This window comes from Chanos chanos, chromosome 2 (assembly GCF_902362185.1).
Source record: "Chanos chanos chromosome 2, fChaCha1.1, whole genome shotgun sequence".
In the NCBI taxonomy this organism is placed as follows: domain Eukaryota; kingdom Metazoa; phylum Chordata; class Actinopteri; order Gonorynchiformes; family Chanidae; genus Chanos; species Chanos chanos.
Window position 1 is genome coordinate 11874282 of NC_044496.1, and position 72089 is coordinate 11946370.

Genomic DNA, 72089 nt, shown 5'->3' on the forward strand with positions numbered 1-72089 from the left:
GAGAGAGAGAGAGAGAGAGAGAGAGAGAGAGACCAGCTGAGGTTACTTGCTGCCTTTTCTGAGAGCAATGAAAGCTCATAGATTACTTGCCGTTTGTGTTGCCATGCATGGGGGTGTTTTGTCTGCTCTGCTTTTAATAACCAGTGATGACTGATCACTCTGAAGAGTAGTCCACTGTTTAGAAAAAAAAAAAATGCCATCACTTTATCGAGGCTTATTCTTACAGCGCTAACACATTCATAAAACACTGGACCGCGCGTGACCTCGACATTGTCCGGTGTGGAGAAATGCAGGCGGTTAAAGTACAGAACCATCGCTGGCATGTGGCAGAAGTGGGTTTAAGCGGTTTGGGCTCCGAGCCACTGTCACACTCATCCTTTTTTGATGTATGTACTCATTTTGTTCTCTGGAAGACATTTGAGTTGCACCCCAGCTGGCTGATGGGAAAGCGTGTTGTTGAGCTCTGATAATGTGTTATGTGCAGAACTGGGGGAACTGCAGAACTGTGATGTCTCTCTGGACCAATTTTTTCCCGGTAGCAATTTTTAAAAAAAAATGCCTTAGTGATCAGAGTGAATATTAAAGTCTGAATTTACAGCGCTGAAAAATACACATTGCTACGGCCATTTGAAATCATGGCTAAAGCTTGACAGCATTTTGAAGGTGTTAGAAAACTTACACTATATTATCATGATATACATTTAAAGGCAGAATATTGTCAGACAAAATGTGTATATTTAACTGTTGTCTAACATCATCATCTGTGATGGCTGTCCTCAACGTTTTAGCTTCAGCTGTGTAGTTCAACATGCAAAACAACTTAATGCATAACAGCTCATTAGTTGTGTAAATTCATCTACGTATAATAATCATAGTCATTTCCTGGGTGTTACTTTCCTAGAAAACATAACAGAAAACATGTAGCAGAATAACAGAATAATGTATAACGCATCACAGAAAAGTAACACATACAGCTCTTTAGAGTTCTTCACATTATGTAAAGCAAGAATGAATTAAACAGAGACTTTGTTTAATTTAGGAAAAAAAAAAGTTGGCTGGATATCATTTTTTAAAATGTAAAACCACAGTAATTTATGAATGACATTAAAACATGTACAAGAAAAACGCATTTAGCTGCACTGAATGTGTCTTTGTTGTGAAGTTTGAGCAGCTGGCAATGTTGCCTTGGTACAGGAAGTGAAGCCTGCAGGAGAGCTGTGAGCAGTTCACTGACAGAAATTGTGGCACCACACAGACACTCTCTGGAATTTTGGATGACAGAGTCTTCCCAGCCCGTAGACGCTGCTTTTTCCTCTTTGAAGTGTAGGCTTGGGGCCTGTCTTTTGTGGACACAATCTCACACAAATACCCTGGCTATTCTGCTTATATTTATTTATTTGCCTTAGATGTGACACTAAAGGAAATTCACATTGCCCTGGCTTGCCCTCCCCCCCCCCCTCTCTTTTTTTTGTGTGGATTGTCCACAGTTGAAAGGATCTGGATTTTTGAGGGTTGTATGGGATGGTGGGGCTTTTGCATTTGGTGTACTGTTGAATTTGAATGTGAGTGATGAAAAATTGATTTGTGTGGTGTAAAATATTGAAGCAGAGCATCTAGGCGATTACAGGAACTAGACAAGAAAATGAAAGGATAACCTCTTTTGGCTTTATTTGTCCTCCTTTCCTGAGCTTTTCCATGCTGGTGTATTGTCCTAAGAGAGCACCAGTCACCTGTAATTCCACTTAACTGTCTTTCTCCGCAGTTATTCTTCAACCACCTGTATCTCAGCAACAAATAAGAAAGAAATTAAAGTATTCAAATTAAAAATTAAGGTTAAATTGCACAAAGTAGGAAATCAAAGTAGGAGCTTGTACAAGATGATATTCATATCTCTTCTTCCTTGCCTGAGACTAATGTCTTTTTTTCCCCCCAATAAAAGCCTGATTTTAGCGAGGAGGAATTGAGGTCCCTTTTAACATGCACTAATGACTTTTGAGGGCTTGTGTCCTATTCTGTGTGAAAGATCTGCTAATTTGCAGGGCTATCTACTGGGCATGCTGTGTAGGGGCTTTGTTTTTGTGTTTTCAGATAGTACTGTTCAGTGACTGCAGTCTGGTACAGCCATAGATTACTGCTGACTTCAAGGGGAAATTGTCTTTCAGTCCACCTTGGAGTTTAATTACTCAATCAAAGTCATTGTCCAAAGAAAAGATTCTTTGTCCCTCTGAAGCTTTTAGCCTGTTTTCTTTCTTCACAGAGGATGTGAGCATTGTGTAGCAGACGGGGATTTTGCAAAGGTCAACAATTGGTTCTCAGTAGTCATTTTTAGACACACTGAGATGGAACATCAAACAGCAGTCTAAATCGCATACGATCCCTTCTGTCATCTGTAATTCAGCTTATGTAAACATTTTAAGCTTATTTTTTAATCATCTTTATACTTTGTGATAAATGTACTGTAGGTCAACATCTGTTGATATTAGTGCACTATTGTTGACTGATGATCATAGGAACCAAACAATATTCCTAAAAATGTTATAGTGTCCCAGTCTACCTGCATTTGAAAGGCTTGCCTTATTGAGTCATTCAGGTTTGTGACATTAATGTGTCAATCATATATGTATTTTTGTTTGATGCCAAAAATCAAATGTCAGCTGGCTTCTCATTTTTCTGAGTCCTCCATTGTCTCTGTGTGTTGAGCATAAAGGGAATACAAAGGCCTGTTGAGATTCACACAATGAGGCATGAAATAGAAAATATCCAGGCCTTTTTACCCACATCAGACTTGAGTAGTATTGATTGACCTCCCATGTTCATCATTTGTAACAGTCTTTTATTTTTTTGTGAAATGCTTTACCTGTGTTGAAGTCTTGTTTGCATCCTCAGGGATTAAAGATGGGAAATACGTGGAGATGCAGTCTTTGGGGGCGAGATGTAGTTTGATGTGTGTTGTTTTTTCGGCAGAAGCATAATGCAGTCCTGTTACCAGAGTCCTGTTCCTTCGGTGTGAGTCATGAGTCTTGAGTTGAACAGTTTCCCTTGTGCTTCAGCTCCTCGGTGTTAGTCTGTCAATAACAGTGTGAGGACAAATAGAGTTGGTAGAGATACAGTCTTTCCTAAAATGCAAAAGAAAACTCTGAATTGCTCTCCACATGGTTTGTCAGTTATGTGTTGAAGGCCATTGTCTGGAGCGCCTATGACTCATACCTGTATTGTCCAAGAGGATACAAATACCTTGGTGACTAATGTTACATTGCCACTCATTTTGGAGATCAGTGGTCATTTTAGTTGCGCTGAATGTGCGCAGTGTACTGCAGTGTGAAGGTCAAGGTAACTGGTGCCTATGATGAAAACGCTACCTAAATCTTCCCGCCAGACAGAACATTCTCCCTTCGTAGCGACATCCAGTAGATAGGCCACATGTATTGTGTTGTCTTGGAAAGACATATTGCTTTGGACAAATGAGATGTCTGGGGCATTGGTGAAAAATATATTTGTTTGCTTTGAAGTGTAAAGAAGTTTGAAGTGTCCTCAGTATTGTACTTAGCAGCCGAGAAAAGGCCAAGAGAATGGAGCAACATGACATCAGGATAGTAATATTGAAGTTGGAATGGATCCAAATTCAAACACAAAAACCACTCAGAGAAAGAGACAAAATCTGAGGGACTCGAAATTTGATCTGTTTTCACTGCAGCAGGATCTTATTATCTAGTAGACACAACCTTGCAATACTTCAGTGTGTGAACTCTCTCTCTCTCTCTCTCTCTCTCTCTCTCTCTCTCTCTCTCTCTCGCTCTGTGCTGTATGTGTGTGTGTGTGTGTGTGTGTTTGTGTAACATTAGCCTCTCTCTGAATCCACACATTGATATCCACACATCATTTGAGATCCATTTACATCATCATTGAAATGAGATAACTAGATTTTGCTGAGTTTAGCCACCACTATTCCATCCATCTGAATGAGCTCACCTTTATGAAAATACATAAAATGAAATCCCAAGCTCCTGCTTGAGAACCTGTCTATTTCATGTTTTATAAATCAGGCCTTTCGCCAAAGCAAAGCACAGTATATTCAAAAGTGCTGTAAAAACGTATCTGAAATGAAAGAAAAAAAAAAAAAAACTGGAGAGACATCCAAAATCACCCATAAATTTAGTCCTACATTGCATCTAAAATAATAACTCACAGAACTATGAAAAACAACTCCAGCTGATGTAGGATTTGTTTTGAGCCTGGGGTGCGTTGCTAGACTGCTGGTACCTGTTTGCCCGTTCAGTTTTCAGACACATCTGCTGCATTATGAGACTGGCACATGTGTTGAGTTGGTTTTAATTCAGCAAAGCTTGTCATGACAAACATGATTAAGCACAGATCTGCCATTCTCTGCGTTGTGAATGTGGCGGTGCTAAAGGCACTGATATGCACTGTATTGATAGCTGGAAGATCATGACTCAAGCAATTTACCGTGTTTTTCTTCAGAGTAGTGACAGCAATCCTGCTTTCGAACAATTTTTAAATATGCATGCATGTTACCCTGCATCTATGGTAATCTGAAGCTACACATTCTCATTCCTCGTTGTGTGTGTATGTGTGTGTGTGTGTGTGTGTGTGTGTGTGACCTTGATTGTAATTCTGGTGTGTGTTAGTGTGTGCTGCTCTTGCATTTATGGGTCAAAAGCCTACATCTTCCTCATAGTGCGCCATAGTTATGTCATTATTACTACTTAGGCTTACAATGTATTCACCAGGCTCTCTCATTAGCTGACCTGGTTCTGGGAAGAATCGCATTATATTAGCATTTAGATGAGCCAGTAAGTGCCTCAGCAGCTACAACCAGCAACTCACAGGCCTTATGGGTGTTTTTTTATCATCTAAAAATGAACTGGTTTTTAAATCCAGTGGAACAGTTCAGTTCTTCACTCAGGTGTGTGGAGATGTGTTTCTGTGACTTTTGTCTGTTTGTGTAGAGACACACCAAGAGGCACCTAACTCTATTCCTCTGTCACTACTTGCATTGTAAGAAAATGATGACCAGTCTAATTAGTCCATTAAGGAGTTACCTGTAAATAATTACCCAACAGTATCCTTAAAGTTACGGTTAGGGCAAAATTACTGCTTATGAAGCACTTGCAATAATGTAAAAATGTTAAACTGCTACAGCGTTGCTATTATACTTTGCTAGTATACTTTGTACTACAATATTACACTTAAGGGATTTTAATGCAACACACCTCAGGTACACCTTCAAACTGTTCCCTGACAGTCAAGTTACGGTTCATTTCTAAAATGAGAATATTTTTTTGTATATATCCCATTTCACTAATGTAAGTGGTTCTGTTCATACACAAAGTGCGTCCCTTTTGACAAGATATAATAATGTATAATACAGTATGGTAATTGTACAATACGGTACACGGGATTTTAGAATGAGGAACAACTGTTTATTCTAAGCACAACGAGTCCTCTTTTACTTTAACTTTACTTTAACTCATTCTCACAGCCTAGGCCAACTTGGTGATTAATGGCAACTCGATTGTGAATTTTGAATAAATTAAATGTGACCACATAGTGCATTCATTATTCTTATCCAGCTGAACAAGTGCAGTCAGTCAGCACCTTAATTTTCACTCTGTTATGGATTACTCTCACATTCCTCTCCTGATTGGATAATTTAGATGAACGACCAAACGCTGCTTACTGCGTTTATTTTTTTGTTTACATCCTTCTCTCTGTGTGAGAAGCTGTAAATGTAGCTGTAACTGTGAATGTGTCATTTCCATCTGCAATTTATTATCAGCAGGTCATACCATCTATATCGGCATATATGTTTAGAATGATAATGTACCAGGGGAGATGAATTTTGTGGTTGTTTTTTCTTTTCTGTTGAATGTGAATCAATGCTTTGAATAAATAATGAGTTCATTAGTAATGTTGTCTGGGAGTTTGATTCACACTGTTGACTGAAGAACAAGCTCCTTTAGTTTCTATATTGGCAGACAGAGGGGTAGAGAGAGAGAGAGAGAGAGAGAGTGAGAGAATGAGAGAAGACATTGAGATGATGAGAGAAAATGGAGAGGGGGGGGTAGAACTAGAGAAGGAAATGCGATGTGAGAGAGTCAGGGAGAGAGGGAGAGAAAGAGAAAGATAGGGGAGTTCCAGATTGAATTTTAATATGAGCTTTCTTCTCCTTAGTGACAGCATTCTCTCTGATAGTTAATCCAGTGGGTGCGGTTGATCACATCTGCTCTGCTTTTAACTGCCTCTCTCATCCTTAATGGAAAAAGGATATTGATTGGGCTTGATGAAAAGGGGGTTTGGTGTAAAAATCTCACCAGGAATGTGCCTCTATCAAATGAAATCCAATTCAGTGTGCTATCTTAAAAACATCACAGAAGGCTTTAATAAGGGAGGCAAGAGCATGCGTTCAGCCTTGTTGTGAACCCCTGCCTTATCCACAGGACTATGGCATCTGGTTACCAGAGACCCTGAATCACAAGACTGGCAATGAGCTACAATAATCACACATAACATCTTTTTTCTCCTTTCCCTGTCTCTGAGCACCCAAAACATGAAAAATATGTATCATTATTTCAGTATTACTGTGTGTTGACATGTTTTCGGTTGACTCTTGCTCACTCCTCACACACACACACGCACACACACATGCACAAAGGCACGCACACCCACCCACACACACACACCCACACACACACATGTAAACACAATCATATTAAAACAGACATACATATGCATAATAATGCATATAGTATGTCACTGACACCTTTTTTCTTCTCCTTAATGGATGTATGTTGTGAGAGTGATGAGTGTGGCTGGGATAATGAAGGATATTATAGGTGAAAAGGATTCTCTGAGAATCTGAGGTTGGGGAAGAGAGGTTGTTGTTAGAACTTTGATGTAAGCTATGTTTTTAAGTCAGTGGGCTCCTAATAGTTTGAGTCATTCTCATTTTAACATACGCCTAGGCAGAGATCAAATTCCATCACCACTCAACCGAACACAATCTCCATTTACGTGCTGTTCAGCATTGCCCAGTAAATAGAAGAGGTGCCCAGGGTGTATGTGATTTAAAGTTCTTGAAATGGATTGGTTACAATTTGAAGAAAACCCATCATATGAGACTGTCAAATGGAACAAAAAGAGTAAGAAATATTTCATGTACACAAAGGAAACAGATGAGAGAAGATGTATGCAATTACCGCATGGCATTCCTGCTTTGCATCGCGTAAATGTATTCCATTTTCATACCGAAAACATCCTTGAACAGTCGAAATGCATCATTCTTCTTGTGTATGTGTTTGAAGCATTCCAGCCTTTTGTGAATACACAGATTTAAAATGAAACGGTAGCTGACAGGTCTCTGTCTTCTCAGCTGAAGTAATTGCTTTAATGACACTGTGTAAATCACAAGTTGATCTGTAGAGATTTTTTTTTTTTTAAAAGTCTGCTCCTGCTTCCTCTTGTTTCAAAACTGTGAGTTTAAACAGCTCAAACCCCAGAAGAACCTGCCATATCCTAACGCTGGTGCCCTTTGAAACCCAACTAGCGAATCAGAGCCCTATCTGACTGACAGCGGTGAAGAGTGGAGTCAACACGGTGCACCCTGGGGCTTCTAAATGAAGCTAGTCGAATGTTTTGAAGGAGCATGAGGGAGGATGAAAACATTTGTTTGGATCTCTTAAATTCTCACCTCATCTTTCCATTGGTCCCTCAACTGAGAACACAGAGCACCCTTGCTTTGTTTTTTTTTTTCTCCATGGTAACAGTAGCTCACACATTATAATGAGGGAATTAAGAAGACCATTTTGAAGTCAGAGATAATGACTTTTGAATAATACCATGAGTTCTTGTGTCAGCATTCATGAGGAGAACTGTGCGGTGCCCCTTTTGTCACCCTCGGTATAGCACTAATCAAATTAATAGTGTAGAATTAAATAGACAGCCTGTAACATTTCCACCGGATATGTCTGACATTACTCATTGCATAGGCTGATGCTGCGCAAACCTAAGGGTTGTGGGTTCAAACCCAGAGTGCGACAGTTTACTGATGTGACCTTGAGCAAGGTACTTAAACCAGGGTTGTTTGTGAGGTGGGTCATTGCTGTTGTCAAATGTGGTAATTATAATCTACCCTGGTTAAGAGTGTTAGCAAAATGAATAAATATTATGTAAATGATTTATTCATTATGGTTACGCAGAGAGGAACTGGGTCAATATTTACAATGGAGACAAGTGCCAGAAGGTCGGTAATCACTGTTGGTCCTGGTGTGAACCGTGACTAAGGCTGTTATAAAACCCGGAGCCTTTAGGTTAAAGGAATCCCAATGCCTAGTGAAGAGCACTGCTCTCCTACTTCAGAGTGAGAGTCCAGGGTAACAGCGTGTTACTCTTTTCTACCTAAGAGGTCTCGTGCAATGTAGGTTTTACAATCAAAAAGAAGTGCTTCTTACTTTACTCTTATTGTACAACAATATTACTTCTGAAAGGTTTCAAACTTTATACTGTTTTCTTTTTTTCTCAAAGTGGATACACATTCTTAAAATTACTCTCAGTGATTGGTTTAATTTTGGTGGTAGTCTAGAAAATGATGTGGAAAAATTACTAAAAGATTCTGATGTTACTTGTTCTTCCAGTTCTCGTCATACAACATACATGATTTTAAATTAGCATCACAGAGCTCGACAGATAACATTCTAGCAAATGCAGAAGTGACTAAAAACCTGCTTTAAGTATGTAAAATTGTGTATTTTCACAATATTAAGTAATCTTGCATAAAATGTTGTGTCTGCTGGCTTGTTTTTTTAGTCTGGGCCCAGTGTAAACAAGTAGCTGTTGGTGGACACGGACCATCTTGACCAGTCATAAGCTTGACTGTTACCTCACTGTCTTTAAAATGGGTCATTTCCTTTGGGTCAACACTACCATGTGTGTCTGTAAAACAGGGAGAGCTTCAATGATTGCTTTGAGACACAAGGGCATGGTAGCATGGCAATGTGCAACCTCGTAAATGCCAAAACAGCTTATGCAAGCCTTTAAAATGAAAAGTGTGTTGTAAGATAAGCCGGGGAGGAAGGGATCAATGTAAAATAGATTTCCTTTTGGACTCACCTGCTGCACTGCTGTGATGTCAGCACACAGGTCACTTCTATCAACACCATGACTGCCAAGATTCGTGCAATGGTCACTTCATCCACGCACAAACACACTTGTCATATACTTCAAGACATACAGCCACACATACAGAGAGAGAGAGAGAGAGAGAGTGTGTGTGTGTGTGTGAGAGAGAGAGAGAGAGGAGAAAGAAGAAGAAGAAGAAGAGAGGGGGAGAGAGAGAGATAGCAAGAAGAGAGCTCCATGTATGAACTTGTTTGCCACAGTTGGATGTCTTCCTATAACAATCCATGACTAAAAACCTCTCATTTGCCCTGTTAGCCTGTGTTTTGTGAAGTGAAACTTTGGCACGTTTGATCATCTGAGCGTTAACATCTAAACTAAGGTTCTGAGAAAGGAATTTCACCTCAGAAAGCATCAGTGTAATCCTTCTCACTGTAAGTACTTAGTCTGTACATCAAGCCCGTTATTCTGACGCTTTTCCGTCCTCGCACGCAGGCTTTCTAGCGGTCTTAAAACGTGGCGAATCGGCCGCGCGTTTCACACATCTTGCTATGTAGAGCACCTTCTCACTGATGTAAAGGGAGTGTAATGCGGCGTAATTTGTGGGGACGATCAAATTAATCTGAGCCGCGGTGTATTAGGGATCAAGGAGCACAGCGCGAGCAATTTAGCGAAGCTTCATTCGTGCCCCGTGTAACCCAGCACGCCCGATTTAGCGCCGTTATTGACAAGCCAGCAGTATCGGTGTGCCCCTCAGTTGTCTGGTGTCTTATCTCAGACACCGGAGTCACCGACACTGTCACCTTCCGAGGAGGCTTAGACAACGCTCGTAGAGGATGAGCACGTCATTAGTCAGCCCTTCGGAAATAACGTTACTCTACAATCCTTTTATTTATTTATTTATTTATTTTAACGCAGAATTAAATTCCCACATTATGAAGGCAGGGCGTCTAAATTAGGGTTTTAAATATGCGTCTCGTGGGGTTTATTTGAATTTTTGGACTTTTTTTTTTTTTTTTTTTTTTTTTAGACTGTGCCAAATGCACCTTATTAATTTATTAAGCACAGATGGACCATGGAAAAAATAGTCTGATGACATAACAATGGAGAACACCGAGAACTGTGAGGGGCGATAAACTGTTAGTGTGTGTGTGTGTGTGTGTGCGCGCGCGCCTGAGTGTGTGGGCTACTTTCCACAGCTGTTCAAAGATGTGTTTGTTGGCACCATAGTGTTGTAGTCTGAAATTACTTACTGATTTTTGTTTGTGTGTGCAGTACAGGAACAAAAAAGATCCTCTTAATGCTTCTCGAGGATTTGATGACAGATTTTCAAAAACTAGTACTGGCTGGCTAACCCCTCCATTCCGTTTCAAAACTGCACTCCCCCTGGGGAGGGTGGCTCAAACAGGGCTGTGACTGTATGCTTATATGAACATTCTCTCAGATGTTACACATGGGCATTGTTTGAGAGACAAATAGGCTGTGTGTTTACTGTCCAGCTGCTATGGGCTATACTGATGTACACCTCCCCATCATGCTGTGGAAATATCCTTTGTTTACTGATTGAATAATAATCCTGTTTTAGAGAATCTGGAATTAAGAGCATTCCTTTTTTTTCACCAGTCACTGGAGCAGTGTTTGTTTGGCATTTATCATAATGGAACTTAAATAGGCTACTTAATCATTAAATAACTATACACAGACAGGGCACGGTGTAAGTGGTGAAGATGGTTAAAAGGGAGAATGCTAGTCGTGGCGGTCTTTCATGATGTTTCTGTAGACGGTCACTCTAATGGACATGCATGGACTGCTGATGGATTCTTCACAGTGAACACTGACACTCAATGTCAATGGGTGTCTGTCTCCTCACATTCCTTGCTGGGTGTGTCCATAGTAGTCACCACAGCTCTTCACCCCTCCCCTTTCTCAGTGCTCAGAGCATAGCATAGTTGAGTTAGAGGACATTTTTTGAATTATAACCATTACCTTGTGAGCATCAAGCTTCAGTTGACTTCTCTGGATGTTCCGTCATTATACTGATTGATTAAGATTCTACTGCTTCCATTGTGATATCATTGACCTCTCCTGCATTTTACTCTCACCGCCTTGAACTGATGGGCAGTAACTGTCTGATCTCAGTGTTCTGGTTGGGGGGATAGGACAGTGAAAATTAGCCAAAGTGCCAACAGTATCAGGCCTGCAGAATTTGAGCTTTGGCTGTGTTGGCATGCTGTATTCTGCCTGCTGCTGGTCAGGATTCGATGAGGAAACTAGCCCAGTTTCCGTCCCAGATGGCAGTTTTTCTTTTTTTTTCTCTCTCTCTCTCTCTCTCTCTCTAAACGTCTCTGAGGATGCAGCTGGCTGGAGTAGAGTGTCTTTTTCCCTGTTTTGCCCCAAAATGGCCATTTTGATTTATAATGCCAAATCCGCTTACTCTCCTCATCTCCTCATTTCGGATTTCCGAAATGCTTGCTGTCATTTGCTGCCCTGCAGTTTGCCACTCTTGACCCATGTACGATAGGGCAGTTCTAACAGTTAATATGTCTTGGTTTCTACTGACAGCCGGCAAAAGTGACCCTCACTTGGAGTAATCACTTCACTTACTATTTTTTCTCAATCAGAGAGGCCTTGCTAGTGTGCTCAGCTCTCCAATGTCCAAATTAAAGTGTTTTTATATTCTCAGTATCTGGCTCAGTAAAGAGTCAAACAGTGGCCTTTCCTTGACCAAGCTTTTGAGCGTCACTAATACAGGAACAGAGTTGAAAATCTGAAAGACCAAATCTATAAATGGCTATAGCTTGCATTTGACTCTGGCATGTCTGAGGACTAATCTACTGAGCGTAATGGACACGTTATAGGGACACAGGAGCAATTAGGCGAACAAATTACCCGCAATGTCACGCTAAGTCTTCAGAAGAGAGACACGGAGTATCATTACTGAGCTTATCTTTCAGCAAACATCTGCCTGTTTCAACATATTCTTACAGGAGATAAAGAGAAAAAGAGGAAAGGAGAGAAAGACAGGATCTACATCACTCTCCTGCACAGTCTGTTTTGGATCGAACCCCTGACTCTTCCCCTGCTCTTGATGGTTTGATGGGAGAATATCACTGCTGCTTTCTGCTATACAGCAGTTGCATAGCAGTTACTATCCGCTATACAGTGGTTGTAGCTCTCAGATTTATGGATATTTTTGGATGATCCTTTCTCAGTTTGCTTGCTGATTGCCTGAGAGTATTTTTGTGGGTTTCGATTTCATGATTCCACTGTAATTACTCATGAGAACCGTGCGAGCTTACACCGCTTGTTGCTGTTCTTGTATGTGAAATGTAGCACTCTGTGGCCTTTGGCGTTTCTGTGGAAGAGTGGGCTGTGTGCGTGTGTGTGTGCGCGCGCGTGTGTGTGCGCGCGCGCGTGTGTGATGACAAATATATGAGCACATGGTGCTGATCTGCTCCTCCATTGGATTTAGAATATCTTCTTCACAGAGTGAAGGTTACAGACACAGTGCTGTATTACTTCATATTGTTTACTCAGCCAAATGGCAGATGCTCTGATGTGAGGGGTTGGAAGATGCAGTGGTTTAAGACTCTCTCCTCTGTGCCAAAATGATTGGTTCTCCTTCACTCATCTCTTTGTTCTTCTTTTCTGTCAGGTTTGAGTCTGAGAGATAGAAGATATCCTTCACCCTACAGCTCTTGGTAAGAACTATGTTCTTTACTATTTTTACACCAGCAATTCTTCAAGCAATCCTGTTGATGTGATTAACTGGTTAGAAATAAATAACTTGTTCTAAGACATTGTGCACTCTGCCGGGGTGATAACGTTAAGCCGTAGATGTGTATTATGAAGCCTTTTTCCATACTTACTGTAGATCTCTCAGTTCTACTGTGTGGAGTGAGACCTCTAGATGTACTGATGTAAGTGTAAAAACTACACACATACAGAAATCTTTACATCGAAGAACATCGACGATGAGGGGGAGAATGGTTTCTATGGAAGAAAAAAAAAAAAAAAAACATGGAGGAAACGGTAGCAGCATAACAGCTGAGCATTCTCAGAACTGCATGAAAACCCCTCAAAGGCAGCCTTTCCTCATTACTTATTCATTCTTTCTTTGGAATATTTACAGAACAGGCTCTGTGCAAGGCAGCAGTGGTCCTGTTTTAAAAAGAGAAAAAATGACCATGCTATGCCTGAGGTTCGTAGAATGCTATGTTATTGTCTGGTGTCATACTAGGAATCCCCCCCGCCCCAAACTCTCTCTCTCTCTCTCACACACACACACACACACACACACACACACACACACACACGCGCGCACTCATGCACACACATCTGAGAGATGAGGCTGCTTTTTTTGCCCTTTCCTTACTACTGTATCATTGCACCACTGGCATCACACACTCTTGCAGGTCATTTATGAGCTCCAATTCATTATCTCTGTTTCTGGAGTGTTCACACACACAGATCCAGGTTTAAAACATGGCACGCTTAACACAGCTGTTTTTTCATGCCATACTTTTGTCATTACAAAATGATATTTGAGATATGACTGTCAACATACCGAGAATGCAAAACAGGTAGAAAATCAAATGTCGTCGTTTTCTCTCTGGAGGTCATGTGGCAGTTTGATACGGCAGGGAACTCAAATGAGTCTCTGCTTTGCTGTAGATTTTAGATTTGCACTGCTGTATGCGTTGACGTTCCTGGCCGCATAAATCTTCCACCCTCTCATTTCACTCAAAGCATTGCAGCACTAGCAGCGGTGCAAGCCTTCAGTTTGATGATATATGTTAGGCCCCATCTCCTTATATACAAAATGATAATGGACACATTTGCATAGTGATGGTGCTAGAAATACAAGAACTGTCGTCATTTCTCTCATATGCTCTGTCTTGATTTTCTGATTGATGGAAATGTAAAATGGCAGTATATGAAACACCTGACCTTGGTAAACAAGAACAAAAACTCCCACACAGCTCAACCGCTGGAACGAATGAATAAAAAAAAGGAATGCTCCGCGTTATGTCAAGGGCTTTTTTTCATATTTGACCAATAAACTTTGAGCTGTAATCAAATTTTGTTGTCTGTTCTCCAATGGAAATCTCGTTACGGTTTCACCGCGGAGAACTTTGCTTACTGAATCACGGGAGAGAGTGCCTATGTCAGAGGTCTAAGCAATCGGAATCAGACCCAGTGCAGCAACCCCTGGAGGTCAAATGTTTCACACAGAGGCGCAGTAGTAGTGTCAGGAACCTTAACCGGCTGTTTTCCATTACATAGTTAATTTTCCCATCGTATTGGAAACAATCTGATGTCATTAGGCTACGATTGTGTGGTATAAATTATTGTTTGTTTTTAATTCATATTGAACTGAATACTGCCGCTGTATTAATTTTAGGGCCTTAGACCTGTTCTAGTGGGATTTCATTTTAGTCTCTTGTATGGTTGCTATTGCTGGGGACCGTGATTGATTGGGTGCAAAAGCGGATTAGTGTTTGGAAGGGGGAAAAAAAAAGACACGTTTTCAGATCTGCCATTCGGGTTACCAGAAACAGCTGTTGTTGGCCTCCAGAATCCAGTGAAAATGTTCCGATGGCATTGTGATCTGGCCTCACACCCTGCCCACATGCTACTGTATAATCCCTCTTTCAGTTCGTCACCATCCATCTGCACGTCACTGATAGAGCAACAGACGGATGCTAGCCGTATTCTAAGCCCCGCACGCTCAAATCGGCCCATTTTGGGAATGATGACGGATTTTGAGGGCTGAGCCAATGTAACTTTCCCCGACTGTTTAAATAGTGGCTTTGCGCATGCTGATTTAAGTCCTTTAAATGGGTCCAAGAGAAAGGCCTTCTTAAACAGTCTATCTGCCTGTTTGATCACCAGGAGCTGTGAAAACCCCAGCGTAAACCAGCGGTAGGCCATCTGGAATAATGTTTTATGGTTTTCTAATCCTCTGTGTATTTAGCACAAAGGGGTCCAATTCTGTGTGAGAAGAGAACAAGTTTTTTTGCCCGTCGTCTCCCGTGCCGTTAAATGCATAAAGAATCAACAATGCGAACTAGTCTTCAGATCTTTGAAGTGAAGAACTGTCATTTGTTGTAAAAAACTGATGCAAATTTACAAAGAAATTGTTACAGCAATCTACTGTATTCCTTAAATTTCCTTAAATCAAGCTCAAGCTCATTGTCGAAGTAGTTTTAAAATGTCTGTTTCTACAGTAATTAGCTTTTATTTACAAAACATATTGGGGAATTTAAGAGTAAAATTCAGTAACCATGTGAGTGTTAAGAAATACCACGATGCAGTAGGTGACTTTTTTATTTTTTAACCGGGGAGATAGCCCAGTGGCCAACAGAGGAGATGGCCCAATGGTCACTGACACTACTCTATAGAGTATATAGGGCGATGGCAGGTTAACAAGGGGGGATGCATATTGGTCATTTTGCTAACAAGGGGGATGGCACCCCCCTCATCCCCCTACGAATCACCTACTGCCATGACGCAGCAGAAATGACATCAGTAAAAATCAATAAATAAATAATAATAATTAATAATAGGTAAAAAAAACTATGTACAAATATAGTAATCAACCATATTTAGAAATACGGCAGAGTGCTGTAATGTTTGAATATAGTGCAAATACTGTAAATAAACAGTATTTTCCTGGCCAAATTGCTGCCAGGAAATTACTGTAATTTTGCATTGAAACTTTTTACAGTGTTGTGCTGGCCAAATTTCATTGGCCTTTAAAGTTGACACACTGTCTTTGTTTCTTTTCTTATGTTTCTCTTCTTTGTGCGGTTTACATGATAATGCAGTATTGTGTGTGTGTGTGTGTGTGTCTGTGTGTGTGCTCACATACACATGTGAAAGTACTGGCATTCAACTGTTTCTTTCTTGTTCAAAGTCATTTAGGCAATTTTGTCTCGCCCTGGCCATAAATGTACTGCCGAATGAATCGGGTCCCTCAGGAAAAGCGTGAACAAACAGAAGGATAATTTAATATTTCAGGCCATGAAAATGGTCTCTGGTTTTTCCATAAAGACCTCAGCACTAGCTGCTGTATTTTCTGACCCTATATAGTAGTGGAAATTATGCTGCCTATGAAAAATATCTCGTCTGAATAATGAACCATGTGGTTCTACTATGAAATAGATGTCAATATCCCAGAGTTTCTTTCTTTCTTTCTTTCTTTCTTTCTTTCTTTCTTTCCTTCTTTCCTTCTTTCTTTCTCGTAATAAGCATATCTGTCTGGTTAACTGTATGTCTGTTTCAGAGTACTGTATGACTGTACTGCTCTCAACAAAATATGAATTCTATTTACTGGATCAGCAGAAGGGTAACTCTAATGCTACTTAACGGATGTTTGGGTTTAGGGAATAACACTTTTTCAGGGTTTGGCGATATGAGTTGGAAGTAGATTGTAATGTGACGAAATTCCAGACCTAAGAATCCTAGCACATATGTCCTGTATGGCTGCTCGTGATTGATCCTTGACATCAATGGCTTCTTCACGACAGAGGAACTGTGCTAACATGTCAGGTACCTCCGTGACTGTAGTAACTGCTGAAGGTTTGTGTCTCTGTCATATTATATCTGGGTTGGTTTGATCAGGCAGTCTCAAGAAGTATGACTCAGCTAATAAAACCTGCCATGTCCCTCAGAGACAGGCTGTGGTTTAAAAACAATACTGAAGTGGAGCAGTGCTGAAACAAGTGAGAGCTTTTCATCTGCAAGGGAAAAAAAACAATTCTCAAGAACCACAGCCAGTAATGCTGAAATGGAGACGAAACAGTTTCCAACTAGAGCGCTCTCTCTCTCTCTCTCTCTCTCTCTCTCTCTCTTTCTCTTTCTCTCTCTCTTTCTCCCTTAGTTCAGCTTGGTTTATTGACCTTACTGTTCTTTCATAGTGTGGCTAAAGCATTAAAATAATGAAATCATAGCAATGTTAACCAGGACTAACAACAAAAACGATAACAGATAATGCTCTGCTTATAACATCCATCCTGTATTAACATATAACAGCCTGCCTCTCTCTCTCTCTCACTCTCTCTCTCGCTCTTTCTCTCTCTCCGCCTCTCTCTCATTCTCTCTCATCCTCTCTGACTCTGCTCTGCTCTTGGTGGTTTTCTTGTGAAAAGGCCGACAATGTCTCTCCTTCTTTGGCTGTCTTTGGGAAGGCAGCGTAATAGGAACAGTGCAGTGCTATTCTAGACCTGTTATGATGAAATGGACCTTCACTTTGAACTCAGTGGTTCGATAAAAGTAAACAAGAAACTGTCTGATCCTTCAGAGCCTGGAAGCACACAGAGTGAGGAACAGGACATTCTAAGGTTTTGAGGATTGTGCAGTAAGCCCTCTGTTGATCTCATTGAAGCCGAAACATTTTTTTGTGGTACCTGTTTCATAACTCCTCTGATGACAGTCCCACCACTCCTATGTTCTTCCATCAGTGTAGCAAGTATATTAAATCTCCTCTTATTGTTTGATCTAATGTGTGTGTGTGTGTGTGTGTGTGCGCGTGTGTGTGTGTTCGCCTTTGATGGAAAGGCTCAAGAATGCAGTTCCCTGTTAAACCAGCATCTTAAAATAGCTTCGAATCATACATAATTTCTACAGGGACCAGTACAGCTGTCAAGCTGCATTTGCTTTAGTGTTTATTGTCTTTCCTCGTTTTTTCCTACTACATTTCCTTAACGCAGAAAAAGCCGAGTACTCTACAGACTAATTTCCATAGCTTTGTGCTTATTGCTGGGATGACTGATGGCTTTCTCTTCATAAATGTACCTGTGGAGAGAAGAGATTTTTCACTCTGCTTTGTGATCTGTCTTCCTGTGTTTGGGGAACCGTTGGCCACTTGTTCTGCTCTAGTTCCACTGTGACTGTGAGGAGCATGGCAACGGATCTCCAGAGGTGGATGGGAGAAGGTTTCATTCTCTCCGTCTGCCTCTGCGAGTCACACTCCGTCCCCTGGGTCTGGTGCTTGTTCCATCAGGCCCTGCAAACCTGCCATGCGGCCAAGAGCTACTGCGCAGCACTGTAGCACAGCAGTGCATCTTGAAAAACAAAGAGACTCAATACATACGAGGTACACGTAGCAACACTGTAACACACGCACACGTTCTTGAAGGACACAGACACACCCTGTCTGTCTCCAACCCCTTCCTCTCTGTATCTCTCTCTCTCTCTCTCTCTCCCTCTCGCTCTCTCACAGGCACACACAAAAACACACACACACATACACACACACACACACACGCACACACACACACACACACACACACACACACTAAGCTAGGCTAAGCTAAGCGCTAACTTAAGTACGCCCACTGTACACATTCTACATAATGTCATTTTGGTCTCTAAAATATCCAATGGCCAATTTTAACTATAAAATTAACATTAGCACAGAGTATTACCAAGTTAACTCTCTGTAGTATCTGATTTGTAAAGAAATGTGTATACAGAATAAAGAATACAGCTGCCACAGACATGTGCAACTGTAATATCCGCCCAGATAGTGCAAACATTCTCATTAAATACAAGCCTAAACAAGCTCTTTAGCTATCTCACATAATATGTCAGGAGGCATGAGCTCCGTCTGTGTATGTGTGTGTGTGCGTGTGCGTGTGTGTGTGTGTGTGCGTGCATTTTTGAGACTGATGAATTATTCAGTCTCTACTGCTCTCAGAAGAAGTCTTTATTTGACCAGAAATGGGGTCTGTTTCCTCATCTTCACAGCATCGGTTAAATGTGAGTGTTTTTGTGGGCGCGTGTGTGTGTACGTGTGTGTGTGTGTGTGTGCGCGTGTGTGTGTGTGTGTGTGTAAGCACATTTGTCCTGTTGTTTAGGGCTCCTAATGACTCTGTGGTCCAGTGATGATAAAAGTTTTAGCATTGAAACAGTACACAGTGCTATGGGATGTCCTAAATCTATAGGCTCATATTACTTAAGAGACCTCTTCACCTTTTTGCTGTCTCCTGGGAGATGTGAAAAAGCTGAGACATGCAGACTTAAATCATGCTAAATCTACATATTGAAATAATTGGTATGAGCTCAGTTCAAAGTTTGATTTCTCTCAGTCAGGCAGCGGCTGACTCTAACCTCCTGTGAGGAGGACCTTGAGATGTGTGGTCTGTTTTGCCTTTAAAGCAGTATCCAATCAATACATGTTTACCAGGATGCTGATGATCATGATGATGATGATGATGATGATGCATCATGCGGAGGAGGAGAGGAATGATTTGGATGTCTCATAGCTCTAGTTATGCTGTATGACCCGTAGAACAGAATATTAAAAAAAAAATCGTTTGCCATTTGAAGGACTCGTTGAGTGGGGATTATATCACTGGACAAATAGAAATTTAAACCACAGAATTTTTCAGAGCAATAAGTCTTGTATGCCTGCAGTAATGACACAGTTCAGTACAACATTACCTCTCTTTATATTACTACACTCATCAACACGCACCTCTCCATGATGAGTCAGAGCTCTAGCCCCCAGTCTCCACATTGTGCATCTCACCAGTCAAACCAGTTACTTGCATTTAAGGTTTTATTAAGTCCTCCATCTCCTAGGCTGTAATTGGGAGCTTAGGATTAGCCAGAACCTAACTGTTCTCATTATATCACTAAACTGCACTTAAGAATATTGTGAATATTTACATATGTAAATATTTGCAGTTGTTGTGGGCTGGGTGTCATAAAAAAAAACCCCAAAAAAACCCTGTGCTGATATTTTGGTCTTAGTCAGAGCGCTGACTCTCTCACTTGGCTCTTCAGCTCTTCTGTCTGCCTACATCTCTCTATCTCTTTCTTTTTCTCCCCCCATCTTTTGTTTTCTTACTCTTTTGCTTCCTCCCTTCCACCGCTTGTCTTGTCTACCCCTCCTCTTTTTCTGGTAGGCTAGGACCTGCTCCCAACAGCTGCCGTCACCACAGATGGCTGACAGGAGGTGAGCAATCTAGTGACAGTTCTGTGGTGTGAGTGGGCATGTGTGTGTGTGTGTGTGGGTGTGTGTGTGTGTGTGTGTGTGTGTGTTTGAAGAAAGAGAGAGAGTGAGGGAGAGAGTGAGAGAGTAGTGTCTGAAGGACCTGGTGGCTGCCATTATGATTCTCTCCCTCTGTCTGATCAGGTGCCTTGGAGCACTCACATATACCCATGCATCTGCACACTGCTCGCTGCCAACGTTTTCTTCCCTCTCTTTTCTCTCCTTCGCTCCAATCCGTCTTCTTTTCTGTTCTCGTCTCTCCTTTAAGACCATCTGTTGCTGTGCCCCGGTGGCTGGGCAGAGCGGGCAACGCTGGACACAGGCTGTTATTGTTGCCCGCTGGTCAGCCGTGTTGATGAGCGAGTGTGTGCCAGCCTCCCAGCAGTTGTTTAGCGTAGCAGACAGCGTCAACTAACACCTTCCACACACACTTCAAGGCACAGGGCTCCCACTGCCATCTGCTATGTGTTGCGTCTGTGTGTGCGAATATCTGAGCATGTGCGTCTCTCTGTGAGTTAGCATTTCTATGTGCTGTGTGTGAGTATGAGTGGATGTATGTCTCTATGTTTCTGACCATGTGTATTTGCGTGTGTGTGTGTGTGGTGTGTGACTGTGTGTGTGTGTGTGTGTGCGTGTGTGGTGTGTGCATGTGTACTCATGTGTGCGTGCGTGTGCGCGTGCGTGTGTTCATGTGTGCGTGTGCCCTCCCCACCCGCTACCCCCAACCCTCAACACAACAAGGCTGGAGAGCTGTAAGAGCCATCTTAATAAGTCTCTTACTAAAAGCTCTAAAATGGCTCATCTGCCTGAACTCCTTCCAGCTGGCTGGTTCTTGCCATCATGCCCCCAGAATCCTCTTCCTCCTTTTTTTTTCTCTCTCCCTCACTCAATCTCTTTCCCTTAGGAGCTCCATAATGTGTTTGTTGTGGAAATTAGTGGAATGGTTGCCAGGCAGTTTCTGACAACCACCAGTGTTCTGTCCCACTGGGTAATGGAGACATCCCACACCTTCAAAACAGAAAGGCTACATGGGGTGGTCATAAAATGAGTGTTTTCACCTTGTTTTCGCACAGCTGTGACGGACCAACGATTGCACTCTTGCACAGGCTGCCAGCATTACTCATGTGTTTGTCCATGTTCTCGTGAACACTTTTCGCACACATCTCCTTTTAGAATCTTGTTTCTCTGTCTTTCCCTGGTCTTAGGGAGGTTTATTAGCTGGGCTGTTGACCAGTGGAGTTGCAGGCATTGCTGTGGTTGGAATTCACAGGAAAAAATGAAAGAAACAAAGAAACCAAGAAAAAGGGAAAAAAGAGAGAACATTCTTGACTGTGTAGGAATCTCATCTGTGCATCTGGCAAGAAAATGAGGTCGAAGTCTGGCTAACCTCTTTCAGAGAAGCGTTTAATTAGCATGCTCCCCTTAGGGAGGTAATTATAACTTTTTTTCACCAGCCTACCTATTCCCCTCCTCCACATACCAACCCCCCACCCCCACCCCCACTACCTCAAATATGAATTAAACCTTTTCATTGGCTTTTTGCCAGTAGAGTTATTTATGCGTATGCACTGCAAAAAAATGTATGAATGTTGTTTGGATGTAAAGTTGTGGGATCACTGTTCATTTAACATTTCATTACATAACACATGATTACATAAGAGATATATCACAAAGCAAACACAGAATTGCTATGGGTTTTACGCTGCTAGCATCGTTCTGTGAATTGTCCTCGGTTGGTTGTCTTTTGTGTATTTTTTTTATTTATTTTGTTTTGGTTTGGGTTTTTTTTTTTTATTGTATAATGTATTGTATCTACTCTGAGATCTCTTCAGTGTGCCGAAATGGGTTTGTCTCTTCTGAAGGGGTTGGAGAATTTAGGGGTTTGGGAGCCAGCCTTACCCACACTCACAAAAGACGTTTCCAAGGCGATGGGGAGGGAGGTGTGTGTCCTGGGGTCTAGCTGTGAACTGGGGTTTAGTGTTGAGTAGTGGGGCACTGGTCTTGACTCCTACTGCTGTCCCCCTGCTCTCTGCAGTATGTGGAAGAGGGAGAGAAGAGACTAACACAGAATCTCAATGAGATCATAGCCCTTTCTTCACTCTCAAGACCAAAGCTGTGATTCAAGACCAAGCCAAGCTCAAAGGAAAAGCCAGTCGCAACCACTACATATGAAGCGTCCTTACACACCGTGTATTTACAGTTACATTCATGTATATGAGAGCAGTGTAATTTTGAATTGCATTGTGTTGCACTGTAATCCTATTTTATAAACATATAACTTGTTATATTCACTTAACAAATAAAATGTAACCTTTTGAAGTTAATAGAAGAATGGACAGTTTGAAGGAGCGTTCAATATGAAAATCCTAAGATATTACTGGAGATGATCTAAAGAATTCATTTACCTGCTAGCTTTAATTTTATTAACTACTAAAATGCCCTAAATGACCACACTGTATTTGAATGGCCTTTCCCTGGTGTCTAATAAAGTAAACTCACTAATGGAGGTACATATAGGAGTGATAAAAGACTACAAGGTGAGAACTGCAGTCTTATTCATTAGCGAAAGAGGAATATGTCTTATATGCCATAAAGCTGTCCTTTCATTGTCGGAATCCAACTCCAGAGAGACAGTGAGAGAGATGCTGTGTGTTATTCTCAATGTGGTTTTTTTCTGTAAAGAGGTAAAGACTTAGCAGGTAAAGAGCCACTGGGTGATTCTGAGTATTTGACTTGGTAGATTTCACCTGAAAAAACTATTTTTGGACTGCAAGGTAGCAGGTAGCCAGGCCTGTTGAAAATAAAAAGTCTTGTAAAGCATCTATTGCATTGTCATTTGTCTTGGTGGTTCAAGGCCCTCCTGACTTTGATCATGAAAGGAATTTTAGATTGTAGCTGTATAAATTTGAGTTTTTGTAGCCATATGAAATCTGACAGGGCAGCATGGTGGCGCAGTGGCTAGTGTTGTCACCTAACAGCAAGAAGGTCCTGGGTTTGATTCCCGGCCAGTTGGCCAGGGTCCTTTCTGTGTGGAGTTTGCACGTTCTCACCGTGTCTGTGTGGGTTCCCACAGTCCAAAGACATGTAAGTCAGGGGAATTGGACATACTAAATTGCTCCTAGATTGTGTGCATGAATGTGTTTGTCTGTGTATCTGCCCTGCGATGGACTGGCGACCTGTCCAGGGTGTCTCTCCCCGTCTTTCGCCCAACGAGCACTGGGATAGACTTCAGCACCCCGCAACCCTAGTAAGGATAAGGCTTGGGAAATGAATGAACGAATGAAATGAATGAAATCTGACAAAAATATTGTTTGGTTGTACCAGGAAGGAAAGTCATTTAAGCTTTAGGCTACCACTAGTTAGTCGACTATCGCCTTCAGCAGCAGGGATCTATGGGACTATGACCTCTGAGACGTTATTAGGAGCCCCAGGAAAAGCCCTGCATGAAACTGCCTGGTTGAGTTTAATTTTTCTGGCTGGTTTCATTTCATGGCTTTAATTTGGACTTTAATGACTGAGCTGTGGTTGATAGTGCAAGCCATTAAAAAGATGTTGTATATCATGGGTTTGCCAGAGCTCAGAGACTGAGATGGATCAGGGCTCACTGACGGTGGCTCTTCATCTCTCTCTACACTGCACATTGCATTTTGCAGGAGGTACAAAATGTGCCTCTGATCTCAATGCTGTGTCATCACATTTAAATGGCTTCCAAAGCCAAATGACATTTACACAGGATATGACTTCTGTTCCATTAATGGGATTGCAGCATCATACTCTAATTCATGGAACACATCATTGACACTCTATTCTAGAAACATTTCACCCTACCCCAACAAAAAGAGAGAAAGAAATTGTTCACCTCCAACTTTACTCTCAGCATTACCTTTAAAATGTAATGATTTGTGATAAGAATTTGTATTTATTAATAAATACCATCACAGTGTTGGCCAGGGGTGTTTCATGTGAGCAATGATAATTATTTTCTCAAAGTTTTGGGTTTCTCTGAATTTCAAAATGATAAAACCTCATATCTCTCCCTGTAAAAAACCTCATATTCCCTCATTAAAATCTATATCTATGGTAAAGGGTAAAACCTCACATCTCCCTCTGTAAAATGCATCACATCCCCTCTCTAAAACCTATGTAGGGTAAAAATACAAGATATAATTGTATCTTTTATTTTTACCCTTTTGCACAATGCATTTTTGATACATCACATTTGATATAATCAACGTTTTGGATCATTTGTTTGTCAGGTTTGGTATGCATGGTGTTTGAGCATTAGCCTTCACTGTATTTCTAGAGCAACATGAAATAAACAGTGATGACTGCCCAGGGCTGTGGCAGAAATGCATTCTTGGAGCCTCCCAGTCTCTCAGATAGATGTGGAAGTGTGAGCGGCTCCTCAAACCCTCATCTCTCCGGTTATAGCCGTATGGGAAGGACGCAATCCGTTTCATTTTCCCCTCGCCCCAACAAGCGGCGGAGCACAAGCGGGAAAGCATTTGTCAACCAAGCAAGAGGAGTGCCTTAGTCTAATTTAAAGCCATAGCTCATAGCAGTGATAAACAAGCCTGCTTTATGAGATGTAGGGTGACTCCACTGAGAAGCCGCTCCGAGTGCAAAAATGCAGTGCCGCGGAGAAGAGGAAGAAGAATCGACTTGTAGGATGCTGCGCTTTTTGCGCCTCTCAGACCCTAATCTAATCCTGCATCAGATCCTCCACCTAATTTAATCCCACGTCAGGTCTTCACTGAATTATAGTTGATAGAGTCGCCTTTCAGAACCACCTCCAAATGCCTGTTTATGATAATCTATGATGAGTTTAGCTTTGAGCACAGATAATGGAATGGCGGGGATGGATTAACGTGGGCAGCCGGCCTGATTCATTCACAGTTTAAAAGAGACTGAATCGCTGACTTTACATTGCCCTTATACTGTCAGATAGCTTTCTTTCAGTTATGAATGCAGGTTAGGTGGAACTGGAGGAATCAGTGTGATGCAAAGTGATGACACCATGTTGAAATCACTGGGTACATTTTACACTGATATTTGTTACACTGAGTTATGCAAATGAAGAAGTCTTTTTTCTGATTTTTTGGTGAGTTTGTCAAGGGGGATTACATCATAACGCTACTTCTTTCTCTGCCCCTCACCTCAGGGTGGTGGCCTTGAAAAAAGTAAGTCTACTCAAAGGACCTGCCATGGATAAATAATTAAGTGTATTTTGGTTCATTTTGAACTCAGAGAATGAGGAAGTCAGAATGGAACAATGCTCTTAAAGAAGACCGTCACTATGTGTATTTGCTTTCACTGAGTATCCCCTGCCATTAAAACTGTACCATCTTTTTGCTGCACTGTAACGACAGTAACCTCAGAGGACGGCAGTATGGCTATGTTTCAGGTCACTTCTCTGGATGTATTCCAGTGTGACTCACTTAAAACTCTTTGCAAAATGTGATTCTTTGGTTCACACCAAGGATGAACACAGACTGTGATTAGACTTTGTCTGTGTTGTACACTCTGGAGTTCTACTGCTTTCCTCTCTGACTGCTTGTTCTGCACTGGAGTCTATAATGAGAACCCCTGACAAGATTTGCAGGGTTATTCTGAAAGTGTTGGAGTTGCAGAGAAGCTAGTAAGACAGTATTCTCTTTTCATTTGTGTCCTTGAAGTATCTGTATGCTATCTGCATAGAAGAGAATGGTTAGAATTTCAATTTTCGGGTCGTGTAGTATGAGCATGTAAGTATGTTGTTGCATTATTTTCCTTGTTCTGGTGGCCTGAGGCCAGCTGTAAGACCAAACCAACGTGAGCTTAGGCTGTTTGGGAAGATTTAGGACCAGAATACAGCTTGATCTATAAATGTTTTCTGCTACATCTTGTTGCATAACTGGGTCTGACCTGTCTTTAATACTACGGCTATAGATATTAAAGCGGAATTATACGGAGGTTGAAAAAAAGGTCAGATAAAAGGGGGAGGAGACTTACCAGCATTAGCTACAATCTGTTCGGCTCTTGTTTGCAAATTGGACTGTATCGATGTTTGACGCAAAGCCTGACACGAGTCAGTCATCTTTTGAGTCAACCGATTATGAATCGTGAGCATCCTTCAAAAATCAATACGTCTGCTGACGCTCTGTGCCTGAATCAGTTAAGAAGTCATTTCCCTGTGTGGATATCAGTACATTATTGAATAAATGTACATAATCGGCAGCGTCGTGCTTAGCTTAGCTCCTGCTTAGATTACCATGCAGAAAAGCAGCTACATGACATGTATGTCATCATTTCTCTGTCCGTTCATGCACATCTCTGTCTGTTAGGACACGCCTCCATCCGTTAGAAACTTTTCATCCCTCATATTTATCCCCTACGGTCCAGGAGCTGAGATGAGCGGCTGTAATATTTTTAGTCCTTCACTAGGGTGGACCTTTTTCATTCGTCATTCCACAGAGGCACAGAGCGAGCGTAAATCCTGCTGAAATGTTATTGCGTTTGTGGCTGTTCAGTTAAAATCATGCGTCACAGTGCTGTGTGCAGTGCTGCAGTCTAATGTGCAGGGCCACCGGTTTCTGAGAAGTATCTGAGTATCTGTGATATAGACATGTGCTTGGGGATAAGCAACACTTTTTTTTCCAGCTAAGGTTGAGCTTCGTATCTTTGGGGGGTTTCATGGTTGGTTGTCTTGGTGATGTTTTACGCTGTAGGTGGAGATACAGTTATATAAATCTTAAGGGAATAGTGTCGTCAGGATTTGAATGGTTACCTCCCCTCAGCTTCGTTCTTTTGGAAAGATGTGATGTAGAAGCTTGGTATCCTCAGTATCCGCTTCTCTAATAGTTCCCAGTTTTATTTCAGTTTGACATACGATTTTAAAACTTTTCGCTCTTCCGCTCACAACAATAAACTGATGGCGCAGTTTTGGTTTAGGGCCGTTTTATAACTTATTTCAGTTAGAGACGCCGGTTCACTGTTTTTCACTCTTGGCTGAGTCAGAGATGGTTTTCTCCTATAAAATGACACCACAGTATCCTGTCTAGATTTGACACTGTGTCGTGGCATTTCTCTCTGGGCAGTATTCTTTACGGTGGCTAGCTGCTATTCTGCTGAAATTTGTTCCTCTGCTGACACTGCTGTAATTCATCTGGGAAAACACTCCACTGCAAAAGCTGCACCTCTTCCTGACCTCTCCTCTTCTTCTCCTCTCCTTTCATTCTTCTCTCATTTCTCCTGTCATAGCCTCGATTTGAAGTGCAGATAACAGACCTGGTCTTTTATGATATCTTCAGAGTAGGTGTTTAGTTTTACACAAGCCCACGTACAATCATCAATATACTGTTTGATTCGTTTTTTTACTGTTTTGACAGAATATCTGTTGGCCTTTGACATCACTGATGTACTTGTCACTTTGGTGATACATAATGCATTGGAAATATTTTAACTGGGATGTTAACTGGGCCAATTTAAGTCTTTTTTGATAAAATGCATGATACCTCATCATTAGTAAATAAGAAATATTGTTTTTGTTTGTTTGTTTTTTCATCGTTATTTGCTCTGGCTGTCTTTTGTATATGTTCACTCTGTTTTAAAGGACATTGTAATACAGCACTTAGGCCTGGTTTTTAGGAGTCAATGAAGCTAAGATATTACAGCTCCAACAGTTTTATGTAGATGTCTAATTACACAAGGACTCAAGGAATTAAGAAGGCAATTAAGGACCACTAGCACAGTCTAATTTTTGAATAAAACGAGAACTAAGCTTTGTGTTTACATATTCTTGTTTTTTGAACAAATGTTCACTGAAAAGTATTTAATGACTTTCATTATCAGCTTCAACAGCAATTACTGTTAACAGACCATGAAACGAACTATAAAGAAAAAAAAGAAAAAAAACATAACTCCAACAACTTACCCACCCAAGTCGCTTATCAGAATCTCCTATTTATCTCTATGTTCCTCCTCGCTGAACTTTGCTCCGATATGTTTTTTTTTTTTCCTGTTCATTGAAGGAGTCCTGATTAAATTCATCTAAAGTCCTGAGATGTGCGTTAACGCGAGGTTGTTGCTGATCTTAGCGGTGACTAATCGAAGATGATGTTTGATCCGCTTTGTTTTCGGCCGGCTCCTGTTTGCTCTGAAACAGCGGTTACGGCTCTCTTGTCCACCTGCCTTTTAGTGTCTGTGTCACACTAACTTATTACTCTAATAAAAAAGAGGGGACTGAGAGCCCACAGACAGTGAATTTAGCTCAGTCAGAGACAGTCTGAATTTAATATGGGACAGTGAGATCTGTGTCTGCCAGGCTAGTGGGGCGGAATGGAATTTATATTGTAAGAGAAGTTATCCTTTTATTGTCCACGCTGAAGCTTTTGGATCCCTTTTGTTTCGTCGTAAATTGACTGTGAGCGCGTGAATATGATGAAGATAGCTCAGAACAGGTGAGATTGATTTCCAGTGTATCAGTCATGACAAAGACATCATTTGCATGGTAATATATTCAAATTCAATAAACCCTCTGAAATTTATGCGGAATCAAACAAAGGGGAAATATTGAGTGATCTTGGGACTTGTGGATGGTAAATTCAGAAGTACGAAAAGACTGATGGACATTTCTCGGCAGTTATTTTGATAGATGTACATATGTAGATTTACATTTGATCATCAGCTGCTGATTTACTGGCAGAAGGACAGACTAGACCAATAGATATATACATTGATGCTGTAGACTTTACGCTAGATAGAGTCACACAATCTCCATTCAGGAGGCTGGGTGTGGCTGATTAATTCAAGAGCCAACAAAGAAGAGGTGAAAGGTCATTGGTACTCCTGGGAGGCAGTTACCCTTAGTTACCACGGATCTCTGCTGGGATTGGGTGTGGGCTTACCCATGGAGGCAGGGTATTGGACTGCTAGAGAGTAATGGGGGCTGGGCTATCAGACAGTCCGTTAGCATGCCTGGTTCCTCCACAGCTCTCTCTATATAAGAAGAAACAGGTAAGAGACTGCTTATTCATAGTTTTGACGCACAGCTGCTCTACTGTAGACTTCTATTTGTTAGGGAGGTGTTGAGAATGATGTGATGTTGTAATTTCTACTGATTGACATTTACTGGAGTTTGTACACCCACTGAACAAACAAGGAAGACATTGTGAAAGGCTGGACATCCTGGGTGTGTGTGTGTGTGTGTGTGTGTGTGTGTGTGTGTGTGTGTGTGTGTGTGTGTGTGTGTGTGTGAGGCGTGTGCATGCGTGCGTGCGTGTGTGTGGGTGTGGTGATGGTCGGGGGTACACATGGTTTTGTATTTCTCTTTCTAGACAGGGTGGTGTTGTGATTGGGAATGGGGTGTGAGTCTTTTTGTACACAGGGGTAATTAGTCATTGTAATGACTGGTGATGGAAAGCTAAATGAGAGAGAGAGACAGAGAGAGAGAGAGAGGGGGAAAGATGGGGGAAGCAGCAACAAAAGCCCCTCTGAGGGCTGTTGCTGCTGGCAACTGGTGGAGACGGTACACACACACATGGATGCATGCACACACAGACACACACACACTCACAGAGAGAGAGAGGGAGGGGGGGGGCAGAGGGAGAGAGAGAAATATTACGTGTGCTTTTAATAGTTGCTCTGTCTTTTCCACAGTGGAATTCTGGAATAGGGCATTAATCCCAGTATCCTTTATGTGACATTTATGCCTTGCAGAGCTCTGATCAATAAGATACCCCGTGAACCTCTATTTGACTGTGTCAGACTCTGGTGAAGCAACAGCCAAGCAGGGCTTCTTTGTGTCTTTCTTCAAAGTCCATACATACACATAGGGTGGTCTGTGGTGTCATAGCCGATTCAAGCAGTGATGCCAAAGTGCTGAGATGAGAATCTTTCTGCCTCACTCGTTGTAATTGATCTTCATTCATAGGTGTGAGTATCTGGCGCCCTTTGTCGTCAGAGCTTGGTCATTGGTATTTGGCTGAGTAATCAATCTATGTTTTGTTTTGTTTTTTTTTTCACTCTGCTATTTCATTTTCACAGTTAGTGGTGCCTATAGGTCAGACATTGAACGGGGCTTTGTGGTCTTTCCTTATTATTCAGTGATGAAGCAAAGGCTGTGTGTGTATGAGTGAAGGATTGCTGCATATAGATTGTGTCATTTTGATTGTGTGCAGTTAAAGCCTGTTGAGGTTTTAACTGTTTGCTCAATGCTCTCATTATATTGCTAAATGGCAACTTAAAATTTATACCATATATCTTCTGACTGGCATCCCCTCTGTTTGAATGAGCCTCTAATGGCTTTACCAGGTTTACACAGTATGGAGCATACAGCAGCAATGTCACACACACTGTCTAAGTGGCTCCCAGGGGAATTTCATAACAAGGGTAAAATCTGTCAGTTTTATGTGAGCCGAGCTGTTTGAACTGTGGAATCTTTTTCTGTTTATTGTTGTCAGTGATGACAGTAATAATTGCTCTGTTCATTTGGCAGGACTGAGTGCTGCAAGAATGCCTGGACTTTAAACAGCTCAACATGGCTCATAGGAAGAGGCCTGGGGCCAGCGCTGCCATGGTGGAGCCCCACGTTCGGCCCTGCCCGGCTTCCCACCCTTCCGAATCCACAGACCAGGAGCGTGAGGAGGCCCAGCTGGAAACAGAAGCACCACAGCACCAATACTGTGACCCTCCCGAACCCGACCTGCCCGACAGCCGACCTGCCACGCCCAACACCCCCGAACACGCCCACACGGACTACCACAGCCGCCCCGACAGCTTAGATGGGGATTCAAGCTCTGACTACGTCAACAACACATCGGACGACGAGGAAGACTATGACGAAGGCCTTCCGGAGGAGGACGAAGGGGTCACGTACTATATCCGTTACTGCCCTGAGGACGACAGTTACCTGGAGGGCATGGACTGCCATGAGCAAGACTATAACAGGGCACATGGGGAGCCACCAGCAGACACAGATGAGTGCCAGGAGGCCGTGGAGGAGTGGGTGGAGGGAGATGGAGAAGGAGAGGTGCGCTGTGAGGTATTGGAGCAGGACACAGATCAGCAGCTATATGATGGCAGACCAGAACCTGTCCTAGACCACCACCCTCCACCCAAACAGCACAAACCTCCACCCAGAGGAGTGGAGGAGGAGGAGGAGGAGGAAGAGGAAGAAGAAGAAGAGGAAGAGGGAGAAGAGAGTGAGGAATACTGTCCCAATGAAGAGGAAGAGCAAGAAGAAGAGGGAAATGCAGATGGCTATAGGGAGGACTACTACACCTCAGAGGACAATGGGAACTCTGTCCACGTGTCCTCGTATGGAGGTCAAAAAGTGGGAGGGGTTGAGGGGGAGGGGTGTGAGGAAGCAGAGGAGGATATTGATCAGATTGTAGCGGAGATTAAGATGAGTATGAGCATAGGTAGTCTTAGTAGTGGAACTGACCAGAGCCCAGAGGAATTGGTCCCTGACCCAGCACCCAGTGCATACCCACCTGAGACCCACACCAAACCCGAGCCCACGCAATACCCACCTCCTCACAGGCACGACAGCAGACCCAAATCCCTCAACATCCCCCCCGCGGGACACAACCCAGAGCTACAGCGAGGCTTTAAGGCGCGAGCTCGAACCCCAGAGGAGAGACAGAGATGGACTCAAGAGCAGGTAGGACAACAGAGAGAGAGAGAGAAAGAAAGTCACAAAACACAATTCACAAGTGTAAACTATGTTCACAAATGCAACTTGTCATGTCTCAAAGGGAGAAAATGTGGCTTGTGAGTATTGAATCTACGTCTGTCAACCTCAAACTGTCCACAAATCTCATATTTGTGACTTATGCATCAATAATAGTGGAATTGAATTTGCCGTAACAATGATATGTTCACGCTGAAACTTAGGCAGCTTTTTTCTTTTCTTCTTCTTTTTATTTACATCCCTCAAGCATCATTTTTCCTACTAATGCTGACCTACATTGTTAGGGATGTCAAAATTTGGTCTTAAAGACTGGATTCCCCAGTAAAGGATATTAAAATTATGGCATCATGTGGTACAGAACCATTTCAAAAAGATAACCATGTAAATTGAAATAATGAAACAGTAAAATATGTAGACTTTTAAAAGCACTGGAGGAGAGTGTGTTAAGCTTGAACTAAGCTTTGTATTAAGTGTCCAATTTGGGGCAAATTCATGCCAAGTAATGACCATCACAAATCAGATGGCAAAATTTCAGATGGCTCATTTCCTTCTAAAACACCCTACAGAAAATTATATGTGAAACTTAATGTGAGAGAATTGAGTCTTAATAGTATCTATTTTATGAGATATGGGTGTCATGCTTTGGCATTGGATTCTGGCTTTATTCTGGAAGACTTCACAGTAGATTTGCAGCAAATCCTTTTGAAGATTTAGATTGACAGTTCCATTAAATTTGTTCCCTCATTTCAAAAGGAGTTTTTGGCTTCACAACATATTTAAGAGATTAGGATGAAAGGATCACAACATGTCAACATTTATCCTTTGGAATAAGATAAAGTTTGATTTATTTGGGCTTTGTAAGCTGTGCTTTTCTAAGGCTCGCAGTAATACTAACCAACAAACGTATTCTCACTCTTGAATCAGGTGACTAAATAAGTATTTTCGAATACACCTGCTTATTTTTACAAATGTCCCAAATCAGTCTAAACTGATTTCATTTGGTGGAGCCCATAATTCCTAATTCTAATTCCTTAGAAGATGTATGTTAGTGGCATTCCTCATCAGATTTAGGTTAATAAAGTGTTAAATAGTGCAAAGTACTAAAGCTCTTTCTGAACATCAGCGTTACATTGTGATTTAAGACATTTTGAGTCACATCACACAGGAAGCTTTGGAATATCACATTATGACCACAAGTTTATTTTTATTTTCTTATTTCTAAAGACTTATCTATTTTCTCGAACTTATGCATAATATAATTTTGATTCGACTTTGTTATAGACATGTAAAGCCCTTTAAGGCTATAAATAGTGATATTGGGCTCTAGATAAAATAAATATTATTAATATTATTGTTATTATTATTATTATTATTATTATTATTATTTAATATAATGGTGTATTATGATGTGCATCATATTATGACAGTTTTTTTTTTCCTTTTTTGACTGAACAAACTTTAGAGACTTACACGCTATTGTAAGAATGTGTTAGAGCACCATATTTTGGGGTAAATTTAGCATATCATGCTGTGACATGCTAGAATTTTAAGAACATCACATTGTGACAGGAAGTTTTAGAACATTGAGTGCAGTGCGACGGGAGAAGTTCTGGAACATCACGTTGTGATGTAAGAGGCTCAGATCACAACGTGACATCATAAATTATCTCTGGCAAGTGATTCTTCTGTGGCCTCTGGGTCTAGATTAAAAATTTGTGAAGTAGGAGAAATATTTATGTACTAGAGGTATTTTTATGTTTTGTTTTTTTTTCAGGAACTTTCCTTCCTTCATAGTGATTCCCCTGATCTTTACTGCTTAGTTTCTGCACCACTCAAACAACAACATAGTCTAATATCCCTTACACCACACCTCTTGGGAGTAGATAGCAGGGAGAAGGTAACAGATGGGGAGGTAAGGGGACAAGCTGTTGCTTTCATGGAGGAGAGGACAGGCCAGTCAACCTCACCTCCTCTGCTCTGTTCCAGTGGGTGGAGGATGGGGGGAGTTGGGTCAGAAGATGAGCTAAATGTAACTTGATCTGTCAGTCACAGCAGTGCCATTGCTGATGCCATTTATTGCTTATGAAATTCAAAATCAATGTTCCTTTGTCCTCAGGAATGTAGTGAAGCTCACTAAAAAAAAAGTTTACTGTATTGTTGTTGCAGTAAACCAGTATGACACTGCAGCTGTTTTAGATGATTAAACATGCACTCCAAAGTGATAAAAAAAAAGTTTAGTAATCAAAAACTGAAATAAAATGGGAAATGCTCCGGACTTTTGGTAGGGAAACATGCTGGCGGGAAATTTTGACCTGATTAGATGCCACTGTGGGCTTGCAGAGGTTTAGAAAGTCCTATTAGCCTCCCACTGCTTTTATTGCCTCTGGGTAGAGCAACGAATTACATTTCATCTGGTCAGACAACAAATGAATTTGATCAAGTAATAATATCCTAATGGTCTGGGTACAAGGGAATGCTAATCAGGGATTTTGTCCAGCAAAGAGAGACAGAGAGAGAGAGAGAGAAAGTGAGAGAGAGCATAAAATTTAAATGGCCGTTAAGCTCTTACTGAGCTGATAGCAACTATAGTGACCCTTAGTGAATGTAAAATGAGAACAAAAAATGCCCATTCACTGGTGATACAGTTTGAAAAATAGGTAGTGGGTTCACATCTCCGTGTCATTCTGTCCGTCTGTCTGTCTCTCACTCCATTTTCTTGCCTGTTGATTTGTGAAAGCAAGGGAGAGTGAGCTGCACTTAAGAGATGACACACTGGAGTAGTGTAGCGTCGCAAGGAATTGTGGTTGTGTTCCTTTGTTGCTTGGGTACTTGTCTCTGTATTTATAAGTCTCAAGGTTTTCAACGTTTGATCTACTCAGGTGTCTCAGAGTGTTGAACAGCCCAGAAGACAGCAGCGCTCTGATCTCAACGGGCCACTTGAGAACAACAACGTCCCTGAGGTAACCCTGGAAAGTTCTGGAACACGTCTACTCCTTAACAACTATGCTTACAATGTTTTCCAGCGTGCACATTTTGACAAGTGGGAAAAATGCATCCGTCACTCAAGATGTATTTCTGTCTCTGAGTATAAATGAGGACTAGGTTATATTCAGTGTTTGTAATAACTTGGTAACAACATGTGGAAATATGTCTTTTTTTTTGTTACAATGGAAAAAAAACAGAGATGTGAGTGACACCTAATATAAAACTCACAATGGCTTTCCCTTATACTGCCACAGGCATTTATAGTTTTGTGCTTTTATAGGTTGTCCATGTTGTTTCACTTTAGAAAAAATACTGCACATGGCCCTGTTCTAAAATCTAAATACAGAAGACTTGGTTTTGCCCTTTCTTGAGGCAGTGGTGAAAAAGGCAAAGGTTTTATTTCTGCCAGAGAGGAGCATTCGGCCTTTACCTGACTTTACTAAGACTGCTCCTCTGAGACTCTGCCTTAGCCACCATACATACAACTTCCATAAGAGCTCTTGGGTTTTACTTATAGCTCTGAAGGCAGGGTGGATTCTCCAATCACTGGTTTGTGCTTCTCCACTGGTTTGGAGTTGACTTGGACCATAGTCATTAAAATAGCTCTACATCACCATTACACGCTCAGACACAACATTTACTGAGACTATTTTATTTCTTGTTTCTCATATTTATTCTGAATAACTGAATTATTAATAACAGAATACCTTGAATAATTGACCTGCTCAACTTTTCCGCAAGGATCTCAGTGTTATGGTTCTGAATAAAGAGATGAATGTTCATTTGCAATACATGTCCTTTGCAAAAATGATCTTATTCATCATTGTTTTCTTCATATTGTTTTCTAATTCAGGGAACAGTATTTAGAGAATATAAATAAGAGAATCTTTGAAATGAATGCCAATGCTTTGCTAAGGTCTAGAAATATTAACATTTTAGTTTAGATGGAATCACTGTGTGCACTACAGTTTTTTTATTATTATTATTATTATTATTATTATTATTATTATTATTATTATTATTATTAATATGCACTCTTTTAAACTGTGCATGACTGACGCAAAATAGGTGTTTACTCAGCACTGACCTTAAACTGAATGATGCTGTTTTAAAGTGAGGGCAATTAGTCTTAGAGCAGCCAGGAGAAGTGGTTCTGAATGAATCTGAGGCTGTAGACTCTGATAGCTGGAATGACATTACATTGGTGGATAGATTGTTTATAACAGCGCACCCGCTGAAATCCTTCTCTCCTCTAGTAGCTTGCACCCAGGTTTCTCATTACATACATTCGACACTTAGCCACACTCTCACAGTACTTGTACAAGAAAGCACAAGAAAATTATTGTAAAGAGTCATTTTCATTTGACCTGTTTTTTTTCCGCTTTTGAAATGAAATACTTTGATTTCAGTAAGTGTAGGAAGGCGTTTGTTATGTTTTTCTTTGAGTAGATTGAGACATTTTGGCTTCAGATGTTGTCTATTGCATATTAAAGGCTTATTTTTGAAGTGTTTCACTGTGCAGGCTTTCCTCTGTTGTGTGTTCTCTTGACCTAGCACCCCTCTGTTGGGATGTGCGCATCACACAATGTCTGACAAACAAGCATGCATCTTTTTAGGGATTTCCCTTCTTTCCTTTTGAATGAAATTCTTTTTTTTGTTGTTTTTTTTTTGCATTACAGCAGACAAAGAAGACAGCCTCTTTCCCCAGCTTTGTGGATGGTAAGTGAGCCTTGTCTCACCATGTTTTTATCTATGTTTGATAATCTGCTCAAGAAGTTTTAATCTCTTGAGAATGAAATCAAAAGACTAGAATAAATAAAAATCACTGCATCAGAGCAAATATGCACCATAATAAGATTAGTGTGCTGGGGTGAGGAGAGCATACTTTATTTTTTAGAGAGATTGGTATTCTGATTCAATGATGTAGAACCTTTGAAAACAACAACAACAACAAAACCAGCACAGTGTGCCATGGCTTAAAAGTAATAACAAAATAAGGTAGTTGTAAAGTAGATGTTGTGGTGTACTTTTCTTATGTAAGAAGAAGGCTTTGCACGGAGTTTCCATCAGCCTCTCGTTCATCTTTACGCACGAAGAAAGCTGAATAAAGTCAGGACGTTCAAAAACTTACTGCGTTTCATTTCATATGCTCTAACTATAAATTCCATGCTTTAGCATTGAAGTTCACGGGGGAAAGAAGAGCCTCATGTTTTACAGTGTACACTTTTAATCTTTGATCATATATATTTCTGGGTTGGGAAATGGATAATGGTTGTATTGCCGGAACAGTGCCGTATACATGTATTCAGTGGTGGAGACTTAAAGCTTTTCACTGACATCTGAATCTTGACAGCTCACCGTGTCCCTCAGTGGGTTCCACAGAGTGCACATTTCCATATCAGACAAGAAGATTAATCCCTGTGCGTCTATACCACTCACAGGCACCTCTGGCCCCAACCTTTTCTCTAATACCCTCCCCTCCGGTTGATTGGCTTAAATTATGTATACTGATATGGATAAACTCTTGTCTCACTTGTCTTATTTGTGAAGTTCTTCTAAGCATGTCATATCTGTCAGATAAAAATCCTGCCAGGGATTTTTATCTACCTGACACTGTCAGTCTTTTATTCCTGAAATCACAACTGGAGACTTAGCTAAAGAGAAAGAAGCTCTAAACCTGTCCTAGTTTCTGAAACGGCTGTGACAAAAAAAAAAAAAAAATAGTTTGGGTCATACAAAAAGCAAAAACCTGACCAGATAACGCAGTATGTATCTTATGAATGATGTAGGATCTCTCTCCCCCTCAGTGCCTGGCCCATGTGAGCCAGAGGACCTCATTGATGGGATTATATTCGCTGCCAACTACCTTGGCTCCACTCAGCTCCTCTCAGAAAGGAACCCTTCCAAAAACATCAGAATGATGCAGGCCCAAGAGGCTGTCAGCAGAGTTAAGGTATGAAACCACCACCCCAGATTTCCCGAAACACTCAACGTGTTGAGTCGCCTTTGTGTCTCAAAGAAGCGGGTATTTCCTGAATGGCAATAACTCGGTAGATTTTATATTGGTTTGTTAGGTGTGTCTGTTTGTGCCTCTGGAGATGTTGTCTAATCAGTGGTTATGGGATAATTTCCATCAGGGCAAAGCTTAATCCTTTTCCTTCCCAGTAGCCTAGTTAAAAAGTCCCTTTGTTGTTGTTTAAATGAGGCAACTGCAAGAGATTCTGTAGTGGTTTGAATCTTATGATGCTATACATCACCATCTGAAATTCCAGGTTAATACGTGACATTTTAATATCTTTTGAATATCGTATGAAAGCTGGTCTTTGAAGAAGAATGTATGGACTCTGAGATAAAAGCGTGAAAGATGTTCAAAAATCACATCTGCCTATCTTAATAAGGTCTCCTTAAGCTTTGCTCTGAGTTATTCTGCATAATTAATAAACTGTATGGACATGAATGCAGGCTTTTTTAAAAAAAGGGTTTTTTTTACTTTTTTTTTTTTTTTTTACATGTGGTAATGCTCTTCTAATTAATTGATATCCTGATTGCATCCTGAACTGCACATGGACAATAATACTGTTTATCATGCCTTCATAGGACAGGACAGCATAGTTCACCAGCTGTCAGGTCATGAAGAGGACATGTACAAGCTTAGGGTTACTGAAACAGCACAAGTGAATGTGGAAAACGCAAAGCATATTATCATAAGCTATTTGTGTGAATAACCGCACTGAGAGAGAAAATATTTGATATCAAAGATGTGACGTCTATAGTATGTACTTTCAGTTAGCATGTTAATCTTTGAGGTTACTTTAGATTGAAAACAGATTAATAAATTGAAGCACTGGAATGAGTGCTGAGGCTGCCAATATGTGACTTCAGTTGGTCACAGAAAGTGGCATGAACTAGGAATTCATAATCCACATTACAGCATATTTGCTTACCTCCATTTCAAAGAGCAATTGAAATTATTATTGCAATGGCACCTGCATAGGTAAATGTCAAATATTGTATAAATATTTCTTATGATTTTACATCACAGTGGAACAAAATAAGAGCACTGTCTCTAGGCTTTGTATGTTATCTAACCAGATTGTTCTCCACCTCTACACAGTCAACATGCGGCTATGTTTTAATATTATATGACCTGCTGCACTGTGGTCCCTTGGTTGACTCTGTCTTGTTCCACTTTTAGATACACACAATGTTTTTTTGTAAGGTCTGGAATCTGAGGAGAGGGTATCTATGTTTGCATAGTGGACTGAATTCATATAGTTCTGTTTCATCACTCACTGTGGATGAGGTGTAGATTTAAGTTCAAACACAGACACAAACACATATACACAAACCCAAGCACACACTCACATAAATCTATGTACACTAACAGAGCTCTTCTGCCAATGACTGGAACAGGTGACCCTTCACTCTGGGCAGCTGCCAGCGCTCGCACTCCTTGTCTTATTTATTGAAGCAGAACTCTTTAGGCGCTTCTCCACGGCTTTTTAGATCTGGCTCCATGCTTTCTGCTTAAAGCCAATCAATCTGGCTCTCCCCTCTCCATCACCAAAGACCATTGAAGATGAAACCATGGCAACGCTTAACTACCACTTCTTTCTCCATCCCTCTCTCTCTCTCTCTCTCTCTTTCATTACTTTTGTGTGGCTGAGTTCTCAGCAGTGAAGCAGGGTCTGTGAAAAGATAGTGCTTACTCTCGTCCATTGTATAGTGGGGAGGCGGGAGTAATGTGTCCGTCCACGCACAGATAAGTCATGTGTCACTCTTGAGACACACTGACATGCTGCTTTCTCCTTCAGTGGCTCTCAACGCCTAGCCATCAGCTCTAAATACAGCTCTATGTCTCACTGCACCATTTATATGTCAAGTTGTGCACTCATATGCGAGATAAGCACAGCTAATGCTACATCACTCTACTCAAAGGCTAACAAATCAGAGGCTAACGCTGTGCCTAGCCCACTCATGTGCTATCCTGGTACAGGTTAAGGTTACAGTTGCCTTACTGAAATGGCAAACACAGAGTAATTCTAGAACAACACTTCTCGAAACTAGGCAGCCACCATACTACCACGATAGTTGCTACAGGTTCGGAAGTGATAGGTTTTTTTTTGTTTTTTGGGGGGGGGTTTTTACACCAGCTACACAACCTCTGAGGAAGACTGCAGGCTGAAGCTTTGTCTATTGAATGTGCTTCAAACCTGAGTGCTTTTTGCTCTCCTATTTTCAGTGTAGCCCTTGGTGATGCTTGCTGAGCTGGAAACATTTATCGTTTGTTGGCCGATAGATGTCGTCTGATTGTACTTTTATGAGGCATATTGCTTAAAGCGACTCACAAAGACAGTATATTCATGCTCCTCTAGTCACCCCGCCTCAGGCCTTCAGAGGGAACCGCCATGCTGTTTGCAGAAATGCAGTTGTCTGCCTTGGGTGGGCAGAGATGAAGGAGGAAATTTGTTTTGTTTTGGATTTGCATGCTGCTCTCCTCTACATGAATTTCACTTGCTAGAGGCGTTTGTGACCAGTATGCTATGACTGCTCTAGGCTCTGTTTCTATCCTGATTGTATCTTAGATGTTGAATGTTATGGTGATTTTTACTCATGGTAATCAGCCTTAAACATACTGGGAGATTGCCACAAGGGTTTTAGGCAACTGCTACTTCTTATGGGTGATCTCACCATCTCACCAAAGCGCTTTGACGCTTTTGAGGTATTTCAAAATTATTTAGACCTGAAAATCATACTTAAGTCCTCAGTTCCCATGAAGAAGGTATAACAGTATCAAAGAATCAGAGCTCAATATGATTCTGAGGTACTGCTGTTTTTTGTTTTTTTTTTTACACTGATACAGTCACACAGAGCAACAGACCTGTTATGACTAGAGTTGTGAAGAGTCTCAGAATGTTTATTGTGTACCCTAAGGCTTTGCTTTGTGCACGGCTGGCGTTTCCCTGGGAATCTGTGCAGTCAAGCAGAATGTTGGTGCAGTGAAAGTAGAGAAATGTTCCATCACGTCTCGAATATGAGCAGCAAGTTGACATCCATTTGGATCCACGGGATGTGACCGTGACAAATAGAAAAGCTCTCAGCCACTGGCATGTCATATTACATTTTTGTGCAATAAATCATGTCATTGTGACATGTGTTCAGTTATAGAGTTTTTCGGTCCTGAGTTTCTGCCAGAACCTGGCAGATGTTGGTGTGTGTCCATGAATTCATTTAAAAATCTGCCACAAAACAGGTGTTATTTTAAATGAAAGGTTGTTTTAGTGGGGTATCTAATGGGATATCCTTAGCATGTTTAGTAACTATTTATTATTGAACTCTTTGTTATTTATTCACTATGTATTTCCCAGTCTAAGCTTTGACACACAGAAAAAACTCCTTTTTTGACAATATGGTTATCAAGTCATATTTGCATGTCATATTATTTATTGTATATGTAGAAGAAAAAGAGCAATTATGATTCTTTAATTGCTGGTTTGTTTTGTTTTTCTGCAGAACACAGCTGTGCTATCATTCCTCTCCTCTGTACAGAGAAGTGATGGTAGACCTGATGTTTAGCCATTTTGTTGTGTGATGTCTTATTTTTTTTTTTTTTTTATATCTTTCACTTCTTGCACCCCCCTCCATCCTTTTGGCTGTTCCTGTGTGTGACGACCCCTTGTACTGTCTCAACGTTTCCCAGAGGGTACAGAAGGCAGCCAAAATCAAGAAAAAGGCGGTGTGTAAAACAAAAAAAAATCGATCGATAAAAGGGAAAGAGAATATACTTTTTTAAAAAGGGAAAGAAACACTTTGAAATCACCTTCACTGTCCTGCTTGTTCCATCCGTGTTTGTTGTGTTTCGCCACCGGTCACATTGATCCATTAAGTGTGAAGATGCTTTAGGGTCATGGGAAGAGTTACAGTCATTCTGCCCCAACCTTCATCTGATCACCCTGTGTCTGTGAAGGGCAGCGCTCTCTCTTTCTCTTCTCTTCTCTCCTCTTCTCTTCTCTTCTCTTCTCTTCTCTTCTCTTCTCTTCTCTTCTCTTCTCTTCTCTCTCTCTCTCTCTCTCTCCTCTCTTCTCTTGTCTTTCTTTCTCTCTCTTGCTCAGTCTCTCTCTTTTTCTTAATCTTTCTCTCTCTCATACACACAAAAAAAGGCTCAAAATGAATGATAACAGCTCTGGCAGTCCAGTTCATCCTTCTGATGGATGTTCACTTGGCCTTTTTCTGACTGGAGCTATGAGGGCTTTAAAACAAAACTGTGGGCAAAGCTTCCCCAGTCTGTGATGAAGGAGTTGCTGACAAATTCATTCATCACAAGATCACTTATCTGAAATCAAGGTACATCTTAAATTTTACGAACAGCTTTATGAATAAGACTGTAGGTGGTAATTCCAAGTTTGTGACAAAACTCAATCATAAATTTCATCAAACAGTTTCTTGCAAACACAACTGCCATATGCCCTCTTACAAGAATAGAGCTCATAATTATTTCCAATCAAATTCAGTCCATCCTACGTATGTGCTAATGAGTGTAAATCCTAAGGATTATGATTGGCAGGCAAAGACACTGGACAGCTGGCATTGGCTGGCGCTGTTTTACAGTCCATCCTTTCAGCACTCATCTCTGCCAGAAAAAGATTGCCCTGTGTTACACCTATTGATCTCAACACTCCTGCCAAGGGAATCTCCTCATAGCCAAGTCTCACCGCTGTCAGTCATCTGCATGTCTGTTTTACATCACAGTTGTTCAGAATTTAGTTTGTTTCATTTTACTGTGCTGTGTCCTCATATCAGTGCTTATTGAGTATATACTCATCTCTCATTAAAATGAAGGATCTTACTGACGGACATTCACACTGTGTGGTGGGAATGCATTGCAATGAATTTTAAGGACTGTGAGACATTCTCCAACAAATGCAACAGTCATCAAACCATTTTCTCTGACAAATAATCAGCCATAATAAGCCATAAGCCTTTCCATTTAATAATTTTATTGTACTTATGGAATGCTTCTAGCTTAGCCTAGCTTAGCCCTACTTTTTAGTAGTATTAATAGTATCAATGCTTCTGCTAGGATTCCCACTTGGCCCAACCTGTTTTAGTACTTGATTTATGAATAAGCGTTAAAAATGCTTTCAATGGAGGGTCAGGCGCAGTGCTTTTTATCAGCGGGGCCCCTTGAGGGCATTTAAGGGAAGCAATAAGGGCACATGGATGGGGTCCTTGGTACCTCCAGAGGGCGATGTCTCATATGTCTTTCCTCTCTCTCTGTCTCTCTCTCTCTCTCTCTCTCGTGCGCTCTCTCTCTCTCTCTCTCTCTCTCTCTCTCTCTTTCTCTCTCTTTCTCTCTCTCTCTCTCACACACATACTCTCTTTCTTTAGAGCCCTGAAGGAGATGCTCAGACGCTGACTGAAGTCGATCTCTTCATTTCTACCCAGAGGATCAAAGTACTCAACGCAGACACACAGGTGAGGGCCTCGCTGACCAGTTACTGCTGTTTTGTTGGAGCAAAGAAAGACGCTCCTTTCAGTTTGTGTTGAAATCCAAACAAACTAAAGCTACAGAAAGCAACTCAAACGCAGTTAAACACAATGACAGGCCTGACAGAAAAAAGCCTGCTTTGAAGTCAGAAATGCACATCATATCCCTGTAATTCATGTTCAAGTTTATGGATATTATGATTACATCACATTTATGAATATTTTCTTTCTTCTGGTGAAAACATGTGTCCTCTCTCACAGAAGAGATTAAAACTGAATTTTGAACCAGGTATTGCAGGGGATTATATACAACCCTCTGAAAGCACATGTCAACACAGTGTATCATTACTGGAATACCACTGGCCTACCCTATCAGTAAAACAAATGTTTCAACAATATAATATCTGATAGAAGGCACAAAATGAGCCTATATGTGAATGTATGCTGTAACCTTTTTTTTCACTCCTATCTAAATGTTTTACACGCTGGCAGACCTTCCTAACTGTCTCTGACAGTGTTAGTGTAAACTGAAGGGAGGTCAGTGTGAATGCCGTTTTCTAGTTTGTGATGTGGATGCAGAGCAGAAGGGCTCTCTCCGTCCTGGAGTCTTGAGGTGAACAGCAGTGTGTGGGCAGTGTAGGGCTATGTAGTGATGAACCATTCCACCTCATTGGTCTGCGGCCCTGGGAGTGTCCTTTACTGTACTTTTTTTTGCTGGACTGTGCTGCATGAGCCAGTAAAAACATGTTAAATGCTACCCCTCACCACCACACACAGGGCAGGCAGATTGGCACAGATACATGTGCTGCAACATACAGTTTCTCTTCTCTTCTCTTCTCTTCTCTTCTCTTCTCTTCTCTTCTCTTCTCTTCTCTTCTCTTCTCTTCTCTTCTCTTCTCTTCTCTTCTTTTCCCCTCTCTTCTCTTCTCTTCTCAGCCAACCATTGCTAGCACATACCAGAAGCTAGCACATCCAAAGTGTTGTTCTGCTTAAAATATTTCCAGATCTTCAGGCTTCAGATAAAAACATGTGATTGTCATTTCCATGTATATTAGAAATCTCGATTGGTGTGCTCTGTGCGTGCCTATGTTTTTACTGGGGTTTTTTTGTTGCTGTTGTTGTTGTTGAAATAAAGAGAGTGAGGTGGAAATACTCTGGTAAATATAGGTCATCTCCTTGCACTCTGTAAATTAAAGACTAACCCAGAGGGCTTTGAGGAACACCAGTTTGATTAGAGCTGTTATTGTACAAGGCTGGCTCTGCCGGGTGTGTGAATTGAATGGAAATGTATGGATTTCTTCAGAACTGACTATAGGGAGGGTTAGAGGGTGAGTTAGCAGCGTGCACGGATAAATTGGATCATTAATTCTGCACACTGAGTAATGATGTATCTACTAACCGTGTGAGATGGAAAAAAGCCCTTAATGTCTATTCCACTCATGTTTCTAAACACACAAAACAAGATAACAGACGCCTTAACACACGCCTCTCAGGTGTTACAATGTGTGATGTCTGTTTCAGGGGCTCCCTTTTTGACTCTTGAATAATTTTTAATTTTTTAAATGATGATTAATGATCAGATGATTAATTAATGATTTTAAATAATGATTCAGTCGTCTGTGATTCAGTTTAATCAGAACGTAAATGTTGTGCTTTTTTAAAACAGTCCGTGTCTGTGTTCAAGGAGTGATTATGCTCTTTGTTGTTTGTTCAGCAGTATAATCTGTGTTGTTGGGTTATGACGATATGTTTTTTTATTTCTGTTGATTATGTGCTAAGTTTGTGATAACGATCTGTTGTTTGTGTGATGATTCTCTCACAGTTGCCTGATGATTATCTGTTGTTGGTTGTATAGGAGACTATGATGGACAATGCCCTGAGGACCATCTCCTACATTGCAGACATTGGGAATATTGTGGTGTTGATGGCTCGTAGGCGCATGCCCCGCACTGCCTCCCAGGACTGCATTGAGACCACGCCTGGAGCCACAGAGGGCAAGAAACAATACAAGATGATCTGCCATGTTTTTGAGTCTGAGGATGTGAGTGTAGACCAGCAGAAATGTATGCACTAGTATGTCGGGTGTAACTGTAGCTGTGTGTGTGTGTGTGTGTGTGTGTGTGTGTGTGTGCGCGCACGCACATGTATGTTCGTATGTATATTTCCTTGTTCGTATGTATATTTTCCATACGAACATGTATGTTCGTATGTATATTTCCTTATATTCACCGTCCTGCTTGGTTGCTACTCCTAATTTTGGGCCATATAGTATCAAAGAAAATTTACCAAATAAGGAGTTTATTCAGTCTGCTTTCGCCATTAGCTAACAACCCTTATCAGAAAAGCATTATTATATCGACATGGTAGCCAGCTAAAATATGTTTCTCAGGGCAGTTTCTCAGGTAATACTATATGCTCAATGAATTCCGCTGCGATTGGTTGTTTCCTCTCCACCCTCCCTTGCTGATGACTCCCCCTGCATTGCAGGTCTGCCTCACCAGCTCTGTCTAATTAGCTGTGCTGATGTACAGAACTGAGTGACTGTGGACAGATGAGTCATTTTAAACAGAGCTCTGCTTTTACACTTGAATGGACTCCCTTCTTTAAGAAAACAATCGCTCTACAATACAGTTAAAGGCATTATAAGCACTCCTTTTATAAAAAATAGAAGAGAATGTACTTTCTGTGTTTTACCAAGAAAAAAATGATGAATGACTAATGAATAGTACAGACAGTTTTAAATGTCACAAATTTGGAAGGTTTCAATGGAGTAAGACATTAATAGACTATTTCTTTAAATAACACAGTGTTCTTATTTCCATTATGAGTGTCTGACTGTCTATCCAAGTCAGCAGTGTAGCAGCGTGCCCAATGTGGGCTCCATAGTCTATGTTGTGATTGCTTTGGAATTTTAATTGAATTCCTCACACAGTACTAAGTGGCAGAATGCCACTTAATGACATTATGAAAGTCCAGACACACATTTGGACATCAGCCTGTTAATTGGTTAATCTCCATCTGCATGGTAGTTGAGATTAGGAAGATGCATGTATTTCAAAAACATCATCTGACAGACACAAAGCTATGTAACTGTGATCACACCACAGAGGTGCTGACCTCACTTGGTGTATAAGAGGCTTCCATTTAAACCGTCAGAGAATAGCCTAGCATTGTTGTTTTTCTGAATAGACAAATTTCAGTTATAGCGATGTGAGTACCTAGCACATGCCTCTGTCCCTGTTTCAGACCAGACACGGAGAACGAGCCGCTACAGTGCAGCTTTTGTGCAATTCCAAGCAGCACTCATATTAATCAATATGTCTGTTCTCACCAGCCACGGGTGCCGAGCAGTTTCACCGTGGGCTCGTGCACGTGAAGAGTTTTTTCCGCCTCGAATCTCTTTTTCCACGGCGCACGAGTGGTTCTGTCACAGATTAACCGTTGAAAATACACGTAGATATGCTGTTTGTTCAAGAAAAGGGTTGTTTATAACCTTTAGATAGTAGCATCTATGAGTCTGTTTCCTCAGTCAGGAGTTATTTTCATGGCTCTTTATTTATCAATAATCTGGACATAATCATCAATATAAAGTGTTCAAACCATATAGCGTGTAGGCTAAAATTCTATAATCTTATGCTTACTTCACACCTATATTTCAGACATTGTGCAGCAACAAGCTGTCAAGGTCCATAGGGATGGCTTTTTTCAAGTCGCTCGATAAATCCACAAATCCATTCTGTTTGTGCGTCCGTACCACACTGCAACTGGTATGAAATTAGGGTTAGGGTTTCACTTCATAGAGTACTTTACATTGGTGTGTCAACAAACTGCATCAAACAGAGAAAGGTACACAGAGCAAAACGTTTTTTAAATTCAAAATCAATCTGGGGTTTTGATCTATAACAAGAACAAGGTCACAAGAAAATCAAAGCTAATTGAGTCTACATAAATTAGATAATGCCATTGTTGTCATTTTCTGGTATTGACCTGTAACTTATTTTTTCTTGTACCTCTTTTCCTGTCCTGGTTGTTCACAAAAAATCATCATATATTTTGCTCTTTGTTTCTCCTTAAACCCAATGTCAGGCTCAGCTGATTGCGCAGTCTATTGGACAGGCATTCAGTGTGGCCTATCAGGAATTCCTCAGGGCCAATGGAATCAACCCAGAGGACTTGAGCCAGAAAGAGTACAGTGACATCATCAACACGCAGGAGATGTACAACGATGATCTCATCCACTTCTCAAACTCTGAGAACTGCAAAGAGGTACGGAGCTCAGAAGTCGTTCTGTGCATTTCCGACTTTTCCCCCCTCTGTATTCGTGGGATGTTCTCTGAGTGTGGGAGGAGATAATCTACCTCCACTAGCTGTCAGTTTTGTTCTTGATATGCAGTGAAGCAGTGAGACTGTGGCCATAGGGGACTCATAGTCTGTGCTTGGCCTGAGCCAATTATGGAAGGAGCAGGCATTATGGGCACTACTGAGGTTTCTTATACCCCAATTTGTTCTACTTACTGGACACTGATGCAAAACATATAACTGTTTCTTACACACTGTCTTTCCACATTTTACTGCATCTCTATATCTCTTTTATCACATCTCTGCATCACTTCAGTTTAGTCCCTTCAATTTTTCATGGCTTGTAAGTCTTTCTCTCTCTCTCTCTCTCTCTTTCCTGTCTTTCTCTCACTCACATTCTTTCTCTCTTTCTCTTCTTCTCTCCATAGTTGCAGCTGGAGAAGCAGAAAGGAGAGATACTTGGCATTGTAATTGTGGAGTCCGGGTGGGGCTCCATCCTGCCCACAGTCATCCTGGCCAACATGATGAATGGAGGTCCAGCTGCTCGTTCAGGGAAACTGAGCATTGGCGATCAGATCATGTCCATCAACAACACCAGCCTGGTGGGACTGCCTCTGGCCACCTGTCAGGGAATCATTAAGGTGAGTTTAGGCTGACAGAGAGGCAAACACAGACAGGCTCATTTCTGGATGAGCAGATGAACAGCATCAACTGCCAGTTTCTAAGAGTTTGTTTTACCATAAATGCTAACCATGATTTGTTATACTTCAATGACTGAGACAGTGTCTGTTGAGGTGGAAGGACAAAACAACAGTTTTTTTTGTTTGTTTTTTTAGGAATGTGTGATGTGCTATGTGCTTAAACCTTAATCACACATTTACAGGGATGCACCATGAATGTCCTACAACATAGTGTGTTTCATAAGGATAGTACAGTACGTTATATTTCATAATAACAGTGGTAGATAGCAATTTTTGAAGACTGTGTTGAGCATAATAATTTCCTCTGTCTGGCATGACCAGCGTGAAAATGCACCCTGCTTTTGTTCTAATTTTGAACACCATCTCTTATTCAGGGCCTGAAGAACCAAGTGCAGGTGAAGCTGAATATTGTGAGCTGTCCTCCTGTCACTACAGTCCTCATCAAAAGGCCTGACCTCAAATATCAGCTGGGCTTCAGTGTACAGAACGGCATTGTGAGTAGGGCCAAGTGAGACTGGGCCTTCATGCTTTTTTTTAAAGGGAAGAGAGCTATTTTTAAGTGTTAGCATATTTTGATGCCTGCAGGCAACTGATGATTCAGCAGGATTATTTTGATGTATTTATTCCAATATTTGTGTCCAGAACTGCCGGAACGCCATGCTTTCTTGACTGATATTGAACTATATTTTACCTGGAGCGCTTTTTATCTCAAAAATCATTTTAATGTCTTCATAGGAATAAAGAGGCTCTTATTGCTGTATGTGCTCAGACAATGAAACCAGTCTTTATGCATCATACACTGTATGTAATTGCCATTGGTTCGCTATTCAGAAACAGCAGCTTTCTTTGCCGGCGGCAGAATATACCTCTTCGGTTCACATGCTTATCACTTTATAGCCCTGGGAACGGATGGCATCTCAGCTCCAGAACAGATTCTAAATCAAATATGTTGTGTGTTTATAGGGCCTGTAAATTATCCCTTGTTTCATTGTGAACACTTTGGGACAACGCTGCTTCACGGTGCACATCAGGCTCAGGGGAGAACACCTGTAGCAAGCACTAAAACATTAGTAATACATCAGAGTACATCAGTAACCGCAGCTCGGAACGGTCTTCATTCAGAGATGTCTGGGACAACTGCCACAGCACATTGGAACATGGCAAAGTTCTCAGATGAACAGTGCCATAATAGGCTCCCTCCACAGGCAGTATAACTGTCTCCTCCTGCCCCGGGGGCTGTCCCAAATTTGTTTCTCAGCAAGTCCTCCCCATTTTTCAGAAGGTTTTAAGTCAATGGATGGGTGGATGGATGGATGAATGGATTGATGTTTTAGTACTGAGAAAATGGATATGACGGTTTTGTTTGTTTGTTTGTTTTTTATTAAACTGTATCCTTGCCAGATTTGCAGTTTAATGCGAGGGGGCATCGCAGAGAGAGGGGGAGTTCGAGTGGGTCACCGGATCATTGAGATTAATGGCCAGAGTGTGGTAGCCACAGCACACGAGAAAATTGTCCAGGCCCTGTCCAACTCTGTGGGCGAGGTTTGTATATTAATGATAAGAACAAAGTGAATTCAAGAGATCTGTTTGGTTAAGACATCACATCATAAGGGAACACTGTTCGCTTGACCAAAACCAGCATCCTGACATGCTTTTGATCTGGATTTTCTGCAGAGATCAGACACTGAATATGTTTCTGGTTTTGGACAGACTAAAAATGAGTGCTCATAAGTAAGGCTTTTAATAAAGACATACAAAATTTAATGCTCATATTTAATTAAGGGGTCACAGGCATACAAAACCTAATGCTCATGTCATAGACTTCTTATGTAATGGTAAACCTTTAATGAATGTTTAATGAATTAAACTTGGCTAAGCTACAGACAAAATTAAAAAAAAAAAAAAAAACAGTAAAAGAGTAAATCCTCAATATCTGTTCCATCTCTTCTCACCCTTTTCTGAACAGATCCATATGAAGACCATGCCAGCAGCCATGTTTAGACTCCTAACCGGACAGGAGACTCCCATGTATATATGAACAACTGAAATTCTTTCACACATGAAGCTGTAAGCAGAGGCTGTTTACAGAGACTTTTAGGAGGAGTCAAGCAAACACGCATCTCTGTCTGAGGATGTCTCTTTGTCCTATGCCAGCCTGTTCTTCTTCTCTTTCTTTCTGTCTTTCTTTCGCTCGGTAACAAAGTAATTCAAATTATTTGCTTGTTTTTCACTAACATATTACTTTGCCAGCTTTGGTGTCATTCAGAGGATGTGAATGTTATTTATTTGTGCTGTTCTCTTATCTGTATTTTGGGTGTCTGTACGAATGGCAAAGGACAGACTTAAGAGCCAACACATTGCAGTTTATTTTTTTAAAATGCACTTCATGAAGGGAAATATTACTTGTATATTTAATTTAGCATTTTGGTTATTACTTTTTATTTCCCTTTTAATATGTCTTACTACTGTGCGTGGAGTTTAACTGAAATGTCTAAATGTGAGCTGTATATTTTGCTCGTTAAACTGCGTAAGACTTAAAAGGCAGGAATTGCAGGGCCAGGGCAGAGTATACCCACATGCTGCCCATTTGCAGAGATACTGGAGCCATAGTTGAATCTTCATCTCATCTGTTTAACTGAGGGCTATATTTTATCTTATGACTAATATATTACTTCTAATAATCTGTGTAGTGTTAGCTTTGTGAGTTGGAGTGTGTGTGTGAGAGACAAGGAGCGAGAAAGAGAGAGAGAGGAGGGAGAGGTACAATTGTAATATTCCCATTGATGTAGACCTGGAGACAGTAAAGCTCTTAGTTTATTTGATATCACAGCCATCCCTATTAAAAACACACTCACGTTTCCACACAATGATACAAAGCAAAGACTTTTGAACTCTGAACTGATTGTTGTTTCAAAGTAGAGCAGTATATTTTGATGATGGCAACATACTGTAAATTATCAAAGATAAAATATGCCCTTGATCTGATATCAAATCCCATATCTGTGATCCAGGCTGTTGCTGTCTAGGCCAAACATAAATCAGTAAAGGTTTTTTGTTTTTTTTTTAGAATAACTGATTTTCCTTGTTTAATTTAACCGGTGTACATACGTAGAATTTCATTCCATAAGGAAAGTGCCATTTTTTCATTATAGACTGAACTCTTCTTCACGTAGTGGGCATTACAAGGTTTAAATCTGATGAGTTTTGGTAAATTTTGAGAGGACTGTTTTTTGAACATCAAAGTGTATAAATGTTTGTTTTTTTTTAATCTGCCATATGTAAACAAAATTACTGGACTGCTCTTCCCATACTGTAATAATTGAAAAAAAAAAAACTCAGTTAATGTACTGACTGTAAATTCATTTTATTTTAAAACATGGACATTGTATGAAACCTCAGAGTTTATTTTTATGTGCGCTATACATCCATTTTTTGTGTACCCGGCAGAAACTCAGTTGAGTCAGTTGTAAATGTGAATGTGTCGTTAAAAGCTGTTTCCATTACCTTATGCAGTATTAGAATGTCTGTAAATAACGCAAACCCTGTCTAGTATTGTGCTTATGTAGGAATCACTGTTGGTCATGCGAACATCTTCCCCTTAGTTTAGCCTTTAACTGGGAAAAAATCAAACACACACACACACACGCACACATGGTGACCAAAAGCCTTGCCATTGCAAAACGCTTTTGAAAGTGCATTGTAAAAAAAAAAAATGAAAAGTGAAACCCGGGGGAAGAAAACAAAACATTAACATGAGTACCTGTCTGCATGCGGCTTAAAATGTTGTCATGGTGAAAATGACAATAAAGTGTAAAATAACCAACTGGTATGGTTCTTATTTGCTTTTTATTTTTCAGTTGGCTAACTGAGGTACTAAGGAAAGTCTATTCTCTGTACAGTCACATTAGAGAGAAGGATCTAGATCAGTACCTCCCTCTTATAAAGCTGGCACCTTTCCAGAGATTCTAAGACAGCAATAACTCCTTTTAATCTATTTTTACCTGCCCAATCTCTATGCTGGGTTAGAATTGTAGGTAAGAGGTAGAGGGTGTTTCCGAGGGTTGGAATAAGGCCTTTGTCTTATAGTTGAGGGCAGATCCCCTGTGGTCAAGGGTAGTATGGCAGTTAGTCCTTTCTGTTTTGGGTGTGGTGCAAAGGCTTCATTCTCAAACCCTGTCTGTGGATGGCTATCTCCCCCTGATGGTAAGTGTGAAGTACCGCAGTCTTATGAATTTCAAAACAATCATCTTGGGCGCAATAAGAAGACATTATTTAATGGAAGCAAATTAACGCATATAAGATTGTTATCATGTGCGAGGACATATGTACAACCATAATCATTTAGTTTGTCAGTTTCACTTTGTAAGATTCCATTTGCACTGTAGCTGGCTATTCACTTGCTGTGATATATTACACTGAATGATAAAGTGGTTGGCTTAGTATTGTAGCTGTGTTTGCAGGATGCACAGTTTTGCAAACATGAAACGGTACACAAAATAAAGACCACACTCTTCTCAAAAATAAATTTCTATATTAATACTTCTGATGTGCATGAGGTTGCAATGACAGGTAGATTAGATAGCTCTATTTGTACAGTAAATGCATACAATCAGAAAAAGACAGAACACAGTAATTGCTTTTGTTATTGGAAAGATTTGATAGAAAATTATTTCAGCATATCTTTATGCATTGCTAAATGAAATGGCTTTGTTCACAGTGTTGCTCCATCCCTCAGGGGTTCTGGTCATTTTTGTCACACTTGAGCATCACTTTAATCCCAACTCCCTGACGTGTGGTCTCAAATGCCTGGACCGCTTGTTCCAGAGGGAAACGGTGGGTTACCAGGGGTTTAACATTCACATTCTTAGAGGCCAGCATTGCTATAGCCATAGGCCAACTGGTGAAAGAAGAAAGAATCAGAATGAGTTATACTGATTATAGAAAACATAAACATATCACTACAAGGTGTTTGGCCTCTGGGAATTTGCTGATCATGTTGAACCTTAAGTCTTCAACATTTTTTTTCCACCTGAAAACATTTCTTTTCAGAGGTAGTAATGATAATCAATAGACCAGAACGAACACTGAAACAGTATTATACAGTGTCTTAAACTGCCTCTCATTTTAAAAGGTCTTTCACTCACGTGTTGCAGTAGCGGAAAACTCCTCTGATATCCACCTCTCGGACTGCAGCGTTGACAAGCGGGACAGAGACCATCTCAGGTCCCAAGCCCACCAGAACCACCACACCACCAGATCGGGTTGCCTGTATTGGGACCAAAAATACTTTTTGCCACATTGACCAAAACTCGTATCTGTCATCTGGTATGTTTGATTACAATACAAAATAAGACAGCTCACAACACATCACATGCTCACATTGTAAGGACTCCTAAAGCTTAAATACACCAACGGTAATATGGATGGAGGGATGGATGGATGAAGGATGGATGTTACTGGCATAACACCACGTGCAAGTGCAACCTGACTACTGAAGTACAGTGCACTCATTTTCATCTTAAGTGTCTCACATAGATGGCTGTCTGAATGCAGCTTTGTACACCCGTGCACTCAATGGTGATGTCTGGCTGAACACCCAGCAAACTGGCCACATGTTTGGCAGTATTCTCAGGTGTGTCTTCTCTCTTCACAGGTAGCGAAAAATCAGCACCAAGCTCTTTTGCCATGGCCAGACGATCCGCAGAGAGGTCTTAAATTGAACCAGACATGAGAAAACAGTGATGGTATTGTAAATGTAAATCTCCGTGATCGCACACACACACTGTGAACAGTAAATTTGTCCTCTGCAGTTAACCCATGCAGTTAACACCAGTAGTGACACACACACCAGACGCAGGAGCAGCATTCCTTGCGGCCGGGGAGCATTGGGGTTAAAGTGCCTTGCTCAAGGGCACACAGCCGTGCATGTTGGTCCTGGGAATTGAACTGGCAACCCTCCGGTCACTAGCCCGGTTCTCTAACCTTTAGGCATGCAGGCCAAAGCAAGAATCATACCCCTAGACCAACGAGCCATAAAAAAAACTTGTGTCTCCCTGTCAGGGAATCGAACCCTGGTCTCCCGCGTGACAGGCGGGGATACTTACCACTATACTAATGAGAAAGCATATAGCTAACACAACCAAATAACAAGAAACAATATTAATGCGACCAGTGGATGTATCGCCCATCTTTATTACTGACTTACCACTTATAACCACCTGTGAGGCCCCCATGGCTTTGGCCACCAGAAGAGAGACCAACCCTATAGGACCTAGGTTAATGAGAATAGACAAAATTACAAAAAAATAGAAATGACTATTTTAGGGTTTTGTCTCTTTAATGGAGCATAGAAGCAAGACTGCTCTTCAGTCACTGAATGGAAGAGTCATGCAGTTACTGTGTATCAGCAAACAACAGGTGAGTCATCAGAGAACATTAACCTGCTCCACAGATCAGCACAGTGCTACCCAGAGTCACGCCGGCCCGACGGCAGGCGTGGATCCCCACGGACAGCGGTTCAATCAGGGCTCCCTCCTCAAAAGTTACATTGTCAGGTAGTCTGTCCAAACACAGGGTTACAGTGTATGGTAATGTAAGTACAGTTACTAAGACAGGTACTAATCCCATTATGTTAAGGAGTTCCTGAAAAAATGTATTAAGAGTGTGCATTGAGAGCAGACCATCATAGCAAAACTTGTGATAGGAAATAACATTATAAATGATAAGGAATTCAGTGTTAGCACACTGATGGAAAACTGACTTGTAGCAGAAGTTTGCACTGTGTTTGTAGTATCGACACAAATTCCCATCATCTGGGGGCGTGGCACAGAAGAATATAGTAGGAGACAGGTTGTAGCGGCCAGACTTAAAGAATTCGTCCATCTCACGAGGTACACCTGGCTCTATGGCCACTCTGTCACCTTAGGAGTAATAAACACTTCAATGTAAACTGTTTAAAATAAAAGAAAATATACAGACATATGAATTTTAACTTGCTCTTGAGGAAAGTTCTTACCAGGCTTGAGATGTGTTACAGCAGAGCCCACTTTGACCACCCGACCTGAAGCCTCATGTCCCAAAACCATGGGCTTCTTCAACACAAAGTCACCAATGCGCCCATTCTGCCAGTAGTGCACGTCAGAGCCGCAGATCCCCACTGAATGCATCTGAAGTAGTACTTCTGCATTCACCAAGAATTACACAAACGGACATCGCGATTGCACATAGCCCTCAAAGACCACAGCAGTAAACTGATCCTCCAAATGAACTATTACGGAAAATCTCTCTTTTTTCATATACTCATATGCAGAACTGAGGATATGTATCATACAGAAGAATTAAACAGTACATAAAAAAGAGAGATCTATACCTAAAAACTTTCGATAAAGCTGTAAAAAACCCGTCATGGATCTATATACAATTGACTTTTGGGAAAGAGTTCACAGCTCTATTGCAATTTAGTTTATATATTTTAAACTATTTTACAGGCAAAGATCAAAATTATCAAAATTTAGCCTGATGCACGGCTTCCATACCATTAGGTCCTGGTTCGGGAACTGGACGTTGTTCCTGCAGAGAAATAAGTTGTAAGGTCAGTTAAAGAACTGCAGAACTGCAGTTCTTTCCGATCATAACTTCTCACCTCTTTTCAGATTTCAGCACCAAGAGGGTTTTAATTGAATGTCAATCAAATTTTAACAGAGGGGTTTCATACCAGCCTGAGATCGCCCTGAGCATGCAACACAACGGAAAGGTTATCGTTTTCCATTTTCCGTTTCTGCTTGCTGCACGAGATGGAAGAATGAAATGTAGCTGCGAGAAAAGAATCTATACCGAAGATCATACACATTCAAGTCTGACTGGGAAGGCTCTTACTGTCTGCCCAGATCTGGTTTTGGACTTCCCGTATTTTGTTTGACTAAATGTTCAAGGTCTTCCGTACTGCGCAGTGCGCATCACTTCCATTATTAAATAACTAATCTCTAAAACGGTGGCATGGGCTGATATGTGTTACCCACCGCTATTGCTTCTGTAATATGGTGTAAAGATTTATTCACCTACATGTTTGTTCACTTAATAGTTAATACAAACCTTGCTTGTCCAAACTTGAGGACTTTGCCTTGCCTTTGCATGCGGATGGCATGTGCTTAGCGACTGAATGAAGTTATATCATCGTCAGGTTTTTTCCACTGGTCCAGAAGTTACTGTGAGTTTGGACCTGTTATATCTGGGTTTTTTAAAAATGTTTTTATTAACCTCACACTGTAATGACACTAAAAATAGACATGTTATATGCATACGAATGCCGCAAAAACGTAAAAAAAAAAAAAAAAAAACTTTGTACACGAGCGTCTTTAGTGTCCGGAAGTTCTGTATCCATGGTGATAGAGCACGCAGCCAGGCTGTGCAAAATGGACGTATCTGACGTCCTACAAAATTGTCTGAACAAAAAACTTGATATGTTAAACTTAAGTCATCGGGACCTCGTTATTCTTCCTCCCACAGTATCAAAGTTAATAACTTTAAAAAGACTCTTTCTGAATGACAATCGGCTCCTTCTACCACCAGACGAGGTAATGTTGTCGTAGTGCTATTCCCCTATTTTGCAGATAAAGTGGCAGTAATTCAACTTTATCATGGTTCCATCATCTCCTGCTTTGAGTGCTGTGAATGTGTGTATTCCTGTTTCAATACTTTGTTCTTTTTCACTCCATGAAGATTGTGCATCTTGAGAAGCTTGAGGAATTAGTGCTTGATGGGAACCAACTTACCATCCTCCCCAGTAACATTGGCGCTCTCCAAAATCTCACCTACTTAGGTGTGAATGGCAACCCTCTGTCTGTGCTCCCAGATGCCATTGGTGACCTGACAGAACTGAGGGAACTTTGGGCTGTGTCATGTGACCTTATTTCACTGCCATTATCCATTTGTAAACTGGTCAATTTACAGAAACTTGGTCTAAGCAATAATGCACTTAGTAAACTTCCCCCACAGCTTGGGCAACTCAGTAGACTACAGTGGTTAAATCTGGCTAATAATAAGCTTAAGGATGTTCCAGAGGATATGAATAAACTACAGTCTTTGGCCTTCATAAGTTTGGAGAGGAACTGCTTTGACCACATCCCCAGAGCACTCACAGGTTAGAAATATCAGCTCTCTTTATGACTTCTCAACGAGCCTTTTTCTCAGTGTCAATTATTGATCAGTGGGTCATATATGATGTGTAGTAAGATAAAGTGTGGGTGCAAAGTTCTTACGACAGATATGTAGTGAAGCTAAGTAAATGCAAATAAGAGGTTTTACAGTGATCCAATATTTATCAAAATATCTACTTTTAAAAACCATTTTCATCTGAATGGCTTAAAAAACATCAAAATATCAGTAATCTACATGAAAGCATAAATGGGCAGTAAGTTATCCTTTTCAATAATAAATAAAGAAAGAAATTCTATATGATATTTGAACACTCTTAACATTCTTTCCATTATCTGTGAAATCTGACTTGCAGATATGGCAAGTCTCCAAATTCTGCTTATGAAATCCAATGGCATAAAGTCACTGGAGGATGAATTAATCCTTGGTTTCAGCACACTTACAAAACTTGACCTCAGAGAAAACCCACTGACGGAAAGACCACATCACTGGAAGGTAAATTAACAGACTCACAAAATAAGTCTGGTAGATAATCTGACTGATTCTTCACATCAGAATCTCTTATCATAATGCGTGTTGTTCCACCAATAATCCTGCAATATATTTAAATGACTGACCATTTATACATAACAAGTTTCTAATTCATTTTATTAGTCATTTAATTTGTTTGTTTTCCTGCAGGGTTTGGATTTCATTTTGCTTGGAAAGGCACCTTGGGTGAAACTGGAATCTTAAACTGGCTAATGATGGTAAACTCAACAAGAATCACGCAGTGTTGGAAAGAAGTCATATGGTATTAAATAATACATATTAAAGATTAAATGAGATTGTGCTTGTACAAGATCAAAAACGAAACATTCCGATTTAATTCCGAGGAAAACGTTTTCCTATTTCTTAAAAAGAAGTTTAAATGTTTCAACGTAACTTTGCATTCTATTCACTACAAAATCTCCTTCTGCAGGATTGGGAAACTGAATAATGTAAATAAGAAGGATGAAGGTCATTCAGTTCCCCTGAATACTTCCTCAGCTGACTGATGCAAACATATCCTGCAAAGGGGGAAAAAAAACAATAACACAAGGTAGCTTGGCTACTGTTGTACTCTGTCCAAAACTCATTTTACAGTCTTTAAAGACAGCAAATCTCTCTTGTAGTTCATCATCTTAAAAGACTGCAACTGGAACGTTAAGTCTTTACCTGACACCATGTTGTTTACAGGGTAATGTTGACCTTCACAGCAAACCGACCCCTCTCTTTGCTGTGTAACCATCATGCATTCCTCTTGGCTATTTTTTTTTTTTTTAAGGAATGGCACATATTTAAAAGCATTGCATTTCAGCTCAACATGTTTTAGTTATTCTACTAGTGAAAATCAAGCATTTATATTATTCTCTGTATTTTTTAACTGTTAAGTCTAATTAGGTATCATCATTATGATATTGAGGACATCTAGTGGTTAAAGTATGCACTGAAGCTGTATTTAAAAAAAAACCTTTACTGCCTCCTTAAGCACAATTTTAAGGAATGTCCTTGTACTGCTACATTCAGTACTCATCTGATTGGTCCATTAAAAACTAAACAGCTATCTCTTATTGTCTGGCTCCTTCTCCACTGACCCATACCTATTCTTTCTTCTCTTTGTCATGTCTCTTCCATCATCAGGATGACATCGTTCAGTTGACTTAGCTTGTCTAATCTGTCCTCCTTGTGATCCCTTAAGAACAAGAAAAGTGAGGTTTGTGCAATGAATAATTATTATTTAGATGACATAAGACACATGAATAAACAACCTCTCCTTGCTGGCTCTTGTCATGTTCCCAAATGAATCGTCCAATTACTGCTTTCAACTCTGAAAAAAAAAGATGTAGGCTGTTACTGGAGCTTGTATTGATTTAACTCACTGCTACAGAGGAACAGCAGTGAGAAATTACATGATGAATACTCATATGAATAATTATATGACAAATTATGTAGGGTGTCTACATTTTGTTACCAACAGCATCAAAAAGTTGTGGGAGTTTCCTAAATTAGCATGACTTTTATGAATAAATGCTCTTAAATAACAAGCACCAAGGAACGCGGCTGAGTTATTCAATGGATTTTCATGGCTTTACACAAAACCTATCTGGTATTCAGGGGGGAAAAAATGAAACTGAGGTCAAACGAGTGGCAAAAGGGCTCACCTTTCTGAACAGAGAATGGAGGAAGCACATAGTGACCTATAGGCACAGACTTGACACTATTCCGTACTTGACATGCTGAGAGGAAGGCACTGTGGAAAACTGTCACCCTGTCCCGTGCGTAGTCATCAGTGTCAAAAATTCTTAACCAAACAACAAGTTAACACATTAACTCTCAGAATGACAACATCATAACAACATCAGGGCTAGACTTTGGCCAGCTGTAACAAAAAGCTTAAGCAGACAGGTGTATGGGTACATACATAGAATAATTATTTTTAAGGACCACCGAAGATGAACTCTACAAGAACTCTTATCAGCTGACCTTTTTGTATCATGACAAGTGGCATCGTCACTGAACAGATAATCTGCGCTCTTCCACCTGGAAATGAGTCCACCTTCTGATACTGCAACGAAGGTCTCATTAAACGGGATCAGTCTATCTGTAACTGTACTCGGCTAAATTGGCTAAATATACGACATAGTTACATAAAGCCGATCAAATATAACTAGCGTTGTCAACCATTCGTTTTAGCTACATCAATTTATGTTAGCTGTAGCTGCTTACCCCAGAAACTACGAATTCCTCTCCTGACACTACCTGAAAACCAGGCAGTCTTCTTTTTGAACATTTTGTGCAGATGAATGCTATCTTTTGTATGTTAATGTAGATCTTTTGTTTTAAATGTGTTTTCAAATGTCAAGTGACCAATGACTTGTTTGAAAGCCTTAACTGTTGGTTAGCTACTGAAAAATGGTCAAAGAAATACCTAATTTTACTGTTTAGCAAAAATCTCATGTGAAGAGATTAGTATCTTTTGATTCGTCAATTAACAGTCCAAAACAAACAATTGTAAGTGTTTAATTATATGAATAAGCTGATGCCAGACTTTCTCTCTTACTATTGTCGTAAGCGTTTCTAAACTAAACTATGAGTGCACTCAGCATGCTAAATATTGTCCAGGGAAACTCGCTTGAAATTGCTGGATTGCCTGATGACGCCATCAACTCACGCAATCACTTTTTCGCTTTTTGGCCATGCACCCCTGTTTTCTACGGAAGCCCTGTAAGTACACGATCCGTCCCGAAAGCACAATCCGTTCTGCACATGCACACGCTTGCGCAAAAGTCAACTAACCCTATTCGTAACCCTAACCGTCAGTGTGCGCATGTGCAAAAACGGATCACGCTTCCAGGACGGATCCTGCACTTCCAAGCCTTATGGAATCCGTTATATACAGATAGTATCTCATTATTTAGAGATAATATATCGTTGTTTAGAGATAATATCTCGTTATTTTGAGATAGTATGTCATTATTTACAGGTCATATTCCATTATTTTGAGATAGTATGTCATTAATTAGAGATCTCATAATTTTGAGACAGTATGTCATTATTCTGAGATATCATCTCATTATTTTTACATTATTTTTTACATGTCACTTTTTAGAGATGGGCCTACTATCTTGAAATAATGAGATAGTATGTCGTTATTTAGAGATAGTATCCCATTATTCTGAGGTGGTATATCATTATTTAGAGATATTATCTCATTATTTAGAGATAATAGGCTATAATTCGAAAATGAGATTTTTCCAACCTCTTGCGGTAAGTTGTCAACAGCACAGGAGACTAGTTTCAGAGGTCGGAGAGACTATGAATGATATAATTGACAGCTATCTAATTACCTTTATTCAAGCGTAATCTCTGACTAGCCACATGTCTCGCACCCCTCTCTGCTGTTGACTGTGAGCGGTATGGGTACCAGAGATCAGAAACAGAATGGGCCCGGTATGTACACTAAACTCTGTTGCATGCCGGCAATTTACGGGCAGTTCCCCCAATTAAGGCTTTTGTATCTCTGCCCTGGACCATGAGACCTGTCAGGTCGCTACATTATCTTGAAATAAGGAGATAGTATCTCATTATTTCGACATATTATCTCAATTTTTCGATATGCTATCTCAATATTTTGAGAGATTATCTCTAAATAACAACAAGTATTTCAAAATAATGAGATTATAACATAAATGTCGCAATGCAAAGACATGTTTACCAAAATTTTATGTTCACTTGAGACTGTACCTTATTTGTAGTTACTCATTGCTGAGTGTTTTTTCCCAATACTGTTCTGTACATTAATGTCCAATAAAGCATTATTTCAAGTTCAAATTCAAGTTCTAGTTTATGCAAAGCCCAATACCACTGTTTACCGTCTCAGAGGACTTTACATGCCCACAGGTTTGCAGCAAACAAAGCAGGACGGCACCTCCTGACTTAATCCTCATAATGGGCAAGAAGAAACTCCCCCAAAAAACCCAGGTGTAACAGGGAAAAAATGGAAGAAACCTTGAGGACCACAGAGAGAGGAAACCCCATCATGGCCAGACAGGTGTGCAATATGTGCCGACCCAGTGGGCAATTGCAAACAATACAGATATAATGTAAATGAAAACACACTTGTGGACAGAATAAAGTTAACAAAAGCAGCTGGGAGACTTAAGCAAGGCAGGCGACACAGCCACAGCAGCACAGGAAGGTGACCAGGATGAGAGGGATGATGATGATGAGAGGGATGACAGGGAAGGATGGCAGGGCACAACTAAGAGGAAGGCAGCCACATTCATACAAGGCGCTCATGCTCAAACATCTGAGACACAGACATGCAGAAGATGAGGGAGGAAAAGGAGAACATTAGTGGGGTACGAGGACTTAGCAAAATAAATAAAGAATATAGTGTGTAGATGTGTTAATGCATCAAAGCTAATGGCTGTGGAAGGCACCAGAGGAGCAGGGCCACACAGGGCGAGCAGGGCAAGGGACAGGAGGGCATGGAGACAAAGTCAGGCCGCTGACCTAAGGATGGAGCCACATCCATGCGGCGAGACACAGACAACAACTCACACAGACAGTGTGTTGGGTTTTAATATGAGTGCTTGATACTTAAACTTCTTTTGCCTTTCCGCTCTCCTTTTATCTGCATTGCCTCCTGGGACAGATCGTTGGTTTTGGCGGGGATATGGTTTACAGCTTTTGTTTAGGAAATGTGCTCCAGTTTGTTTGTTTTTGTTGCTCCAGGTTTGGCTTCAGTTTTCAAGAGCGTTACTATATTTTATTACTCAAAGATGCGTTGGCAACCAGACAGAGTTGTGTAAACTAAACCAAACAGTTTAATTTTAATTTTAGAAAAAATAATTATTTTTAATTTTAGAAAACTCACATCTGAGAGAATTATTATAGACAAGCTGGAGTTGTCAGATGAAACACTAAGACAGTTTAAAAACATTTCTTGGATGGGCCTGCAAAATAGTGTCATTGGGTTTTGTAAATACTCACCCCTCGTACACTCTCAGATTTGAATAATATTGTGTCACAGTGATGCACATGACCAGTAAGTAGGCTCATTAAAAAACTCATGAGCATGGCAGTCCATGCTTAAGCAACCAAATCTTTTAAGGACTAGGAACGCATGTTCAGAATAGCTACTGGATGGCTGCAATTTAAATGTCTGACTGTATGTGGATTATGAACACTCCTCATTAAGTTGAAATGAGCACAGTGTAATTGTTTTCTCAGGGTCTGACGGAACAAAGCCAATTGGTTTAAGTATGTCTCGGTGGTAGTGAACAGTCTGTTGAGGTCTAATCAGAGAGTGATAATCCTCTTAGTGATTGTAAGCAGCAAGCTAACTTTTTGCCCCTTGTCCAGATTGTCTGCTTTCCTCTCCAGGCATTCCATGCTCATTAATGGAATGACTGTTTGGCATAACTGCCCTCTCAGGCGTGAAAGAGGCCCTATACTCATGTCCATAAACAAAGCTTCATATTTCTTTCCTGTCAGAATTTTTTTCCCCATTGTTGGTGGAGAGGTGGAAATTCAAAATTCTAAGACATTATGAGGTTGTGTTTCATGGGCTATGAGTTGAACAAGAGAAAGCTACGACATTTTCAGACCACTTGTTCTCCCCGGGTACCTTCCAGACCTTCTATCCTGTACTGACAGAAGTATGTCTTTCCATGTACTTGTCTCCTGTTGAGGTATGAAAGGGCTGTATAATCACACAGCCTTGGTTGAAACAGACCAGAAATACGATTGATTTGTTATTGTATCTGAGTGTCAAATCTCGTAAAAACAGTGACAAATACTTAACGGCAAAATTCAGTTCTAACATAAAATGTCAGTTAATGGCCTGTTTATGGTTAAGCTTAAGTTGTTGATTATTTAACTGATTAAACTGATTTTTTCTTTCCCTTTACCCTCCCTTTTACTGTATCACAAAACGCATCATAATATTTTCATTTTTAGATGTTATTATCTATAACAGAGAGCTGTGAGAAGGGGCTTAAATCTGATGGATTAACTTCACCATTCGGTCTAAATGTTTGGACTGGCTGGCTGGTACAGACAGGCTATCTTCATTCCTCTCTGTCTAATCAGATTAAGATCATGAGATGGAGTAACCATTTTCATTGTTTGTAACAATATAAAGCAAACCATTCTACAACATAAACTTTCTAGGTAACACTGTGGCCTTAAATGTATTCAGATTATGATGACTTCAAGTGTGGTATCCAGATTCAAGTTTATTGTCCTTTGTGACCGGTGTAATTATTGTATATAATGGTGTAATTTACTCTGAATTACCCCATTTCTCAGATTGAATCATTCAAAATGGTTGATATATTTACATAGTATCGGTCAAAGAAGCACCCTCACTGGCCCTGAATTAAAAGTGAATAGTCTATGGCTTGGGGAGTGAATGATTAAGTGCTTCAGTTTCCTGCACTTGCCCACTAACAAGATTTGTTTATAATATTAACAAGTAATATTTCAGCATAGTATGAGAGTGGCTCAAGTATTGATTGTTGTTTGATGCAGTTGTAGAAGTCATGTATCAATATATTTTGTTAAGATGAGAGCATTTGCCTTGGAAGTCTGCCCTTGCTTTTAGTTCCCATTGATTTTTCATCATTGTACAAGAGCAGATATTTCTTTTTGACGGCATTATGATTTCTGTGATCTGTGATGAATAGATTATTTGATTTGGTGAGTTCTTGTCACTTTGTCTTTGTTTACAGAAGGGCTGGCTATGAGTCATCCCTCCTGTTGTCTGATATGAAATGAGGAGAAACTCACAGTTAGAGTCACCTGCCCTGCAGAGGGACTGAAAAGATTCATCTACTCCCCATCTGTAGTTGTTATTTCTTGAAATTCAAGTGGGATGTACCCATATGGAATTCATTAATTCAGAATAAATGGATTTGTTGGTCCACGTATGGTCAGATACAGGATTGTTTTCCCAGAGGACTGTCGTGTTGAGTTGTGCTATAGTTACCTTTCAGTCAGAATGTGATTAAATGATGAAGCTCTCTGGGAGTTCTCCTATGACATTAATTTAGTCTGAATACCCATTTGTGCTGAGACTCATTAAGTACCATCATCAGTTGAATGCTACCAGTCAGATGTGTTTCACACATATGGTCACTGGGGGGTGCTAGCGTGGTGTGGTAGTGGTTAGCTTGTGCTCTGCAACTGAGATGGGGTTGAATCCAGTTGAACACTTCAGTCCGACCACCAGTAATAAAATAACTGGGAAATGTTTGATTAACATTGGTAGCTCTCTAAAAATTAATCTAACTGGTATCATGCAAAGCCACTTGGCTGTGTACACACTAAAACCGTTCTTTGATCCACTGACCTTTTAACTTGACAGTTTCTTAGTTGATGTATTGAAAAACTGAACATTAAGCTCTGAATTTACTGTCTTCTTATTTGACCAGTGTTCTGTGTTGTTGCTGCTGCTGCTGCTGCTGCTGCTGTTGTTGTTGTTGTTGTTGTTGTTGGTTGTTGGTGGTGTTTTCTTTAATCTGAAAGATTTCTAAAGAATCAAATTTTGTAGTAGCAGACCACAGAGTAGTTAGAGTGTAACTTACTGTGGTCATATTAGAAATTCTGAGTGTCACACTATCCAGTATTTGATACTGGATATCACTGAAACCTAAACCATACCAAAAACCCCAGTGCTCTTTGTAGTGAAACATCCACCATTTGACCCCAGACAAAGCCGTGCCTATACTCAGTGTAACTGAAAGATTACATTGTCACACTTAAGGAGAGACATGATACAGTATGCATTTCAGTTACTTAGGCACAGCGTGTTACTTTCCAAGTCAGGTATAGTTTCTCCAAATTTCTGTAACACATTTCACAAAATGCTAAGAACTAGCTCCAAGCAGCACATGCAAACCCCATGCCAGCAGCACATTTTGCAAATAAAACTAGATCATTTAAGTTTGTTTTTACACTAAATGCAAATTTTTAGCAAATTTTAGCAAATATCTGTCACGCAATATGAGTTCAATGATGTAATGTATGTGGAAAGAGTCATTATGTGAACAAGAGGTACTCCGTAATTGGATTTTGTGTGCACATTGACTTAAAAAGCCATAAAAACTTTAATAGCCACGTGAGAAGGGGTCTGGAAGTGCCCTCATGTTCCTGTTCTGTATACTACAAATGAGGTAACTGTCCTTGGTAAAACTAGCTCATTCTCTTCATTGTGGGAGGGTTGCCTGTAGGTCAGAATCATATACATTGATGCGTTCTATGGGCACTCCCATTTTCACTCCTAAATTGGCCCCCATTTTCTGTGTGCAGTAATATTGCACAGCCTTGAGTCTTACGTCCTCAAGAGGCCATTAACGAAGATATAGCGGATGGGTAGGTGACACAGTGCTATGTGATGGGCAGTGAGCCCACTGTGGGATCCACTGTGTAATTGATTCGGCGATGCTTATGAGGGCTTCCTGCTACAGCATGGATGTCACTGTGATCTGCCCACTGTAAATCAAATCATTAACAAACCCCCCCAACCCCCATGGAACCCACGAGATCTACGTATTTGTAATTTCGTTTACAAGAAATTACAAGATACACAGGCCAAATGATGATTTGTATTCAATGTTCTCTCCAGAAAATCAAGTTATATTTTGTTCCAGAGGCTGCTGGAAGCAGTAAACACTTTTTTTTTTATATATATATATAAACCATCTAATATGAATGTCACTTGAATGGTTCAGGAGTCATAGTATTCTGACTGATTCACTCTTAAGTTTATTTATTTAAATCTTTTTTTTTTCGTTTTGTTAAGTTGAAGTTTGTGATATTTTAAATGATTATACAAGGTACATAGAGGGAGATCAGAACAATGACAGCAAGACAGCAGTTGTGTCACAACTACACAATATGTACGAGACAAGAATGAATGACTATAAAAAGAACAATATATTTAAAATGGGTCATTGGATGGCTGGCAGCATCCTTTGTCTCCTCAGCAGATAGTGAGACAGCAAGTAAGTGAAATAATTTGGGTTAGATTATAAAAGCAGAACAAAAGTGTTGACATTGTTGTTCAGGACAAGAGTGTTCTGTTTGTTGTATTCCAAAAATAGTATAATTAACTCTCTGATATAACTTAGTCATCAATATGTAAGGAACAGAAGTGGCATCCACATGTTAGTTTTTTGTTGTTGTTGTTGATATTGTTGTTGTCGTTTTCAGAATGGTTTTGGATGACAGTTATGACCAGAATTCCAGGCAATTCTGAGTTTTACCTCAGAATGGAAGTACTTTCTGAATTTGTGTGTGTTTGCGTATTTGCGTATGTATGTGTATTTGTGTATTTGTATGTGTACATACATGGATAAGCTTCTTACATGCTTTTATACAGATCTTTGATTGACTGTTACTATAATGTGTATTTCGGATATACACTGTCTCATTCTTCCGATTCTCTTAACTAAAACTGCATTTTGGATTTTAAAATGGTAAATAAGCGATATACCCAGCACAATGTACAATTTTCAGCCTGAAATTTCCATTACGGGTACTACTACAATACATATGTAGCCTACATATTAAAGTCAAGAGGAACTGTGCATGTGGTCTCTGGAGAGTTGAAGAGTAATAACATTTTTTTCCAGATGGTTGCATATAAAACATTACTAACATACACAAGAAGACAGACCAAAAGACGTATGAATACACCGGGCCTAAACAATGTTCAAGAGACAGGATGTGGTAGCTATTGGTAACTTCCCCCTGCAGTGTTTATATTTTGACTTTTGCGATTTGAAACTCCCGTCTGATGAGTGATGTTATGCCTCTGTTGTTTCAGAGATTGCCTGTTAAGGGAACAAATCATCATAACTCTCCCAGTCATCTTTGGCTTGTGGTTCCCAAATGTTTACTGAAGGTTCGCTGTTCTTAGTTGCGCAGTCCATGAATATGGGTGATGACCTTGCGCATTGTGACAAATCATTTCTAATTAGCAGATGATGTAATCGTTGGTTCGTCATCACAGACAAATCCCATTCGCTTTTTTCCATCTGTGTCACCGGAGAATTCCAAGCGCTCAATCAGTGCATTACAGTGCATAGTCCACTGTTGGATATTATTTGTCATTTCGTCATAGTTTACGTCAGTCCCTTCGTTCTTCGCATGTTTTGTCACAATAATCTTGGCTTCCCAGCAACCAGTTACTCTCCATTGCAACAAATGACGGGTATGTGTCCTGTGTAATCTCAGTGTCAAACACAAAGCTCAGATTAAACGTCATATGAAGGGCCATATGAGCCCTATCAGATCAATTGTGAAGGTCATGCTGGAAGCGAATGAGATTTGTTGTTATGTGTTCGTCATATTCAGGGGACTGGAATTGGAAGCATGGAGGTCAAGGTGAGGGCAAGGCACATAAATATATAACCCCGCCACAGATAAACAAAGTGACACTTACAGTCATTCAAACCTCAGCAGATCAATCGATGAAGGTCATACATCACCTGGGAACACAACAGTGATTGGTCAGGATCCTTTCAAATGAATCAGTCAGTTCTATGAAGCTCACTGGACCACTTCGCCGAACCTATCCTTTCTTCATTGGAACTGAGTGTAATATTATGCAATAAGACGCCTATAGCATGTCACCTAGCTAGTCATCCTTATTGGATTCGTTAAGACATCCAAACCTTGAGTACAATAGGCTTAAGAGAGCGGATATGTTGGAGGGTCTTATTAGAATAGACTGAATCCACCGAGGATGCATGGTGGTGCAGTGGGTAGCACTGTCGCCTCACAGCAAGATGGATTCCCGGGTGGCCAGCGTCCTTTCTGTGTGGAGTTTGCATGTTCTCCCCGTGTCTGCGTGTGTTTCCTCCCACAGTTCAAAGACACACAGGTCAGGCCCCTAGGTGTGAATGTGTCTGTGTGTCTGCCGAGCGATGGACTGGGATAGACTCTGTCCCTAATTACGATAAGCAGCCAGAGAATGAATGAATGAATCCACAGCCGGACTGGAGAGTAATGTCTTTGCGTTTGAGTGGTCCAGCTTAGTTTTTCAAGTAGTTGATGGAAATTTTGCATGATCTGACTTCTGTGCAAGTCTTCTGTTTCTTTCCATGTCTGTAGAAGAGGACCAATCTTCCTCACAACCTGAAAAAAAAACATTCCAACTCATGAGGTTTGAATAAATGGACACCATAAACTTTGGTCATCTAAGCTTAAGGTAACCCAACAAACAAAAGGTTGCAGCTTTCAGCTTTCTTCCAAAGGTCATGGGGGGAGAAATGATTTTGTGCTAAAGGTCATTTGGTTAAGGTTGCTCATTCAAATCCTATTACATTATAACCACCAGCATGTCATTCTTGTGTCTGTGTGAAAAAGACTGACAACATGTGTGCCTCTGTGTTTCAAATGGAAATGAAATGCTCTCTCTTCCTGTCTGCTGAGCCTCTTTTTTCTCCACTCAACCAGACGACTTCAAAGGAGTCTCTTTCATGGCAGGTGTTTCAGGATTAAGGCCACTGACGGATTGTTTTTTTTTTTTTCCACTCACTCACCTTTGAAGTATGGTCTCATTCACCCTCCTTCTTTTCTGTGAAAAACTCTCTTGGATAAAAGATATTCTCTGAAACGTTAGTACAGGAATAATTCTCTATTTTTAAACAGTATTAAAATAGAGTGCCAAGCAGACTGTAGTTCTTACACGCACGTGAACATCTCTAAGTTCCCTGGCAACCTCCACAGCACTGAACCATGGCTAGAGATCTAACGCAACTGATGATACTGAACCAAGAACGCTGATGCTCGCTATTTTTTTTCTTTTCTTTTTTTTTTTTTTTTGGAAGAGTCTCTGTGCACTGCTCAGGTAACTCTGGGCTTACACTGTGAGCGTGAGATGGTAACACCGTCAAGTACTACCTACTGCTTCAGTTAAGCCAGCAGTGTAAAGTGTATAGGACTCAGACATCTCTGAAGGGTGCACCTGGTTAAGACACTGCCATATTTGCTGACTGTGGCTGGGAGTCCACAAGAACACAGTTGGCCATGTCCTTAGGCACGTCAGTCTGCCAGGGCACGTCTCGTGCTCTCACTCAGCAGTAGTAACTGATGCTCAGGCATCTCTCCTTCAAGCTCGTTGGAGGAGTGACTGTGTGAAAAACAGAGTGACTGGGCTCATATGTGATGGAAGAAGAGTGTGATGATACATTCTTTCCAACCTAGGCAAAAACCATATTAGAGTGAGACTCAAAGGACCTTGGGTAATTTGAGGTTCCGGAGTACTAGAAACAGGGGAAAAATATATTTTAAAAAATATTTTTTAAAATGTGAATAGCTAAATTGTATCTGTGTGTGTGTGTATGTGTGTGTGTGTGTGTGTGTGTGTGTCTACCAGTGCAAGAGTGCATGTGCAGGTATATATTTGAATGCGTGTGTTGGGGGTGTACGCACATGCGTGTGTGTGTGTGTGTGTGTGTGTGTGTGTGTGCGCATGTGTTTAAAATACCCCCTGTTCACTGAGTCCTTAGAGAAAAAGTGAGATGTGAGGGGGCAGCTGCCCAGCAGTATTAGCCAGGGAGCGATGTCAGTGCTTGCTGCGGCTGTTGTTGCGCCCTGGGAGCTGAGAGTCCTTGTCAAGGCTGGTGTTTTCCTGGGTGAGGAAGCATGGCTAGCAGGACCTGTTAACAGGCTGCTGATGGACAGCAGGGTGCATTGCTCCTTAGACTGTTAAGGGGTCGCTCAGGAGCACCCAGCTGTGGGGTCACTGTAGACTCACTTTGAATTCCCCTGAGCACCTCCCCTGGGAAGAAGAGCTAATCGAGGTGTATGATTGTATATGTGTGTGTGTGTGTGTATATGTGTGTGTGTATGTGTGTGTGTGTGTGTTTTGGGGCATATAAACATTCAGGCACGTTAACAAACACTCCACATAAGTGCAATGTCTTGTGAAATAAAATGATTTGAACATGTGTATCTTTAATTGTGGCAGAGAGAATAACTCATTGGGTAGAAAGGATCAGTGTTAATATTAAGGATTCAAACATTTTGATTCAAACTCAATTTCCATTTTGTTTTTGCTTTGTTGTCTCTTTGTCTTGACATTCATTATTTTTCTATACTAAAACTGAATGGGACGCAAAGATCCTTGGTTTATGGGCTTTGAAATTTAGGCGGTATTGTCACATCCTCCCCTCCACTCTCCACTGCTTGGGCTATAGCACTTACTCCAGTTGGTCTGATGGTGGCACTTTAAAGCTAACATTTAACATTCATCTTTAAAGTAAAATACGTATCTGATTCACTATAACTAACCATGATCATGTGTCATATAGTCAAAAATCCAAATTCTTGGACTGGATTCAATGGCTATTTATTGTTAATGTTATTAAAAATATGAGATATTGATTCTTTTGCCCTTAGTGCACATAAACCAGTAACATTTATGGGGAGTCAGAGTAACACACTTAACTTTAAAGGCTTATCACTAACTTTAATGTGATTTTAACAACACAGTTATAACTCAGGACCAGTAAACAAGCTAAATCCTCTTAGTTTTCCTTTACATTTGCTCAGGGATTGTCAGAACACTTGCTAGCTTGTCAGAACAGTGTGCAGAATCTGGTTTCAATCACTCATAAGGAGTCTGTTTCTCCTTGGCAAGATCAGCACAGGATGCTCTGTCTAAACAAAGATACTAAAAACACTTCTTGGGCTCTGCGTGCCTGTCCCTTGAGCCCTGCCTTGACACATCTGTCTGGATGCCAACACCTGAAGTCTATCATCACACATACCTTTGAGGTTCTACAGACCCAGTTTTGGATACTGATTGTGAAACAAGTAACACAGTAACGCTCAAAACCTCAATCAGAATTCTATCAAATTGTCAATTTTTTTTTCGGTTTTATCCCCCTTTCACCCAAATTTAGTCAGGGCCAATTCCCTTGTGTTGCTGCTCCCCATCACTTGCACTACCCCCTGCACAGAGAGGGCTTAGACTGTCACACATCTCCTCCAATACATGTAGAGTCACAGACCCTTTCTTTTTACCAGACCACAGAGGATGTTTTCTGGGAAGTTGCAACGTGTGAGGAGGTTCACGCTATACTCCCTAGATCCGCGGACCATTAATAATCTGCCGCCC

General features: G+C 40.6%; 3 protein-coding genes across 3 annotated transcripts; 1 reads left to right on the top strand and 2 right to left on the bottom strand.

Moving 5' to 3' along the window:
• The first annotated feature begins 30650 nt into the window (after window positions 1-30650).
• On the top strand, window positions 30651-50315 carry apba2b (amyloid beta (A4) precursor protein-binding, family A, member 2b). Its single transcript, XM_030765960.1, has 12 exons — window positions 30651-31788; window positions 34686-34765; window positions 36470-36509; window positions 37598-37743; window positions 41491-41526; window positions 43179-43265; window positions 45133-45318; window positions 47364-47543; window positions 48005-48217; window positions 48652-48771; window positions 49679-49819; window positions 50244-50315. Exons 1-12 carry the CDS (start codon window positions 30651-30653, stop codon window positions 50313-50315), a joined length of 2439 nt encoding a protein of 812 aa, XP_030621820.1.
• A 2220-nt stretch (window positions 50316-52535) lies between these two features.
• On the bottom strand, window positions 52536-56152 carry sord (sorbitol dehydrogenase). The gene is made up of 9 exons (XM_030766197.1): window positions 55992-56152; window positions 55813-55846; window positions 55293-55457; window positions 55038-55197; window positions 54718-54836; window positions 54483-54548; window positions 53809-53987; window positions 53422-53543; window positions 52536-53174 (listed from the first exon to the last, which is right to left on the bottom strand). The coding sequence occupies exons 1-9, from the start codon at window positions 56124-56126 to the stop codon at window positions 53009-53011; spliced, it is 1146 nt and encodes a 381-aa protein (XP_030622057.1). The 5' UTR covers window positions 56127-56152; the 3' UTR covers window positions 52536-53008.
• Window positions 56153-58363: 2211 nt separating this feature from the next.
• terb2 (telomere repeat binding bouquet formation protein 2) lies at window positions 58364-60242 on the bottom strand. The gene is made up of 6 exons (XM_030794203.1): window positions 60179-60242; window positions 59936-60017; window positions 59614-59753; window positions 59221-59279; window positions 58628-58688; window positions 58364-58479 (listed from the first exon to the last, which is right to left on the bottom strand). Exons 1-6 carry the CDS (start codon window positions 60240-60242, stop codon window positions 58364-58366), a joined length of 522 nt encoding a protein of 173 aa, XP_030650063.1.
• Between the last annotated feature and the right edge of the window lie 11847 nt (window positions 60243-72089).

Excerpts from the sequence above, each read along its gene's own strand:
- apba2b (XM_030765960.1), top strand. The coding sequence starts at position 30,651 with ATGGCTCATAGGAAGAGGCCTGGGGCCAGCGCTGCCATGGTGGAGCCC. Across the intron at positions 36,510-37,597 it reads TTTCCCCAGCTTTGTGGATG|TGCCTGGCCCATGTGAGCCA; the intron begins GTAAGTGAGCCT and ends TCTCCCCCTCAG. Across the intron at positions 48,772-49,678 it reads TCAGTGTACAGAACGGCATT|ATTTGCAGTTTAATGCGAGG; the intron begins GTGAGTAGGGCC and ends TATCCTTGCCAG.
- sord (XM_030766197.1), bottom strand. The coding sequence starts at position 56,126 with ATGTGTATGATCTTCGGTATAGATTCTTTTCTCGCAGCTACATTTCAT. Across the intron at positions 55,458-55,812 it reads TCCCGAACCAGGACCTAATG|AAGTACTACTTCAGATGCAT; the intron begins GTATGGAAGCCG and ends TGGTGAATGCAG. Across the intron at positions 54,549-54,717 it reads TGTGCTGATCTGTGGAGCAG|GTCCTATAGGGTTGGTCTCT; the intron begins GTTAATGTTCTC and ends TCATTAACCTAG.
- terb2 (XM_030794203.1), bottom strand. The coding sequence starts at position 60,242 with ATGTTCAAAAAGAAGACTGCCTGGTTTTCAGGTAGTGTCAGGAGAGGA. Across the intron at positions 59,280-59,613 it reads TCCATTCTCTGTTCAGAAAG|AGTTGAAAGCAGTAATTGGA; the intron begins GTGAGCCCTTTT and ends TTTTTTTTTCAG. Across the intron at positions 58,480-58,627 it reads TGTAAACAACATGGTGTCAG|GATATGTTTGCATCAGTCAG; the intron begins GTAAAGACTTAA and ends CCCCCTTTGCAG.